The 72,089-nt window shown below is 31.7% G+C and overlaps 4 protein-coding genes and 3 long non-coding RNA genes across 11 annotated transcripts; 4 read left to right on the top strand and 3 right to left on the bottom strand.

Annotated features, from left to right (window-relative positions):
- Nucleotides 1-2,760: 2,760 nt before the first annotated feature.
- LOC112792713 (uncharacterized) lies at nucleotides 2,761-4,386 on the top strand. Its single transcript, XR_003197532.3, has 4 exons — nucleotides 2,761-3,188; nucleotides 3,367-3,410; nucleotides 3,757-3,902; nucleotides 3,994-4,386. It is a non-coding gene; the product is annotated as an uncharacterized lncRNA (long non-coding RNA).
- An 11,056-nt stretch (nucleotides 4,387-15,442) lies between these two features.
- On the top strand, nucleotides 15,443-17,125 carry LOC140184534 (uncharacterized). The gene is made up of 2 exons (XR_011881559.1): nucleotides 15,443-15,567; nucleotides 16,892-17,125. It is a non-coding gene; the product is annotated as an uncharacterized lncRNA (long non-coding RNA).
- Nucleotides 17,126-22,329: 5,204 nt separating this feature from the next.
- Nucleotides 22,330-34,763, bottom strand: LOC112792699 (uncharacterized). 4 transcript variants are annotated; one of them, XM_025836029.3, is made up of 22 exons: nucleotides 34,295-34,763; nucleotides 34,108-34,151; nucleotides 33,913-33,976; nucleotides 33,526-33,640; nucleotides 33,352-33,419; nucleotides 33,182-33,279; nucleotides 32,404-32,575; nucleotides 31,789-32,002; nucleotides 31,072-31,198; nucleotides 30,154-30,263; nucleotides 29,938-30,030; nucleotides 28,770-28,898; nucleotides 28,473-28,606; nucleotides 27,514-27,603; nucleotides 27,336-27,409; nucleotides 26,686-26,812; nucleotides 26,512-26,583; nucleotides 25,597-25,636; nucleotides 24,511-24,785; nucleotides 23,465-23,642; nucleotides 23,185-23,393; nucleotides 22,330-22,926 (listed from the first exon to the last, which is right to left on the bottom strand). In XM_025836029.3, the coding sequence occupies exons 1-22, from the start codon at nucleotides 34,406-34,408 to the stop codon at nucleotides 22,627-22,629; spliced, it is 2,847 nt and encodes a 948-aa protein (XP_025691814.1). In that variant the 5' UTR covers nucleotides 34,409-34,763; the 3' UTR covers nucleotides 22,330-22,626. The 4 variants fall into 4 exon arrangements, with proteins under 4 accessions (XP_025691814.1, XP_025691824.1, XP_072092421.1 ...); XM_025836039.3 differs by having other exon boundaries at nucleotides 29,938-30,027; XM_072236320.1 differs by lacking the exons at nucleotides 33,352-33,419; nucleotides 33,526-33,640; nucleotides 33,913-33,976; nucleotides 34,108-34,151; nucleotides 34,295-34,763 and having other exon boundaries at nucleotides 32,404-32,552; nucleotides 33,182-33,275.
- Nucleotides 34,764-37,057: 2,294 nt separating this feature from the next.
- On the bottom strand, nucleotides 37,058-40,106 carry LOC140184532 (uncharacterized). Its single transcript, XR_011881558.1, has 2 exons — nucleotides 38,037-40,106; nucleotides 37,058-37,806 (listed from the first exon to the last, which is right to left on the bottom strand). It is a non-coding gene; the product is annotated as an uncharacterized lncRNA (long non-coding RNA).
- A 1,344-nt stretch (nucleotides 40,107-41,450) lies between these two features.
- LOC112792679 (ubiquitin-activating enzyme E1 1) lies at nucleotides 41,451-53,826 on the top strand. Of its 2 annotated transcripts, none has more exons than XM_025836005.3 (7): nucleotides 41,451-41,905; nucleotides 42,429-42,799; nucleotides 44,490-44,707; nucleotides 45,189-45,983; nucleotides 46,397-47,265; nucleotides 47,386-47,818; nucleotides 53,087-53,826. In XM_025836005.3, exons 2-7 carry the CDS (start codon nucleotides 42,442-42,444, stop codon nucleotides 53,681-53,683), a joined length of 3,270 nt encoding a protein of 1,089 aa, XP_025691790.1. In that variant the 5' UTR covers nucleotides 41,451-41,905; nucleotides 42,429-42,441; the 3' UTR covers nucleotides 53,684-53,826. The 2 variants fall into 2 exon arrangements, with proteins under 2 accessions (XP_025691790.1, XP_029152993.1); XM_029297160.2 differs by having other exon boundaries at nucleotides 41,454-41,905; nucleotides 42,426-42,799.
- A 1,254-nt stretch (nucleotides 53,827-55,080) lies between these two features.
- On the bottom strand, nucleotides 55,081-60,084 carry LOC112792688 (LRR repeats and ubiquitin-like domain-containing protein At2g30105). Its single transcript, XM_025836016.3, has 10 exons — nucleotides 59,640-60,084; nucleotides 59,462-59,556; nucleotides 57,925-58,080; nucleotides 57,475-57,585; nucleotides 57,262-57,362; nucleotides 56,499-56,636; nucleotides 56,306-56,354; nucleotides 56,109-56,174; nucleotides 55,591-55,710; nucleotides 55,081-55,358 (listed from the first exon to the last, which is right to left on the bottom strand). The coding sequence occupies exons 1-10, from the start codon at nucleotides 59,803-59,805 to the stop codon at nucleotides 55,248-55,250; spliced, it is 1,113 nt and encodes a 370-aa protein (XP_025691801.1). The 5' UTR covers nucleotides 59,806-60,084; the 3' UTR covers nucleotides 55,081-55,247.
- A 3,202-nt stretch (nucleotides 60,085-63,286) lies between these two features.
- On the top strand, nucleotides 63,287-64,553 carry LOC112795097 (uncharacterized). The gene is made up of 3 exons (XM_025837075.1): nucleotides 63,287-63,624; nucleotides 63,823-64,013; nucleotides 64,096-64,553. Exons 1-3 carry the CDS (start codon nucleotides 63,287-63,289, stop codon nucleotides 64,551-64,553), a joined length of 987 nt encoding a protein of 328 aa, XP_025692860.1.
- Nucleotides 64,554-72,089: the final 7,536 nt, after the last annotated feature.

Raw genomic sequence — 72,089 nt, 5'->3', positions numbered from 1 at the left:
GAATTTAGTGTTTCTATCCCCATATTTGACTCACTGCTCTCTAGATTTTTGATACCAAAAAAGTTCCTCTTGCAATAAAAGCCTATTATAATCTTCCCTCAGTTCAGCTTCTTTAATTCTCAGAGATAACACATCGGTAACCTCCAAACGCCGTTGAATCTAATCAATTTGATATTCCAGCTTATTTTTTCGCACAAAAATATTTCCAAAAATCTTTGAGTTGAAGTCCAAAGAAGCCTGTTGAACCATCTTAAGCCTTTCAGTAACACCTCCAAACTCTTGATTCCAAGCCTTACTAATAACATGTTTATAAGAAGGATGTGTTGCCCACGCAGCTTGGAACCTAAAAGGACGAGAACCTTTCACTCTGGGGCTACCATGACAACGAACTAAAATAGGACAATAATCAGAATGAAGCCTGCTAAGAACTTCAGAATAACCCTCAGGAAACATTGACATCCACGCCTCATTAACTAGAGCTCTATCCAACCTTTTAGCCAAGTCCCTGCTAGCCTGAACTGCTCTATACCAAGTATATCTCCTACCAGTCACTTTAAGATCAAAGAGCTCACAGTCATCTAGAGTAGTAGCTAATAGACTAGCTCTGTGAGAAGAAAAATAAGCACCTGTACTCTCATCTGGTACCACAATCTCATTAAAATCACCAATGGCCATCCATGGTCTATTATGGCCTGAATTAATAGAACGCAAATGATCCCAAAGCATACATCTTTTTTCGAATTGAGGACTCCCATATACTGCACTACAAAGCCAAACTAAGTTACCCACACTCACTTTCACTGTGATACATTGGTCAATTTGATCAATAACCACACAAGAAGCATTAGCAATAGAAGATAGAAACCAAATGCCACCCCTGTGTCCTACTGCTTCCTCAATACCAACACAATGAAAACCCAACTTCTCCCAAAAATTTTTTAAATTATTAAACATGATATGAGTCTCAAAGAGAAAGAAGAAAGATGGTTTATATATTCTCACCAAATTTTTGCAATGCACACGGGCCATCTTGTTAGACGCACCCCTCACATTCCAGGCTATGATATTGAAACTATCCATAAAAAACAGCAAAAAGGGAGCTCCAATAACAAACCCGAGACTCAACATGTTGTCCCTGTCTTCGACAATCCTGCCTTTAATGGACTCTCAAGTGGCAGCCCAATTTTCTCCGTTGAAACTTGCACCATACCTGCCGTCGATGCTCCATCCTTATCTACTGGTAAATTCTGCAAAGAGTTGGTGGCAGCCCAATTTTGAGTCGGGTTTGTGTCACATCAAACCCGGCCCATGTGCACCCCTAATTTTAACAGTTAATTTTAATTAATATATATTATATATTTTTTTATAATTGAAATTATTAAATTAATACTAAAATTATTGAAATACTAATATTTTTTAAATAATTGAAATTCTTCCGAATTAGCATATCTTATTCTTTTTTAAAAACAGAACATATACTCTTAATTCTAAAGTTAATTAATAATAGTGTTGTTAATTTAGAATGGACGATAACAATGTACACATTTACCTTACTATGTTTATCATTCTTATATTAAAGTTTCAATTTGATTTCTAAAATTACAAATATATTTCATTTTGTTGATCGATAAATATGAATGACAGGTTTTATTGGCTTATATAGCATTATATATTAGCACTTCATTGGGAATCTTTTATCCATCGATTCACATATTTATTATTATTTTTCATATAACATAATAAACGAAAAAAATATAGTTTAGTAATTAAAAATATTCATAAAAACTATAATTTAAAGGGATCAATTTTAATTTTTTATAATAATTATTTTAAAATTACTTTCATAAAATTGTACGAAAAAAATATATAAAAAAAATAAAATTTAAATTAAACTATTTTTTCTCTTATAAATGCACAGATACATGTGATTAAGTAACCTAGGAAACATTTTGATTTTAGTTTTATTTATGCGTTTAAATCCCTCAACAGGAATCTTATCAAAATCATAAATCTCTTAACCCGATTTTATTGGTTCCAACCCGCAAAATAAATTTAATTTTATTAATAAACACAATATTTAGTCCTTTTACATTTTATAATATCAAATATATAATCAAATATTATTTATATATATGATTAACAAATTAAATTCCTTGCTTAATGGCATTAGCTACTTACGCAGAAAAATAGGAATTTGGATTTAAATCTTAGCTTCACTCACTCTCTCATCATATAGGGTTGATCTCGAACTCAAATCTGATTCAATATATCCACAGCAGATTAAGTTGTCAATTGACTCGTTTTGATTAAATTGGAGCAGATTAAATACCCATAAATACAATAAATTATACTGCCAAACTTAATTACAATAATAATAGTGGGTGTATCTAAAATGAATTCAAGTCTTTTGAGCTGATCTAATGTATCATATAATTTAAACCATTGGATTAAATTGATAAACAATCTAATGATTTATCTTTAATTTATTTATAATTTATTGTGACTTACAATAAGAGATACAAATTTTTTGATATTTTAAGATAAGTACTATTAAAGAGTCAATGGTCTAAATATACAATATGTACACTTAAATTAATTTTGGAATTTACCAAGAATCAAACTCTTAACCTTTCAGATGTAGAACTCTAATATCATGTCATGAAACCACTCATACCAAAAGCGAAACTTGATAGAACAATATAACACTAATAGTCATATCTCTAATACTTCTTAAACCTCCATTGTATACGTTGTACGTTTAGGTCATTGACTCTCTATACTTTCTCTCTTAAAATTATCCCATATAAAATTTCAGAACCAAACCCTCGTTTCAACTGCTTGCTGCCTTCTTCCTCTTCGCGGTGACCCTCCGCTTCTTCCCCTACCCTTGAGGCTTTGCTCTCAAAAATCACTGCCGTCACTGATGACGACATCACCACTGTTGCTCCTCTTCATAATCATCACCCTGTTCCTAATCAGTTCCCGCAGGTGTCCGCCGTTGAAGGCTCATCCTCCTCCACGGCTGAGTCTTTTGCCAATGGGATCATGCTGCGGTGGCAAGTGGAGTCTCAGCACCCTCGTTATCATCAGGAGGCAGTGGTGGTGAAGGAGAAGGGGCAGTTGTGCTGGCAAAGGGGAAGAGAAGGGCGGTGGAGGAACCGGTGGACAAGGCCAGCCTTCAGAAACAGGTACTTACCCCGTTTTTCAAATTTTTTTTAATAAAGTTTCATTTTTATATATTTTTATTTGATGTTTGAAAAATGGAGATTCTTATGTGGTAAATAAGGTTCACTATTCCTGGAAATTTCACTATTGGGGGCTTTACTGAATTAAAATTGAGATTTTTCTTCTCTTTTATTGATTAAGTTGGTTGACTGCAAGCTGAAAAGAAAAAGAAGAGGTTGAAGGAGGTATGTAATATATCTCACTTTCTATTAACTCAATATTGCTTTAGTATAGATAGTAGAGAGATATTTAAATTAGTTTATTATTAAGGCTGTGATTGTTGTATAGTAGGGTTTAAATGGTTTGAAATGGATATGACTGATAAGATGATATAATAGCGTAGTCTTATACATGTAGTCAATGCAATCTAGTTGGGAAAAGCTCTTTTTTTCTGTTTATGATGTGTTTGATAATAATCACTCCCAAGTTAAATAGTTAGTGCTATATTGGTTTGGTTAGGAACTTAGGACATAGATACTTCAAATATTTATTGATAATATTGATTTGATTTTTAATTTTGGTGGGGTGCAGAAGAAGGAGGTGCTTGATGAGAATGAGTGGTGGGACAAGATAGGGAAGATGAAGATGCTTGGGAAAAGAAGGAGGTAGAGTATATCTACTCTTTGCCTGATTATCGTGCAGATCTTGATGAGCGTCATGGATCAACACAGAAGAAGGTAGAGTATATCTATCCTTTTTCAATGTTTGATTTCTGTTTTTGTGTGGAAGGATTTAGAAATGTACTTAATTTTGTTAAGTGTTCTGCAGATTAGAATGTCTACAGACATTGAACAAAGAGTAGGAAATCTTTTGAATAACTCACAATCAGTGGGGGAAGCGTTTGCTAGTTTTCCTTCTGTATCCACTGACTTGGGACAGAAACAATCATTAACTGTTACGAAATCTCTCTCTTCACAACATAGTGATTCTTCAAAGGATAAATTTAATGTTGCTCTAAAGGAAAGGCAGGAACAACACAGCTTGCACAATTCATTCTGGAAGAGGAAATAGGATCTTTGCGCTGGGGTTTATTGCGAACTAATTTGTACTCAACCTTGTTGTAATTTATATTATTTGATACTAGTTTTTTTTGCCTATTTTATCGAGTTGTTTAACAATATTTGGATCTTATGCAACAATGTTATTTGATTTTTTTCTTAAGAGTTTACAAATTAGCTTATATCAGATATCACTAATCCAAAGACATACCAAGATGTTGAAATTTTTGGTTTTCAAGATCAAGATGCCTATTTAGCCCCTTATTGGTTTAACACTTAAATGGATTATTAATTCCCAGTTCCCTTAGGACAACTTCTATCTCAGTAATTAGTCAAAAGAAACAACACACTTTGTTTTATCAGTTCATAAATTGTTTTATCAAGTTATGAATAAAAGAGTTAGAGAGGATCAATCTTCACCAAATATTATTCTTGTTCACTTATTTAGTTTTATAATATTTATGAAACATTGTGACAATTCATCAAATGATATGATTCCAGTATGAAATTGATATTAGTGACCATTAACAACAATCTGGCCATGCATTTCTTTGCTATGTCATCAAAAGGGAATAATGTATATATGCTACAGCATTTGATAAAAGTAAGAGTTTTTAAAAGTGACTGTTAATGAAACTTTCCAACAAGATCAAGCCATGAAAATAGGAATTTTAGTATTAGAATAGAAATAGAATATTTAAATAAAGATTGAGATTGGTCATAATTATTTTCAATTGATATTTTAAAAAAAATATTAATTAACTATGTTGATAACTAGATTTTTTCAATTTTTTTTTCTATTTAAAAGTTAAGACACCCTTTGATCTGATGTGAAGCAAGTGCTATTGAGTAACCAAAAGTGATAAACCTTGTGAAAATTTTTGTTCACATGATGAGCACTGCAGAATATATAATGTTCATAGACATGGCATTCTCTTAAAATCACATAGAAATGCTGATAGATTAGAAAATGTGTAATAGGATTCGTAATGAATTTGTATAATGGAAAGAAAGTATACTGAATTAGTTTTGTATTACTAGTGAATAGCATGAATGAAAAGGAGTACGAACATAAACGTTTTCCTGCTTCAAGTGAGGGTTATACTCCAGAGCTAATTCTCTAATGGCCAAATGATAATTCTCTACTCTCTCTTGATGCTACTTTTACCCTATATCAATCATTCTCATACTCAAATATAACTAACTTTGCCACGTAGGCATTCTAGAAGCAATTTGTTACATCACATAATATTGGTGCCAAGTTAGGCACTTCTTTCTTCTAGGACCCAACATCTCTGGTCCATGACTCTCTTCTTTTTCATCTTCAATTGGTTCCTCTTCAGCTGGGCCTTGTTGGTTTGGATTTGGGTTTGTATCAATTACCCCCCTCTCCACTATGACCTTGTCCTCAAGGTCCACATCTGGAAACTCCCTGCTAAGTTCAACCATATCTACCCATGTGGTCTCATGGCGAGGAACTCCTTCCCAATCAACTAGGAGTTCAGTTCGAGGTCCTGTCGGAGTGGAGACAACACGACTTGCTATGATGACGGCTGGGCGTGGCTGCAGAAAAGACGGTAATTCAGCTGCAGATGGCACTAACAATGGTGGAGGACCGTGGAAGGGTTTCAGCACTGACACATGGAAGACCGGATGAAGGGCACACGACTCCGGTAACTCCAACCAGTAAGCCACCTTCCCTACCTTCTGAATGACTTTGTAGGGACCATAATATCTCTTCCGCAGTTTATTATGTGGCTCCAAGGATAGGGAGCGTTGCCTATAGGGTATAATCTCGAGTAAAATCCAATCCCCAAGGTTAAATCCCATGTCCCTTCTATGTGAATAAGCTTGCTTCTTCATTTTATCTTGAGACCTTTGAATAAAGTAAGTCAGTTCTTTATTCAGAACTTCCCTCACCTTTAAAATCTCATCCACCTCTATAACACTCGTAGTACCTGAGAAGTACCCAGGGAGTACATTCATGGGAAATCCAAATAAAGCTTCATGTAGAGTCATGATAATAGTAGAATGGTAGGAGCTATTGTAATAGAACTCTGCCCATGATAAATAGGAGGTCCACTGTTTTGGATAGGTGTGTGTGAATACGCGTAGGTACTGCTTAAGTGTGTTCGATTAACCACCTCTGTTTGGCCATCACTCTGAGGGTGATATGCAGAGCTATAAAGTAACTTAGTCCCACTTAATTCAAACAAACTCTTCCAAAATCGACTCAAGAAAATCGGGTCTTGATCCGAAACAATAGTAACAGGAAAGCCATGTAACCGTACTACTAAATTAATGAATACCTGTGCCACATCCTTGGCTGTAAACCCAGGTTTCAGAGCACTGAAATGATCCACTTTGCTGAAACGGTCTACCACCACTAAGATCCCTGTAAATCCAGCCGACTTAGGAAGTTGCACAATAAAATTCATGAAAATATCGGCCCATGGTCTAACCGGAATTGATAAGGGCTATAGCAAACTTTGGGACTTTGCAGGAATGTACTTAGTGACTTGGCACTCTTGACAATGCTCAACAAACCTGTGGACTTGGCTTCGCATTCCAGGCCAAAAAAATGACTCTCCAAGGACCTTGTAAGTCTTGAGAATTCCCCTGTGACCGCCCCTAAGTGACGAGTGAAACTCTTGCAACAATAATTCCCTCAACCCTTTGAAATCGGGAACCCAAACTCGTCCTTGATACATCAAAAGACCCTCCTTGACTGCATAATCTGGCCCCAATTCCCCCGTTTTCAACTTATCGTGGAGGCGTAGCATGGCTGGATCAGTCTGATTCCCTTCCAATAAATCCTCCATCAGTATGAGATGAATTGAGGTGAAAGCCCTGAATTCATGAGTCATAGTTTTTCTCTGGAGGCCTGGACAGTGCGTCTACCACCTGGTTTTGTTTCTCTGGTCTGTATTCTATGTCAAAATCATATCCTAGTAATTTGTGCAAATAAAATTGTTGTTCAGGGGTCAACACCACCTGTGTCAGCAGATCTTTTAAACCCTGATGATCAGTTTTTATGGTGAATTTTCTGCCTAGTAGATAATGACGCCATTTGACAACCGCCTGAGTAATGGCATACAACTCTCGAATATAGGCAGAAGACATAGCCAACTTCAAATTTAGTTTCTTGCTAAAGTAGGCTAAAGGGTGCCCATTCTGGGATAGGACAGCACCTATCCTGGTGTTAGATGCATTGGTCTCAACAGTAAATCTCTGAGAAAAATTCAGAAGGGATAGCACAGGTGTGTAAGTCATGGCTGTCTTCAATTTGTCAAATGCCATGTCCGCTTCAGCACCCCAATGAAAATTGTTTTTCTTCAGCAATTCAGTGAGTGGATAAGCTAGCTGGGTATAGCCCAAAATAAATTTTCGATAATAGCATGTTAACCCAAGAAAACCCCTCAATTGCTTAAGGAAAGTTGGTTTCAGCCAAGCTTGTATTGCCTCAATTTTAGAAGGGTCAACTTTGATTCCCATAGAGCACACAACATGTCCCAAATAATCAGCCTGATTTTGACCAAAAGAACATTTAAAAGCTTTAGCATATAGATCATGAGTACGTAAGACAGCAAGAGTAGTTTTGAGATGCTCCAAGCCTCCAAATGATCCGCCCATGTGCGGCTGTAGATGAGAATGTCATAAAAAAAACTGCGATGAATTTTCGTAGGTAAGACTGAAAAATCCGATTCATGATAGCTTGGAATGTAGAAGGGGCATTAGTAAGGCCGAATGGCATTACCACAAACTTATAGTGACCCAAATGAGTTCGAAAGGCTGTCATGTGCACTGATTTTTCATTCATTCTGATTTGGTGGTAGCCCAACTGCAGATCAATCTTAGAAAAATATTCGGCACCAAAGAGTTCATCAAGTATCTCTTCTATAGTTGGTATAGGAAATTTGTCCTTAACTGTAACTGCGTTGAGAGTCCTATAATCAACGCAAAAGCACCAACCACCATCCTTCTTTCTTACCAAAAGCACCGGACTAGAGAATGCACTATGGCTTTCTCTAATCACACCAGTTTCAAGCATCTCCGCGATCAAATGCTCCATATCCTCTTTCTAAAATTGAGGATATTTGTAGGGTCGTATCTTAATCGGTTGGGCACCCGGTATGAGCTCAATTTTGTGGTCAATCTCCCTAGTGGGAGGGAGCCGTGTAGGTTCCTCAAAAATCTGTTGGAATTCTTTCAAAAGCTACTGAATATCTACAGGGGTTGTTGGTTTGCTGTTGGTCTCTTCCTCAATCATTCTCAGGTGATAGAATGTAGTAATGACCTCATTTGTCACCAATTTCTGCAGCATTCTATTACTGAGCCCTTCTGATTGCAATAGCCTTTCTTCTTGTAACTTCATCTTCAGATCATGCACTACAAACTCCATAGTCAACAATCCATAATGAGTAGTGACATAACCAAGACCCATAAGTCATTGGACACCTAGAACCAAATCTGCACCTTGCAATTCCAACACATACGTGCTGATGTTAAACTTGTAGCCTTGGAGAATCAAAGCAATTTCCTCACACTGTGCCTGACAGCCAATACTATATCTATTTTCCACTAGTACTTGTAAAGGAGTCACATCACGCATAGGAATTGCAAGTCTCTGAGCCACACTAGTTTTAACAAAATTATGGGTACTGCCCCCATCAATCAACACCATTAGGGGATGGCCATTATATGTTCCCTTCAACTTGAAGGTAGTGGGCTGGTACTGCCCCACCATAGCGTTGAAACTAATCTCAGTTTGTACCGGTTCAATAATTACCGATTGTTCTGGTCCTTCAGTAATTACCTCCTATGCTGGTGGTTCCCTCAACAGTTTCTGCATTGCATCCTCTCCAATTAACAGATGCAGTGTGATTTTGCAGCGATAGAAAGGTGACCATTTATTTTCACAATAATAGCATTATCCTTTAGACCTCTTTAGCTTAACCTCCTCTGCTGATAAGTGTTTGTAAGGGGTGTTTGGGATGTGCTTATGTTGTGTTTGGGTTGTGGTTGGGTTGGATGCTGCTAGGGTTGTTGTAGGATTGTGTGTGTGTTTTGTTGTTGGGATTCTGTTAGGTGGTGGAGTTGGGGTACTGAAGTATGTGGTGGTGTTTCGACTGTTAGGGTTTGTGTATGGTTTCAGGATTTTAATTGAGTGTGTAGGGTTCGCAGCATGCTTTTGTTCATGCAATTTGGCTAAGGCTACCGCGGTATCATACTCTTGAGGTTTAGCTATCATCAACTCGTATTTGAGATGCTCTTGCAAGCCAGCAATAAACAAGGATACCAACCAATCCTCACTCAATCCAGTCACTTGGGTTAATAATTTCTCAAACTGGGTGTGATATTCTGCCACAGAATCAGTTTGTTTTAGCTCCTTAAGAGCTGCTTTTGGGTCATAGAAATAATTCTGGCCAAAACCAATTAACAATGCATTCAAGAATGAGTCACAAGTATGTCGAATATCATTTTTTACTAACCAATGATACCAAGAATAGGCAGAACTAGTTAAATGAAAAGAAAGCATCCTGATTCTCATCTCCTCAGGCACACTAAACCATTCAAAATATTCTTGCACCTTGAAAACCCACTCCTCAACCCTTTCACCATCAAAAATAGGTAGTTCAACACGCATACCTCTATTTCCCGAGTGGAAGTGATTAGAATGATGATGATGATGCTGCTTCTTGTTGTTCTCAACGTCAGAATCAGAGTCCTCTTCTCTAATTATTTTCTTTTTCTTCTTGGAATATGCTAACATTCCTTTGATTTCTTTCAGGAATTCCTCCATGGAATGCAAGTGATCATTAGTGTCAGAGACCTTACTGTTAATCTCAATCTGACCCCGCTGTAAGGCTGTAATTTCTGCTTGGGATCGTCGGAGTTCATCGGTATCCACCATCTCTCAATGAGAGCACCAATGATAGATTAGAAAATGTGTAATAGGATTTGTAATGAATTTGTATAATGGGAAGAAAGTATACTGAATTAGTGTTGTATTACTAGTGAATAGCATGAATGAAAAGGAGTACGAACACAAACGTTTCCCTACTTCGAGTGAGGGTTATACTCCAGAGCCAATTTTCTAATGGCCAAATGATAATTCTCTACTCTCTCTTGATGCTACTTTTACCCTGTATCAATCATTCTCATACTCAAATGTAACTAACTTTGCCACGTAGACATTTTAGAAGCAATTTGTTACATCACATAATCTTGGTGCCAAGTTGGGCGCTTCTTTCTTCTAGGACCCAACATCTCTGGCCCATGACTCTCTTTTTTTTCATCTTCAATTGGTTCCTCTTCAGCTGGGCCTTGTTGGTTTGGATGTGGGTTTGTATCAATTGCTCTTATATTTCAGGGAGCAACATTACATCTTACATCTTTTTTAATTCTAGAGAGAGAAAAATATTACATTTAAATTAGTATATTATGACCTGACTGGTTAAGGACTAATTCGTCGCGGATCTGAGCTCCATTTAAGGATCTGCCGCTGGCCAATGAGTTGCTGCATGCACAAGGCGGGATTCGAACTCCCGACACTTGCTTAAGCGGACGAGTGAGCTGACCACTCGACCAACCCAAGTTGGTTATATTATGACAGTTTATGCCAGCAAATTATCCTACAAAAGTTAACTTGATGGATTGTTGAGATGGTTGACGTGAAACTGATTTAGAAGCAGCAGTGACAGATGATAAAGATTAAGATTTTATTTGAAACTGTGCCATCAAGCAATACTTCTAACCAAATTAAGCTTCTAATTGTACCTGCAAAATTTGAGAAAGCAATATCTATTATGACATTCAACAAAGCACAAATCCATATTTAGATCAATTTACTATAATAGAAATACCCCTGAGAAACTATAAAGTGCAGCACATATTAACAGAGAAAACAACTTAATTTCAAATTTTAAGATAAACAAGAAAAATAATCTATTGAATATAGAAAAATATTACAGTTTCTTTCCACCATTTTTTTTAATTGCTTTATGTTTTTAATTGAAAAATCTTAAGCAATTGACAAATTCAGAAACTCATTGATCAAACCCTAAATGAACCCAAACACAAATCCATTGAAACTCTTGAAGTGTAGCGATGAAGGGGAAGATGGTGCTGAGGACGACGGAAAGACGCGGTGCACGATGAAGATAGAAAGAACGACGACACTCTGAAACTGAAAAGAAAATTCTCAAATAAATTGGCATTAGACGTGGGTTCTGTGAAAAGGGAAGAGAAAGAGAGGCTGATGGCAGTGGATATGGATTATTATTGATGGCAGTGGGTTCTGTGAAAAGGGAAGAGAAAGGCCGTGGGTAGAGATTATTATTGAGGCTGATGACAGTGGGTAGAGATTATTGTTGATGGCAGTAGATTTTGTGAAAAAGAAGAGAACGAGAGTAAAGAGTGTGTTAGTGGGTTTAGTCACCGAGTAAAAGTAGCAAATTTAGGGTTATCTAAATGAATTTTACAAATATTTATGATAAAAATAAAAATGTAATAATTATTATTAAACCTCATTTGGGGCCTATTTATAAATTATTTATTGTACTTATTACAAAAGTTCAAAACACACTTGAGCTTACTAAAAACAGACTCAATAATAATAGTTGACTAATAATTGATTAACTATATATTAAAACAACCATGTTACGTGTATATTAAAAATCAATTATCAATTTATTATTTATATAAAATATATATTATCATATAAAATATATATTACAAATAAACTAAATATTATATGTATTTATATATAAATATATAATAATTAATTTTATGTATGAATATAATATTTTTATATTACAAATTTATATAAAATGTAATTTCAAATATTAAATTAATACATTATAATTTCAAAAATTAGACAATCTTTTCACATCCAATAATAATGATAAGAAAGCAAATAGTTTTTTTTCTTTTTTTTTTTGTTACGTTTTTTCCTCAAGGAGAAAAGCAAAATATACCCCACTCTAAAGAATCCAAAGACCAATAATGAAGACAGGCAGAAAAAGAAAACCCACCCTCTCCGCTCATCACACTCATAATTCATAAATGAAGTTATAGAAGTTAATAACTCCCTCTCTCTATTACTATTTTATGTGGCAACAAAAAAGAGGCAAAATATGACAAATTTGACTATTCGATCTTCTATACTCACATTGATTATTCTGGTGATAATGATTTTATTAAAAAATTGTGTAAAAATAACATATTTAAGTATATACAAATACAAGTAGATGATTATTTATTCTCATAAAATATTTTTGTATGTAAAATATACAAATATATAATGACTAAATTTGTGATATATTTTTTATTTAGTTTGAGATAAAATAAATATAATTAACAATAAATAATTTACTTAGACGATTATTCTAATAAAAAATATTTAATTTTATAATATTTATTTATTTATTTAAATTTACAATAATATCATTAATTTATTTTAATTAATAAAAGAATATAAATCACAAAACCACTAAGCATATATACTCAATATTAAGAATGATGTTAAAATCCAATTTGACACTCATAAAATCTCATGTATCTTTTTAATTTATTTTATTTTTAATTAAATTATCATATGAAAATGAGCCCATTTCAATTCAGTCAACTATATTATTAATTACTTCATTTTTACTGTATCTATATTACTCCTAAAATAAAAAATATATATTTTTTACATTATATGATCATTTTTTACACACTTAATAGAATACAATTCAATTGGCTACTGTGTATTTATATTTTGGTAAATTATATAATAAAGATATAAGTTTATAAATTTTTTTTAATAGGATAAAAGAAAAATTAATAAAGATAAAATTCACATTTTAAATAATAATAAAATAATAAAAAATAACTATAAAAAAATTATACTCTCTTTATACCGCTTAAATTTTCAATAATCTATACACTAGAGTACCCCTTATATTTTATAGTCAAAGTTAACCTAATAAAAAGTATCAGTGTCAAAGTCGTCCCGCACATGCATTAACTACTCTTAATTGACATTATCAACTTTAATTTTACATTCTTCTCTTAAACAACATGATTTATAAGTATCAGTTTATTTGTGAATAAAATAAAATGGTCATATACTCATATATACATTCTTCTCTTAAATAACATGATTTATAATTTACCATATGTTATATATACTTCTTATTATAAAATATATACAATGCTCATATATACATCTTTTATATATATATATATATATATATAATATAACGGTTAAAATAGATAATTTAAATTTAATTAATATTTTAAATTTTATAAATAAAAATAAATAATTCAATTAAAAATTATTTTATAATATATAAAAATTAAATTTATTTTTTAGATAAACAAATTTAATTAATTATAATTTAATATAGCAATATAAATAATATTTATTATTAATTTAATATAATTATTTATATTAATTATAATTTAACATAATTAATTATTAAATAATTAATATAAATCATTAATTAAATAGAGATATAATTATTTAATATAATGATTATTATAATTATTAATAAATTAGTTTTAATTAAATAATAATTATTAATAAATTAATTATAATTTAATTATTTAATTAATGATGTTATCGTGATATATATTCATTTCTCAAAATAAATAATCATGATCCTGTTAGCCAATTTGAATTAATAATAAACGTCACTCTTGTACTGAGGGTGGAGCTACACATTATAGAGAAAGGGACAATGGTCTTTTCTAATTTAAATTTTTTACATGTAAATTATATATAAATTTTAGTTTAGTCTCCTCTTAAAATTTTATTTTAATTTTATTTTATCGTGTAAATATTTTTAGCTCTCCTCTAATATTTTCTCTAGTTCCGCCTCTGCTTATATTATATGTAATTTTTAAAAATTATAAAAAAGGTAAATAATTTTAAAAATATTAGAAAAAATTCTAGTAATTTTGTAAAAATTTGTTATAAAGAAATAGTGATGATAATAAAAAGTTAGTTGATGTATTATATTAATTTTTATTCCAAGTCACATTTTATTTGATGTGCATGTGCAAGGATGCAAGATTTGAATGGCAACAAAATTAGAGTGAAGGATTGTGCCTATAAAATGTAAAGCTCACACACACATTCATAACACACATCATATATTATCTTAGAACCCAACACGACATATATTATCTTAGAACCCAACACGGCTACCACCATCACATCCAACTCAAAACCTTAAGGTAGTAAGTTAATGAGTCTTTCATCTTATAAATTCTCATTTTTTTGACTCCTCTACCACGAATATTCACCTTGAATACCCCTCTGATACTACTTGTTGGGTCACCTTTGTCGAAAAGACTTTTGATACTTTACTTTAAATACCCATTTGATACCACTTGTTGAGAGGAGCTGGAAAGATGGGAGTTTATAAGATGAGAGACTCATGGTTTTGAGTTGGATGTGATGGTGATAGCCGTGGATAATAAACATCTCATGTCATAAAACTTGGCTTCTCCACCATGAGTATTCACCTTGAATACCCCTCTGATACTACTTGTTAGGCCACCTTTACCAGGAAGACTTTTGATACTTTATCTTGAATACCCCTCTGATACCATTTGTTGAGAGGAGCTAGAAAGAGGGGAGTTTATAAGATGAGTAACTCATGGTTTTGAATTGGATGTGATGGTGGTAGACGTGGATAATTAACATCTCATGTCATGAAACTACTTATCCTAAAAACTTAAACTGATTTTAGAGTTCACAAAGGATCAAATTCTTGACCTTTTAGATTTAAATCTTTGATACCATGTCATAATACCACTCATTTCAAAAGTTTAAACTGATGGGAAAAAGTAACACTAATGGTTATATCTCTAATACTGAATCGGACATCCCTAAACCTCCATTGTACACATTATACAAATATTTCATTGGCTCCCTATACTTTCTCTTTATAGACACAATCCTTCACTTTAATTTTGTCGCCCTTCAAATCTTGGTTCTTGTACATGCATTCATAAAATAAAATGTGACTTGGAATAAGAATCAATATAATATATTAACTAACTTTTTATTATCATTACTATTTCTTTAATTATAACAAATTTTTATAAAATTACTATGACTTACATTTAACTCAAAACCTTAAAATAGTAAGTTAATGAATTTTTCATCTTATAAACTCCTCAATCTTCTTTATTTTTTCCTCAATCTTCTTTAATTTTTTGATGTGAGACTAATTTCATACACTCCTCACACTTACAACATTAACACATCATCACATTTTTAAAATGGCAAAATCTTTCATGTTACTTGCTTGCTTACTTCTCGTAATCCTGGTAGCATCAAAGTCTGGTATTCTCCTCTATTTTTAATTTTCTTCTTCATTCTATCTCTCATGATGCTACCTGCTACTTGCTTCTATCTCATTCTTCAACCTTAGCTTAACCAATAAAATAATATACATTATATCTAAGTGTATTGTGTTTAATTTGCATTGTACATGTGTATATTATTGTTAGAGAAAGAGAAAGAAAAATTGCATGTGTTTGTTTATGGCAGAAAACGAGGATGATGGATAAGTCTGAGATTTTTTCAAACTTTCAAGGTTAAAATTGGCATTCTAACTTTTGAGGTCAAACGAGGGTGATGGATAAGTCAATAAAATTTTTTTCTTTTCACTTGTTCATCTCTTTGGTTCATACTTCTTAGTATTTTCCTTAGTTCCTTCCTCGAAAAGTAATTATATTTTAAAATATAAATAATAATATTATAAATTATTGTCTAAGAATTTTTCATCAAGACAATTTAGTCTTTAATAAATTTTATTAATCAATTGAGTCTCTAATTTTTTTTACATAAACTAATTTTTATGTCAAATTTTGTTCAAAAAATTAGACAAATCAATCTTTATCATTATTTATTAAAGGTTTAATTATTCTAATAATTTTTATAGTTTTGTTAAATTTGTAACTAGATAATTTTATTTTATTTTTCAATTGGATCTATACACTATTTTTTATTTTGTAATTAGGTCCTTTTTATGTTAAAAATATTAAAATGAATAGAATATTTTTTTAAAAAATATGTGGTCCAAAATTTAATTAAATTATTAGTTATAGATACCTTCAATTTATGGAGAAATATTAGTTAATTTTGATATTTTTAGACTAAAAAGTATCTAATTATTAAATTAAAAGTAGTATAAAAATCTAATTAAAACAAAAAAATTATAATAATTTAATTATAAATTTAATCAAATTATAAGAACTAACAGAATAACTAAATTTTTATTGAAGACATAATAGTTTCTGAGAATTTTTTTATTATATTTATCTTTTTGTATAGACAAATAATTTGATGTGAAAATTAATTATTTGTAAAAATTTTGGAACTGATTTGTCGACTAAAATTTATTAAAACTTACTTGTTCGACTAAAATTTTTTTAAAGATTGATTTGAAGTAAATATATCTTAACATATTTATTAAAAAAAAACGAAATATTTTTTAAGACAAAAGTAGTATATGTTATAAATTATATTATAAAAATATAATTAATTTGTATGTATTGTGATTTGTCTCTGTAACTAAAATCTTATATATAATAAACTTTGTCAAACCATTATTATATATTTATATCCCCCTTTAGGGTTTATTAATGGTAAAATAAATTGTCAGGTATGGCTCTGAAGATATTATGTGTAGAGGACAAAGATTGCAAAATTTTGTCTTGTACCCCTCAGCCAAAGCCATGCAGAAAGGAATGTCTTGTTGGACTTTGCGTTTGTAATTGTCACCGGCCAAAGAAACGAGTCTGACAATGAAGTGGATACTGTAATAAAAAATTTATAATTATTTTTATGTAATTTTTTTTAATTTTTGGATAATGAATTATAAAATTAAATTTTAATATATTATAAAAGTGTTGTTTTTATTTAAAATATAGTTAAATAAATAAATTATATTTTTATACAAAATATCTTTATAAAAAAATATTTTTGACATCTTTATTTAAATAACTCTCTTATAATAATACATACGGTATATATTAAAAACTCACATCAATTATCTTTGTATAAAATTAATAATAAAAATTATTAGATAATAATTTAGTTTAATATATTAAATTATCTAATAATTTTTAATTATTAATTTTATATAAAGACAAATTATATGTGACTCTCCAAAATATATATATGAAAAAAAAAGTTTAGCATTGTGATAATTCAAAAATAAGATGTAAAAATTCCATTATATTTGGGATTTTGATAATTTAATAAAATCTTCCTCAACAATTTATTTCTCTCTAGCATATTAAATATATATAAAATATCAATTATTAATTATTTATATAAAATATATATTAAAATATTTATGCATAATAATTAGTTTAGTGGTTGATTTTTTATATGTATATAATATTTTTGTATTTTTTAGTGTGTTACGTGCTAATGTTAGTTTGTCGAAAATTAAATGATACAATGCTAAAAAATTAAATGAAAATAGGTTGAAGTGTGTTACGTGCTAATATTATATTTTTTTTATAATTGAAATGATTAAATTAACAACTAAAATTATTGAAATACTAATATTTTTTAAATACTTGAAATTCTTCCGAATTAGCATGTATATCTTATTATTTGAGAGAGAGAGATGATTTTTCTTTTGGTACAATCCCGAATCATGAAATTTTCAATTAAATATAGGCACGCAAATGAGTTGTACTCAAATATAATTAGGTATTTTCTTCAATAAAGTTGGTGCCTACTTGCCTCACAAGCATTATTCTCCAAATAAAAAATTTCACTAAATTGTGTATTTGTGCCAATTCTTGTTCTATTAGACCCACACATACATATTAATATTTAACTTTGGTTTGGTTAGTGGGTCTCTGATTCTCATTCCGGTGATGCATTGTTGAGAATAAAATCTATGTATGTTTATCATATATCATATATATCCCAATACGAAATAAAGTAACAAATGAGGGAAAACCAAAAAAGATTCTAGGCTAAACAAGATAAAATCCTTGGTTAACCTTGTTTTCGTGTGACCATTTTTTTTTTTGAGAAACTTTGTAAAGAATAATCTAAAAGCCAACATGCATGAACAAGTATTGAATGATCGAATCCATATATACGTTACAATAATTTTATTATGGCATCGATTGTTTCTTTCAAGATACATTTCATGATTTCGAAATTATCATTATTACAATTTACAACAATGACAAAAAATGAAGGTTCCTTTCACAAGGTGTTTCCTTTGTCTTATTTTATTGAGTAATAGAACGGTATGTTCTAAAGAATTTTGCGGTAAACTAAAAAAGAGCTTCAATATGCTTTGAGAAAATTTTGCAATAAATAATAAATATACATGTCTCTAAAAAACAGTCAAAGTCCCTTATAATGCTGAATTTATTGGTCTCTGACTAAATGAGCTGGAAAGACCGGAGAAATTTAGTAATTTTTTTAAGACATTGTAATTTTTTAAGGACTATAATATATATATATATATATATATATATATATATATATTCACTATAGGAACCAAGACAAATTTATTTTTTATTTTTTTTTGGAAAGTGCCAATGTATTATGACAACAATTTCACTTAAGGAGGTACTTAGATCCTTTAAAATAAAAAGACTAAAAAATACGTAAATAGAAAATAATTGCTCTTGGATTACTTAGTGGGACCAACACCTAATGAATAATCCAACTCATGATATTATCATCTAAGATTTTCTACTCAGGCAGAGTTACACCTAAGATTTTTTCCCAATAATTATCATCTCCATGTGTTTTCTTTATTTTATATTTTTGGATGATCTTTTTATAAAGTTTGAATGGTCTTTTCCAAAAAAGACCTTATTTGATACAACATTCAGCTCCATAGTATGTTAGGAAACACAATGCTCCAATAATTTGATGTACAAATACCAACACATGTATATAATTTTTTTTTAAAGATTTATGTACTCTCTTTATTCTAAAGTATGTCACTTGAAATTTTGATAGATTCATACTTCAATATATCGTTGCTACGAATTGGATTTAAATACGTTTAATTGTTAATGTATCAAATTTATAAATGATAGATAATTTAAAATGAGTATTTATATATTCATAATTTATAAATGTCAAACAATGAATTTATATATTAACTACCATATAAGCTCATCCAAAAAAAAAAAAGAGAGCGAGTGAAAAAGAACATCTCTTGGTATATATTTAGTCGCATTTGTCAATTCTTACTATTGCTAAAATAGCGTTGCTCCATTCTTAATATTCAAACTTGAAGCCACCTAATTAAGGAACTAAAGTACTAAACCACCTAGCTACATAATCAAACCCCACATTAACAAAAATACTTAATTGATGATGAGTAATTTATCTCTTCAAAGTATATATTAAAATTTTAGTGCGAGGTTTACTACTGTTAATAAATGCAGTTACAAATATAACTGCTGTATTTGTTCCTAGACGGGTAGTTGCTTGCTATGTCCCCCAAAAAGAAAAAATATGTAGTTTACATTTGCTGCCATGTCTATTATAAACTTAGAGATTGAACTTTAAAGTTTAAGGCACATTTAGTTGGCACTGGATTCGATGGTTCCAAAATGTTTGGACCATTAAATAGTCCTATAATAAGACATATTTTTTAAGTTTTTTTAACAACTGCTAAATAGTTTTTTTCTAATTTTAATTACAAATTAATTCCATATATTTTATTTAATTATAAAAATTATTTTTTATTTTATAAATTATTATTTTATCATTTATCTATTATGTTTATTAACAATCAAAATAAAAAACAATAACGAATGAGATCTTTCATTGATTGTAATAAATTTTTTTGCCATTCCAATTGATTGAAAATTGGAAGAGCAGCATAGTTTTTGCTAAAATCAATCGATTAGTCATATTACCCAATCAATTGAACGATGACTAAAATGTTGGTTTGATTTCTTATACTGCCAATCGATTGAATGCTCCAAAACAACTTGAGGTCTCACAATTCAATTGATTGGTTATTACCCAATCAATTAAAGTCATCAAAGCAATATGAATTTGCCCAATTCAATCGATTGGTAACCAATCGATTGAATTGTGTACCATTATAAACTTAGAGATTGAGCTTTTAAAGTATATGACACATTTAGTTAGATTATAAAAATCTAGACATTTTTATGGATAAACTCCATTTATAAGAATTTAATTTTCATATATTATAAGAATAAAAAAATGGGTAAAAAACCCAAATGAACCAAGGGGAGCTCATTTTTACCTAAATCCGCCAAAACAAATTTTGATACATCAATCCACCAAAACACATTTTTATATAATTCGAATCAATAGGATTCGAATTAGTTTTGCACATAATTCGAATTGATTCAATTCGAATTATGACCAAATACTCTTCCCACGTAGTTCGAATCAATTAGATTCGAATTAGGCATGCAAGGTTCGAATTATATCAATTCGAATTACATGGAGTACGTGGCTTAGGGGAGTTTGAATCGAGTTGATTCGAATTACAAATGAATTCCCTGTAAGAAGGAGTTCGAATTAAATTAAATTAAATTAATACTTAAATTGAATTCCTTGTAAAATTTTAATAATTTTAATATTTAAATTAAATTTTAATATAATTTTTAATATTTAAAATTTTTTTTCAATTTTAAATGAATTTAGTGTTATTTCAAAGTTAAATGTGACATAATAACTAGTATATTTAAAAATTAATATAATATTTAATTTTAGTACGTAAATAAAATTGATCTATTAATAATTATTAATATAAAAGTTTCTTATTAATTATTTAAATTAGATTTAATAGTAAAATAATATTAAATTTGTTTAAAATTTTTTAAAATTAAAATAGGCTATTTAAAATATTAAAAAATAAATTAAAAAATTAATTTAAATATTAAAAATTAAAATAATACTTTATCCTATAATGTATTATTTATATTCTCTATCTTTCTCCTATAAAGTATTATTTTAATTTTTAATATTTAAATTTATTTTTTAATTTATTTTTTAATATTTTAAATAGCCTATTTTAATTTTAAAAACTTTTAAACAGATTTAATATTATTTTACTATTAAATTAATTTAAATAATTAATAAGAAACTTTTATATTAATAATTATTAATAGATCAATTTTATTTATGTACTAAAATTAAATATTATATTAATTTTAAATATACTAGTTATTATGTCACATTTAACTTTGAAATAACACTAAATTCATTTAAAATTAAAAAAAAAAATTAATATTAAAAATTAAATTAAAATTTAATTTAAATATTAAAATTATTAGAATTTTACAGGGAATTCAATTTAAATATTAATTTAATTTAATTTAATTCGAACTCCTTTTTATAGGGAATTCACTTGTAATTCGAATCAACTCGATTCGAACTCCCCTAAACCACGTACTCCATGTAATTCGAATTGATATAATTCGAACCTTGCATGCCTAATTCGAATCTAATTGATTCGAACTACGTGGGAAGAGTATTTGGTCATAATTCGAATTGAATCAATTCGAATTATGTGCAAAGCTAATTCGAATCCTATTGATTCGAATTATATAAAAATGTGTTCTGGTGGATTGATGTATCAAAATTTGTTTTGGCGGATTTGAGTAAAAATGAACTTTCTTTGGCTCATTTAGATTTTTTACCCTAAAAAAATTATACAAATATTCAATTATGTATTAACACATTAATAAAAGTGATTAATTTTCATTCCAACAAGGCAACAACTTAAAATATCATTTAAATGCATAAATCTAATTAAATGAGAGTATAAAACTCTTTATTCGTCAACATTAAACTCCTCTCAATTTTATTGAGAGTTCCATCGAAGTTTTCATAAATTCCATATGTATATACTGTTTATGAAAGGTTTTTATTCCATTCTTATCCCCGCAACCATAGGGGGCTAAAACTAAAAACATTTAGAATGGCTTTCAGAGTTTATGTAGGATTACGATTGAAGAAATTCATAAATTTCTCTTCTTATTCTACACGAACCAACATACTCTCAATGTAATAAAAATCTATTGAGTTGGTGATGGTAAAAAAAATCAAACAAAAAAAAAGTTACTGGAAAATTTACTCTTTCGGTTCCTTCATAAAACCTTAGATATCTTGAAAATTATGCAAATAATGATCTGGTAAAAGAAAAAAATAGTGAAAAGCAATGCATCTCGTACATTATGTACAACCAAATACTAATCAATAGCAGCTCAGTTTAGCATACTAGATCCAATTGCACCTCAAACCCTCCTTTCTACTGCTGTTCCAACCTCTTCATTTCTGAGATGGATTGCACTTCCAATCAGAGAAACTGATCTCTAGTAAAAATAGTTATAACGGAAAAACTACCATAAAACTTAATCAATCACAAGAGGCAACGGAAAGTGCTACCCTAAGGTCATTAGAAGTTCCACATATGTACATCCTGTAAGTTTCAATTTCTTTTTTATGAGAAAAACTACCGCTATGAGCTGCGTAATGGTTACCGGTAGTTTTATCACGCAGCGAAAAGACAATCTCCCTGACTATTGGTTCATGGCCATTAAGAAGGTTTCCCATGCTCAAAACCTTTCTCCAAGACTGGCTAGCTGTGGGAGGAACAAACATATTTGACAACAATTCCCTCTCTTGATTCCTTAATTCCAGTTTCATGTCAAACCCCTATGCAACAAGGAAAGACAAATTGCATGTCAGTCCAATACTCATGCCTAAATATATTTCTAAATTTTCCTCCTAACTTCTAAAACAGGTAAGAATTGATGTATTTTAATATCCAAAAAGCCAAAAAGGTTCTCAAGATTTTCCTTGTTTAGAAACAAACATAATAAGTAGGAAGATGTTTTGAAAGGATGCATCATTAGCTCTTTTATTCCTCATGAATACATTTTGTACAATGTCTAGGCATAAAAAGCATTTCACCTTTTCAACAATTTGCTCTGCCAAGCTTTCCATTTTTGAAATACTGAAGTCGTAGTAACCATTGAAAATTTCTCTGGCGAGGCGTGGTGCTCGTCGAAACTTGCGCTGAAGAGAAGCTCCGAGAGTCATTAACTTTTCAACACGTTCAAAAGCAGCACTTACTCGTCTTAAGTCTTCAAAAGTGTTGCTCTCAGCGGACAAGCGATTTACTGCAACAAAACAGAAATGTGTCATAATGATTATTCTCTTCTTTCCATGAGACAATCTAAGAATTTGATACCTTGTAAAGGCCTCAAAGTAGTTGCCATGGTAACGTAAAGTTGCTGAATCTCGGTCTCCATCTGTTTCAGTTCTCCATAACTAGTCAGAATAAGTGTGTCAGCTGCTGCTCTGAAGGCAGTACACACCATTTGCTCAAGCAATTGATGTGGTTGTAATGTTTCAAGGTAATGAAGAACCTGGAGAAGCAAAGAAACACAATAAATTAGATCGAATAACAGACTCGAAGACAGAAAATCATATCTTAGGCAATTCAAGTACACAAAGGTAGTCCTTTTCCTCTCCGCGCAAATGAACAGGAATAATTTTATTTGAAGAACACTACTTTGATGATTTGATCACGAGAAAACGTTACAAATGAGCCACAGTGAACATCTTTCATTAGATGAAACAAGAGTTTTGTATATAAGAGCCCAGAAGGAATACAATGGGATAGGGGGGGTAAGGAGACAACACGAACTGTAATATTTGAAATTTTTTGCTGCATTTCTTGCGTGCCCATCAATTTACCTATCAACCCTACTTTAAGGCATAGCTTACTGAACACTTATCAATTAAAAGCACACATTTGCTTGTTCTTAGACGGTTCTAATTATTTATTATTTATCAATCCATAATGCCCGACAGGATTCAAGGCAAAACCAGTTAATACTGAAATCAAAATTTAATATTCCAAATGACACCTTCCAAGCACTTGCAGGCATACTTGGATATGTATTGAGGTATCTATCTCTTTAAGACATTTCGATGTTTCAAAACCCATATGTCTGGAGCACTTATCCTGTTCATTGATAGCTCAAGTTGGCTGTAAAATGCTAAGCAACAATTTAAATATGCTAACGTTAACAAGCTTTGTTTTATATTTACTTTCATCGTTTAGTTTCTTTCTGTTCAAATTGCTATTTTGACTTCCGCCTTTGTTTTGTATTTCTTTTTCTTTGATCCACTCTGCATTATTCTACCAATATGTCGAGAGTACACCATACTGTTGATGCAAAAAGCACATGGCCATCCCCTATAGCAAAAGAAAAGGAATTTGATACTTACTTTTTCTCCTTCTCTATTTGGATCAAGAAGAGGCTTCTGTTCGGAAGCAGGAAGAGCAGGAGCACGGTCCCAAATCTTTCTCCACAAATTCCCTTGCTCGGACATTCTCTTTGAAAGCCGTCCTCGTGGGGGCCATCTATCTTTTTCTAGAGCAGTGGATGACGATGATGATCCATGGTCGACAGGTTCATCCTCTTCCCAATCCCCCGGTGAATGCCATCGAATAAAATCTTCAAAAACAGCATCTGGATTTGCTGCTTTAAATGCTGACATATCTAATACCACCAAAAGCCAATAATTCTGAAGAATATCAGCTTGCATAATTGAACATAAAAAAAGAGAGGAGGCAAAGAATTTTCATTATGCTGTATATTTCATGTGGATTAGAATCCACTAACACCAACACCAACAAGATTTATCCCCCTAGGTAGAGTCGGCTACATGGATCAGTAAGTGCCATAGTTCGTCAGCATTATGGTATGACAATTTATCTTTCAATTATTTCTTCAAAGTTTGCTTAGGTATTCAACCTCTTGCCACCAATCTATATTATCCATTTAACTGTCTCCTCTATGGGTCTTTTCCAAACATGTCCATACCATTTAAGACGAGATTCAAATATATCAATAATCAATTTTACTTCAACTCTCTCTTGATGATCCACAATCACTTAAGATAAAACTGAAATAATGGCAACTTTCAATAAGTTGTCAGGAAATTTCTTCTCCCAAAAATATCTTTTCTGGTTGAGTTTCATTTTACCAAGGAGCTAATAACATGAAATGCACCTTTGAAAATAGAAAAAATCAAATGTTCAGTTTTCCAAAATCAGTGGGTATGGTGTAGACAACATCAAGTAAAATTAAAAATTAGGTTGACGCAAATCCATTGGAAGTAAGATACAAAAACTACGCATAAGCATCATCCTTTTATACATGTGAGTATATAAAGTTAAATTATCTTTCAATCTCTCAAACACCTGCTTCTAGAGGCCAGAATTGACAATTTCTCATAGGAAAAGAAGAAAAAGAAGTTGAGTTATTATTAATAATTAGCAAGTAATATTTTAAATAATATACACTATACCTGAAGTTAATATATCCCTTTCCAGTTGACCAGAAAAACTCTGCAAAAAAAAAAAAAAAAAAAAACAGGCAATTATGAAGCAATGTATATTAGATTAATATGTTTCAATGTGTAATCTTTTGAGAATTTAAGTGTATGTATTTAATCTTTAGGCTAAGCGTCAATATGAAAATATCTCGAGAACTAAAATGTAGCATTTATTCTTTTAAGGACTGTTAAACGAAAATATTTCAGGGACTACAATGCATACTTCTAATTGTTTGACTAAAATATGTTGGACCACATAGACCTCTGATTTGCATGCTATCTGCGGAGAGTGAGTGTATGTGCCCTACAATACTTCCTATTGACAAAAAGGAAGTAAGAAAAACCATGCCAATGTGTTGGAGTATTTTGTTAGAGCATAATCCTTGTACTTTCAAAGTTCAATGACAGACTTTCAGACACAAGTTTTGTCGGATAGGATTTTTTGTTTTGTTTTTATACCTAACATTGGTGTAAATAACGTGGTCTTTACAAGGAATTTTTCTCTAAAATACGTTGAGATTGAGAATTATATGCTTTGTTTATAGTTTTCTCAAGCCAATTTTTGTGCTTGTAAAGATGATCTCTTTGAAGAGAAATTTTAAAACAATGTTTGAGTTGTCTTTATATGATCTCAAAGACACAGGTTCAACTCGTGAAATCAGCCACTAATGCAATTATCGGGTTAGGCTGGCTATATTATATCCTTTGGGGGCAGCCCTTCTTGGATCTTGAGTTAATGCGAGACGTTTGTGCACTAAGCTATCCTTTTTATAGATTCTCTCTTCTCTTATATCTTCTTGTAAATTCATGATTTCATCTGAATACAATTCTTTTATCCAGTAAAATATAAATGATTATGATAACATGCATTGCATATGGGTGTCTTACAAATGAGTCACCTAAGGCTTCAACAGCTTGAAGCCGCTCCTCATGCATGTCTTCTGTCATAAGTGGTGGTTCCTGTAAATAACAAACAACAGTTAAAGTAATATCTTATTCAACACTGCCAAAGTAAGACAACATAATGAAAATTCCTCACTGGTGCCATGATTTTCCACACACCTGTGTGAAAGGGACATGCATACTTTGATATGACTTGAGAAGCATCATAGAATCAACAATACCAGCTGAACCTCTCCTTGTGAGGTCCGAAGATTTATCGTTAAATAGATCCACAATTCCAGGCTTTCTGTAAACAATATAAAATAAATGGGTAAATTGAAAGTGAAGGGTAAAATTAGCAAGCTAGCAATGCGTAAAAAGCATGTTAAAAGCTAATGTCTCATTGAATATGCACACTTGCAATATACCACTGTAATTCCATGGCATCCATTGTTTGTTAAAAGGTGGACGAAACATAAACAAAGGTTTAATTAACCTTCAAAGTTCTCATAATTTAGCCTAATCTACATTTAACCCTATAGCTTAAAAATTGTTCATCAGGTTCATCTAAATAAATTTTTATAATCATAATCAATTTAGGGGATTGATTAAAAAAAATTTAAACCATAGGGATTCAATTATTGAGTTGAATTCTAAGAATTTACAAAAAGATATGAACATATAAGAACTTCACTGAAAATTTAAGCATAACTGAGATTAGAAGCAATTAAGTGACCAAAAACAGTAATAGCCATTAAAGAGTAAGCTGATATTTAAGAAACTAGAATTAGATGATAACACCCAAGCAGGCTCTCACTTGCTAAGTTCACCTGTCAACTATCCCAGGAATATCATCACTTGGTGTTGGCTTAATTGATGAATCATCCCCAACTACACTTTCTTCCTGCAAGACAAATTTACAGTTGGATGCAAAATAGAATAAGAAAAAAGTTGCTATCATACAATTATTAAACAAAAACCTAAAAAAAGGACAAAAATGTAAGTAACCTCAGACATGGATTCTATATGATCCAAACTTCCAATACAGTCTTCATAATCTTCAGTTTGTTGACTCTTCTTCTCAATGCAAATTGCAAGCTGAACATCAAAATAAAACATAGAATCAACTTAGACCTAAAATCCAAGCTAGCTGAAATATTATTGTCTTTTTCTCCTTATGTAGGGGGCTAAGGCCTAAAGAACAAATATAATGGGCAGGGCCAGGCCAGATTAAGCTAGAACCACCCCTAACTTTTCATTGGGTCAAATTTTTAAGACCCAATCCTGACTCTAAACTAACAAAAAAGGATTGGGATTGGGTTAAACTGGGATGACCTAACATTTGATTAACGTATATATGATTTTGGAAATTATACATAACAAAGTAATACAATCATAAATTTAAAGATGAAATTTAACAGATATATATCTATATCATAATAAATTATTTTAAAACAAAATAACAATGTATAACATAAAAATATTAATTGAAGTCTAAGAGTCTAACATATCACTAATTTCACTCAAGAGTATATATTTTAAAGAAATGCATGGCTTCAGTCCCGGCCAGGTCTACCTGAAGCATGGTCTAAACCTAACCCGAAGATAGCACAGGGAACAAAGCGAAAAAAGTTGAAACCGGAAATATATGCTTCAGGTCTAGGTCGGGTCTTAATCACTCCATTTTGGCTACAAATGTGGGATTGGTGTGTAATTGAGGTAGAGAAAGTACATCGTGGAACAAAGCGTAGTCAATATTGTTGTATATTTTTTGTACTCATTACATTAATTCATGAATAATGACACTATTCACTCCAAAGTGAAAGGAACAAGAAGTTCAAAATGTTGCAGAAAACAAAAAAATTAAATGAGATATATTATCATATAAAATGTGTTATAAACTTATAATCAAACAAGATCACAGGGTGTAAAATTCTCCAAAGATTCTTTAAAGAAAAGTAAATTACCATCTGAAGTTTTTGGTTGATCAAACATGTGGAAAGGTCAATTGGTCCATTAGTTGGCATTCGAGGCAATAATTGTGTTTCTTCCCAGCACCACCTTACTTCTCGAACAAACTCTAGCCATAGCACAGATATAGCTGAAAAAAAAAAACCAAAAGTCGAGTAATACAAGTCAAAATACACAGTACAAATTAGATGTCTCAGAAATCAATGCCACCTAGGTGATCAATCTGTTGATACTTTCATCGTAAGTCTTAGGCTATACACAACAAATCAACCCAAACCATTGTGGGAAATTACCACGTATATTGCAGTTGCCAAACCAAAGAGCATGTAGACAAAATTGTGCAAAAAGAAATTCTCGAGGTGCGCCTTTAATGGCCCGAGCAGTCTTATGTCCATCATCAGTAAAATTAGAGAATTCTACACCTGCATACATTAGCAAAATGATGTAAACTATCAATATCAAATCTTAAATGCAAATATCTCAGCATGCCATATTAGTAGTCAACCCCATGTGTTTGAATATATTAGGATTCTGATAGAATATTGTTATGTTTACACGAGAGGAATACTATCTCTATCAGTCACAAGTTGAAGAAATAGATCTGCATGGAAGGAAAGTGGAAAACCACACCTTAAAAGCTAGCTGATAAGGGAGAAGAATCACTCTCCTTATATACAACATCAAGCATCCCATACTACTCGATGTGGGACTTTGAGCACCCCATAATACCCAAGTCCCTAACAGAATGCCATGAAACTTCAGAAGCAAGTTAACGGGGAAAGCGTTTAGATTGCTCATTGAATGGTGGACAGCCAACACAATGGTGGTGGTGGGGACCAAATAGAGATTAAAAATAAGGCAAATGGAAGAGGCTTGCTATCAACAGAGAGCTGAATGCAGTAAATTAGGATTCTAACACCATGGATGCTTAAAATCAATCAATGAGTAGGTCATAAGGCAAACATTAAATTATGTTCGAGATAGAAAAGAAAAAGAATGTTTAACAAGATGAAAGTGTTCATCAATTTGTACTGATTTGCATGTGAGATAATAGCAGTTTCCCCTTTCATGATTCATGAACTTGAAAATAGTGGCTGCATTGTCATTCAAACCACCACTAAGCTTTCATTCACTTCATTTTACTTGAAAGAAACAACCGATAGCCCAATTAATGATGTCTATTTATACAAATAGTAGATATTTCATCCAAACATATTGGACTTTTAAGTGATCTTCTTCCCCGTCCAAGAATAAGTTCCACTTGAAAATGGGAAATATCAATAGAACCACATTGGAGCCCTTTGCTCTTTGATGCCCAAGCCACAGGTAACTTATCACAGCAGATATATGGACCAGTGATTGAAAGCTACTGATTAATAAAATTTCAAATAGAAGTGTTGGAAAGCCAAACTATTCAACCAGGATTTAAGACAAAATATAGGAGGCAGAACAGCTAAGTACCATCAATAAATAGTTCTTTCAGCACACGATCTCTAACTGTGGGTGGAGGTACAGCCAACGATTTCAAATTATCAGCACCGGCATTTTCAACTGCTTCAAGCCAAGAGGAGGGACAATGGTAACCATGTACTATGTACCAAAATTGAATAGCATTGCTATTCAAGCATGCTCGATTAAGTGAAATTTAAGATAGAATGCGCACTAACAAATTAGAACCTGAAACAAAATCTTCCAGAAACTGTGCCTGAAATGACATTTCCAACGCATCAACTAGAAAACGTAACTGAGATGCAAATCCAACCCAATTCCCTTTGGAACCTTCAAGTCTATATGTATAAAAACGAAAATAAATAAGAAAAGTTTCTATAAATTGCATCAGAAGCAAAAGAAAACAATCACACTTAACTATGAGCTTCAGTAGTAATTGTACCTAAAACATACTATACTTGTTTATTGCCACTGAAAAAAGAAACAAAAATTCATGCTTAAGCTAAATTATGAAATTATTAGATTATTAGATAAAAGGACTTCCAGGAAATTATTTAAATTGAAAATAAGGTGACAAAGCTGTGGAAAGTATTCAGTTTGATGATGAAGAAAATGAATTTTCGGGTAGTTTAGTTTGTAAATTGACCTACATACTGAACCTGATTATTCTTTGAAAAAAAAATCGATCCCTGACTTTTTGGTCCGTGGACACTTAAGTTCCTGAAGATTTAAAAATACATTTAAGTCCCTGACCTCTTCAAAATCTGGATATATCGAATCCTTGAGTCTAATTTGTCCAATTTTAAAAACTCTCTCACGTATGCATCTATATCAATTAGGTCAGTACAATGGGAGTCACATTTGATTTTTCTGTTGATTCTGACAGACCCAAGTGAACATTAGGGATCGATATGTCCAGGTTTTGAAAAAGTCAGGGATTTAAATGTATTTTCAAATTCTTGAGGACTTAAATGTCTGCAGATCAAAAGGTCAAGGACCTATTTGTCCTTTTCTCTTATTCTTTTATATAAGTTATAACTGCTTAGCTTGAGCAGTAGGCAATCACTACTAACATAAGCTGCACCAATAACGAATAGCAACTATTCACAAAAGAATTTGGTTCAAGATACCACTTGAAATCCTTACAAATTTGGGGAAATCCTTGGAGAGATCAACCACTTTTCAGCTTCATGAGGTGAAGCATTTTCTAGTTCAGCCATTTCCATAGAACTTTCAACCATCTTCTCGGACAATATTGCAACCAGTTCAAAAGCTGCATACAGCATAGGCATAAATTAAATAGTGCTTGCATCTACATTAGAGAGATTCACGGAAATAGACTCTATAGCATGTGCCTTTATTTTATTGATTGATATATGCTCTTAGCAAGGCTTATTTTGCATATGCGTAATGCAATTAAATATGTTCTATTTGTTTAAAATCTTGTGCTTTTTACTCTCTTTTTTTATGATAAAACAGGGGAAGTGATAAGAGGTAACAAGTGACTTGTGGCCAAAAAAACAAAAAATTATACACTTAACAATTCTATGGTCAACAAAAATTCAGAGGAATACGCATATTTCAAAATAAAATTTTATGTGCCAAACACAAAAATGGCCCCAACTCAGCAGTATCCAGTATTCCACACTTACTACGGCAAGCGCTTACTTACACTAATAGCTTATACTTCTGTGAGAAATACTGATGCCAACAATGAAATTTTCATAATTGGATTACAGGTACATGTGAAGATGAGTATTCATTTAGAAAGAACTAGAAGCACTCTGCATGCCAAAAATTCTTTGATAATTAACTTATTAAAATAACTATTTCTATCTAAATGTTTCTTTATCATAAAATTACCTTTTACAGGATCTTCTGCAGAATACCACTCACTCCAAGAACAGTCAACATCCCATTGCATGCCATTGGACTTTTCACCAGAAAGATTTTCTCCAGATTTTTCACCACCGAAGCCTTTCATATAGTCATCATCACACGGAAGCGTTCTATATGTTAGCTTCATTGTACATCGGACCTTGAAATTATGAATTGATAGATCCAATGTGGAATAGGCCTTCAACATCAAATGCAGATTAATTAATAGAGAGTAAAAGATTAAAGCAGAGGCAGAGAAGAAAGCAAAATTTATAGAAAACATCTTTTAAAAGAGGTACGTGTGCTGTCCAAGCAACACTACCAGAATATACAAAAGTAAATTAAAAAATAAAAAGAAAGAATATATAAATTTCTTAGAAGCTCACAAGATTGTTAAATCTTCATGAATTTTTATTTTAAAAAATTCCTTAGCACATAGAAACAGAAATGTTCACTCCTAGTTACGGAATACTTATTTTCACTAATATATCCCAGTGTACATAAGGACAATGCTAGAAGGGAACATCAAAATCACAATAGATGTACTAAATCAGAAAATATAAATATATATTATATAAGACAACTAGAGTAGGAACTCACAAACTTAGATACAAACAACTCGTACAAGCCCTCCAAATGCATTAATTTTACTGGAACCTGACTACCAATCCGATCTGCCTCAAACCTTCTAGTAAAAACAGTACCCATGCTTTGAATTCCGATATATGCTTTCCGAGAAGGATCATGAACTGGAACAAATGCTGGCCATAAACTATGAAGCCAATGTTATGAGAAACCACATCTTTATCTTGGTTAACTACACTAAATCAGATACTTCAACAATCATCGTATGTATAAATTTTTAAACTAAAAGTTTTGGGACCATTTGTCTGAGCCCTTTCCTTCAAGAAATAAGTACTTTTCTCAATAGAGGGTGAGTCTTGGTGCAATAATAGGTTGCTACCTAGTGACATGGAGGTCACAGATTCAGCCCTTAGAAATAGCATCTCCACCTATGGGGAGTAAGACTACATACATCTACCCTCCCTAACCTCCAGAAAGATAATCATGAAATCTTTCCAAAATAAAAAGGAAGAAGAGGCAATTAGTGCTTTCCTATAAGCTAGAATGACTAACTTCTGAAGGGAAAAAAAGCTGAAAAAGTCCCTCACTAAAAGCTTTTTTTTTTTTAAACAAATGCTCCCTTTTTTAAAGTTCTCCAGTGAAAATAACAGACAGGCCATAAAAACAAATATCACAGTGAACAAGCAGTTACTAGTTATCATTTACAATTAGACCACGATAAAATGCCAATGAACACAAGTTATTGTGATTTTCATTGCTTACTAAACACTAGACAAAAAGTAAGACGAGTTACCTTGAACAATTTGACAAAGCAATTGCGACAGCACTCAAGAGCTTGCTAGCTTCAGGTGCATCAAGAAGCACACCACTTGCACTTTGAGGAGCAATAACCTAGTGATAACCTAGAAATAGGTGATTCCTTATCCTTTGGAGGAAAAACAAAGCATAAGGATTAAACCATACCAAGAATTCTTTTACACCGAAACATAACTGCAGATCATGCAAATCAAAATTCCAGTCCCCATCTTTTACTGTAACAACAAGAAACCAAAATACATTAAACAACAACTATCTCCTGAGCTGCAACCTAAATCTACCAACCACTCACAGCCAAAAGAAATGGGAAAATGCAAATACCATTAGGGTTGGTCTCAAAATAGTATTCCATGTAGTAACTTTTCATGGCATACTTCATCTCGGATTTCACCTTGTACAAACTACTGGAATTGTCCAAAAGAATTGCACCTTTTTCCTTTAACCAAATAGATCAGAAGAAGCTCATTCAGGTACAGAAATAAAAAATGGCATACCCCCCCCCCTCCGGGCCCACATTTTTCAACAGATAATTATTATAGCATGCCACTGCTTCCAACTTCTACCAACATAGCATCATAATTAACAGTTAACACACTTTAGCAACATATAGCAAGAACAGAAAAAAAAATTCACAAAAAAGAAAAGCATTTCATAAGCATCAGTAACACAAGATAATAGACTTGCAGAATATGAATTTTCAATACTTACCAACAAATTAATTGGACCATCAGACATCCAAAGCCGACAAACAGCCTCTATTTCAGAAATGAACCTAAAAACCGATCAACCCAAACAAAAATAAAATAACTAAATTAAACCATGGAACATTTTTTGTTTTCCATGCAAAATTAAGAGCAGAACAATGCGAACTCAGGAATGCCGAATGCACGATATAACACATACCGTTCCCACGAAGAAGCAAGGGTGAAATCATCAAAGTGCTCAAGCTGCCATCAACATCCAAAAGTGAAACAAATTAGTTACAAAAAATCAAAATTATCTCAAATCCTATAAAAAAGACAAAATAATAAAATTGTAATTGCCAAGTTTTTGCAGAAATTAAGGGAGAACAATTAATAAAAGAACACACGCTTTCTTCTTCTTCGTTTTCTTCTAGCTCTTCTTGTTGTTTTGGGGGTTTGTGACGTGTAGCAGGAACTTGGAACTTTTTGCTGGTGGTGGTGGTGCTTGAGGAGGACGCCATGGAAGATTCTAGAAGGATTCTTTGAACGGAATCACACCATTGAAAATTGTTTCAATTCTTCTATCTTATTTCGGATGAGAAAAGAAGATGAATCTGCTTGATGAATCGTTCTTACTGTGGAGATCTGATCTGCTGCCTCAGCTTGAAATCAACGATCTCGTTCGTAAAACGTTTCTCACATATTATTATTCAGTTATTATTAATTATTAACAAAGATTAAGGGGAAATATTTCTGCATTTTTTGGGCTTTAAATTAAACCCATACTTAAATTGAGCTTAAATTTCGATTCTATTAAACTGAAAAACAGATACTATGCAATAAAAAAAATTTAAACTCTCATTTTTGGGTTTGTTTGAACGTCATTTTTTAAAAAAATATTCTTTTAATAATTTATTTTTAAAATATTTTTTATAAAAATAAAAATAATTTTATATTTAAATATTTTATAAAAAAATATTATTTTTATTAATTATGTTTAAATAAATTAAAATAAAAATATTTTTTATTTATTTATTATGTAAAAAATATCTCTTTTTTAAAAAAAATATCTTTTAAAAAAAATATAAATTATAGTTTTTTAAAAAAATAATTTATTTTTCTAATACTTTTATTTTTACTGTTAAAAATTTATCAAACATACTAAAAAATAAAAAAAAATTATTAAAAAAATATTTTTTTATCGATTTAATGACGTCGAAACAAACACAAATATCTAAAAATTTGTTAAAATTTCATCAATTTACCAATTTATATTAATATTTACAAAATATTTCAGCTGAGCTCTTTTAATAGATAAAAACTAAAATTGTAAGGTAAAAAATTGCTATTACAAATAAAATTAAATTGTAATACTAGCAACTTAGAAAAATAATAAAAATAAAAATGGTTAGAGTGAAATAAAAAAAAATGTAATATAAGTGGTTTCATGATCCATTATCACCATTTTTTTTTTGTTTCTGGTTTCCTCAAATTTTGGAGAAATATAATAGAATAAAAAAGTAATTTTATTAAACAAAAAAATCCTTTATTCCATTAAAAATTCAAACAGTAAAGTAGAATATATTCCATTTTATGAATAAATAGTTATTTCTTATTATAAAAAATTTAGACATTGATAAAAGTTAAAACTGACCATGAATAATTTAAATAAGCATTGTGTTCATGAATAATTATATCCATTTGACGGTTCGAATTAAACATTAGTCTACGAGTAGTTTCATTAATTTTTAGTCTTACGTGACTGTTGGCTAGTAATATCATCCAAACATTTTTTTCTTTTCGAAGACTTTGGTTCTTTTGTTTATATTCTTCTCATCTTCTTCTTTTCATTGAAACCTTAAGTCTCAATTTGTAAAGGGACTATAGATAGTTTCGAAAAGAGAATGTCAAGCATTCAATGATAAATTCACCAATATCAAATGCAAGTTTCAGTGTCGTCGAAAACTCACTTGCAAAGAGATAGAAAGAAGGAGAAAAAGGTCAATGGGAGGTGCTTTTGCAGGTTGAATGTGATGTTGATGAATCTAACAGATTGATAAATTCTAGAAGAAGCTTCATTCGTTGTCCATTATGGACAGTAAAATTGGGTAGCATTTAGGAACATTTTAGAACATTTGTTGTCCATTATTAATATCTTCTCAATTCATCATAAGTCATTTGACTTAGGTTACTATTTTCAGAGATAAGAGTAGTCTTAGTTTTCCACTCTTTTGTCAGACTTTTCAAGATTTTTTTCACCAACACTTGTTTGGAATGAATAATCCCCATAGCATCTAAACTGTTAATGATGATAGAGAACCTCTCAAACATGTCATCGATTGATTCTCCTTTCTTGATAGAGAACATCTCATATTCTTTACTCAACATGTCAATCCTTGTCTCCTTTACTTGTGTGGTGCTCTCATATGTGACTTGAAGCTTATCCCAAATTTTCTTTGCTGTTTTGCATCTTGAAACCTTCCGATATTCTTCGAAACTGATTGCACAGTTAAGCATGTTGACTGCCTTGGCATTGAGTTCTACCATTTTCTTGTCTTCTTCATTCCATTCTGCTTCGATTTTGGGAGTGATAACACCATCAGCACCAATTTTAGTAGGGCGTTGAGGATTGTTCATGATTATCTTCCATAGATTGTAATCCACGGATTGAATAAAGATCTTCAATCTTTCTTTCCAATAGTTGTAGTTTTTTCCATTGAAAAATGGAGGTCTGTTATTGGATTATCCTTCTGTCAGTGTATAAGCCACTATGTTGGAACTAATGTTGTTAGCTATCAGAATCTTTCTTCCAAGCCGCAAAGCTTGACCTCTTTGAGACCAACCTCTAATACCAATTGATGGTTATCGGCGGCTAAGAAAAGGGGGCTGAATCTTGGCGTCCTTTTAATTTTGCCTCCAACCTTGTGTTCTGTAACGATTCTAATAGTAGAAAATAGGAAAGACTTTGATTTTGTCTCCTAACGCGGTAGGAGCCAGAACAGTGTTACTTGCAAGGAAAGTAGTGATGAAATGAAGTTTAGCAGAGAAATCAGGAGATATTTTTATTTTGTCTCCTTTAGTGCAAAACTAAAAATAGAGAAGAAAGTAGAGAATGACACATAGATGTATCCTGGTTCGACTACCCAGTGCATTGTAGCCTACATCTAGTCTCCATCACAATAATGATGAAATTTCACTATCTTTTCAACAAATTACAATCACCAATTCTCCCTAAGATCTACCCAATTCTATCTGGGACAAGTCCAGATTCTAACCCAACCTGAATTTGACTAGGACTCACCCTATCTTTCAACTGCAAAGTGCTAACCCAACTTGCATGGAAATCATGACTACAAAACAGAAATACATTTAAAGGAGAAGAATAAACTGCTTAAAAAGCTATGGGAACCCAAACGTGTGCTCTCACTCCTTGCCCCAATCCTTGGTCGTTTACCTTTATTATAGAAGAGTGAAGCTTCCTATACTTGAAACCTTGCTTTAGCACATGCTGGTTTTTCTTCTCTCAATATCAGAATCAGCAGCGGCGTTCACAGAGAAGAGAGAGGGCAGAATCAGTGATATGAAACCTTACCTTTCTCTTTCAACCTTTTTCTTCAAGTTCTTGAATCTGGGCCGTGCATATTTACTTTGACCCCAAGTTTGTTTCTTAACCGTTGATAAGCAGTAGAACATCATTGACTTCACTTTCTCCATAATTTCTAGAATGGTGCTTGTATAGAGTTGATTTCTTTAGCATTCTTTGATGAAGCACAAATAGGGAAATCTTTTTTTTGTGATTCTCTGTTCTGTTGAGATCTTCCCTCTTGATGTAGCCCATTTTCTTTCTCTTCTTACTTGAGAATGGAATTAGCTTTTTGTTTTTCTTTTTGCCCTAACTTAAGAGCTTTCCCATTCTTTCCTTTTTGTTTTAGAGATGATGTGATGTTAAAGAAAGAGAAGAGAGAGAAGAGAATTGTTAGTTCGATAGATGTGAGAATGAATTCAAATGAATTGAAGTTCAATTTCAGAAGTGTAAGTTTTGATTATGGATCACCGAATTGGGTTTGGATAATTTTAGGTCATTTTGTTTTCTTTCTTTCTCAAAGTTTAGAAACTCAACCTTTGAATCAAGTGTTATTGCATGATTACCTTGCTGAATCAATGTCGGGCCTTTGTTCATGCTTTTTGGCCCTGGTTCAATTTAATTTGATTTCTGCACACTTTACAAACCCATCACATTGATAATTATCCTAATAATATTTAGTCATTATTTTAATCATAGTTTAGTTTTATAAACTCAACAATCTCCTCCTTTATGTCAAACATTATTAAAATAAATTGAAAAAAAATGAGAAGAATTTTTAGAAACTTCCCTTTGATGTTTTCTTTGTAATGAATCTCCCTTTTTCCTTTGATCTCCAAACTCTCCCTGAATGTTAGCTTTCCATAAACTGATACCAGCATATTTTTCATAGATCAAATGCGAAACATCCAATAATTTTTAAACAGCTATATATCTTACAGAACCTGTTAGATTATATGTCAAGGCTAAAAAAACTCATCAGCTAGCCTTGAAACAAGCAAAAATTCAGAGCTAATTAAAATCACAAACTAAAAAACTAAGAACAAGATCTAAACATTATTCACAACTATATTAAGTCATAAGCAGCGGCTTCAAGCATCAAGACAGAAACCAACTTTTAATCAACTCTCAAGTTCCAAACAATTTTCCACAAGTTCAAAACAGAGGCAACCAATTTTAATTCAAAACAGAGAGTCGGCAACCCTTTTCAATTCATTTTTCTTTCTCCCCCTTTTATTACCAATGAGGGAAGAACTTGCACAATCATCAATCCAACAAGCATACTAAAATAGAAAATTAAGCAAGCTTGTTAATAGCAGAATTAAATATTTAAGTCTATTATAATCATCCCAAAAAATTAATATTCAAAGTAGTATCCAAAGAAGAACCAGAAAAGCAAAACAGTATTGTGTCAACAAGATAAAATCTAGAAGACAAAACAAAACTTTTAACTTCAGCAGCATTAGAAGATATAGGTTAAGCATTATATCCCTCGTCCTCGGATCCAATTATATCCTCATCTTGATCTGTCAGTGGCTGGTCATCATCCAAGGAGTCAAGATATTTCAGCAACACCTCAACACAGTTTTGAGATTTTCAAAAGGAATTTTCATTTTGAAGAGCCAATATCCTAACTTGTTTGCTAGAATTTATCATCTGTTTTGTGAGATTGACAAATTCTTATAAAACATCCTTGACAATGCCATTAATAAGATGCTTATGGGATGAGAATGTCCCAGCAGTGGATGAAAGAGGAATACTTTCTTTCTCATCTTCCTCAAAAATTGGTTTCTTGGTATCCTTTATGGATTTTTCTTTAGTCTGTTTTGTTGCACCACCACCCTTGAAATAAGACAGTTTATCTTCCATGATTTCATCGCTAAGATCAATGCCAAAAAACTCAAAGATGTAATTCAAAAATATTCCATATGGAAGTGAAGCATTCTTATCACTTTTAATGTAATTAAACATGTGATGCATCATAAAGTAAGCAAATGAAATTTTTTCTTTGTTGATGATAGCAAAGAGAACCAAAGAATCACAGAGGATGACTCTTTGGTAAAAACCACTTTGAGGCAGCAAAATATGTGTGATGATACTGTAAAGCTGTGCACGGGAAGGACCTAGGATTCTATGAATGGGGTGACACCATTCATAAGAGAGATATTTTCACATATGCTGGCCAGAACATCTTGATGAGAAATACCAAGAGTATCATCCCACTTACCAGAGATGTAGGCATTCACAAGTACATCAGGGTAATCAAAGACTTCATCAGTGGTGTCTTTGTTTAAGAAAATTTGGCAGCCTTTGACAATTTGAGTGAATAGCAACCTCAAAATAGTGCATGTTTGCATAAAACTCCCTAAGCAAATCTGGGTAAATAGGTTTTCAGATATCAAACAATTTGTCCCACCCCAAAACTTTAAAATTTTCAATAAAATTTATCTATTTTCTAGCCAAAATATTTAGGTCGGTTATAAAAGTATAGAACATAGAGGTCTGTTTGAGACAATTTCATGGTGAAATTCAAGGTTCATGCAAGAGAAAAATCTTTGAGGATCAAAATGAGAGTGAGATCATTTTTCATGGTAGACTTTGAATGTAACACGATATGGATAAATGGATTCTTTGACAAAATGAAAAAAGTCTTTTGTTACCTTTAAAAAAAGAGAGGAAAAAAGAAGAAAATAAACAGAAGCTGCTTCAATTCTGTCCTAACATAAAAAATTGACTCTCTCATTTAGTAATTATCTTCTTCTTTTCATTATTGACTTGTGAATACTGTATGAAAGTTGCTGATGTAACTATGTACATTATATTAGTTGGCATTTTCAATTTTTCTTAATGTTCAAGTTATGTGAATTTTGTATAACTTTTTGTTCTCTACATGTTAAAATTTTTTTTGGAGTAACAAAAATTAAATTCTAAATATTCAAGTTATAAAAATTTATAAAAAATTATTAGAGAACCACTAAAATTTATCATTTTGTTCATTAATTAATTATTTATATTTAAAAATATAGATTAAAATATATATTATTAAATTATTAAATTAAAAAAATTAAACTAATAACTAAAACTACTTGTGAAAACAATAAATTTATCGACCTTCAGAACTTTTTTCAACATCATATTCAATCTACAAAAGCATCTCCATCGACCTTTTTTTCCTTCTTCCTCTTCACATGTGAATTTTTAGCTACACTAAAATTTGCATTCGATGCTGATGAATTTATTATTAAATGCTTGACATTCTATCTTCGAAGCTATCTATGGTCTCTCTCTAAATTTATCTAATTTCACCTTTACGAATTGAGACTTAGAGTTTCAATGAGAAGAAGAAGAGGAGCAGAAGAACGACAGTTTTCGAAAAAAAAAGAAATATTTAGATGACATTATTAATCAACAGCTATGTTGAATTAAAAATTAACAAAACTACTCATAAACTAATGTTTGGTTAGAATTGTCAAACGAATATAATTATTTATAATCACAACACTTATTTAAATTATTTATGGTCAATTTTATCAGTGTCAAAATATTTCATGATAAAAAATAACTATTTACTCTTATTTTATTAGTTAATTTAATCAATAAAATACTAAATAATGGAATGGAACAATAATATTTTTTTTCAAAAATTACATCATACTTTTTTTTAATGTGGAACATTTCTCTTTTCAATTGATATTTTTGTGATTTAAACATTTATTTTTTTAAAATATTTATATATTAATTTGAAAGCATTTAAAAGAATTGTAAATTATTTATAATAATTCAATTGTCTTAAAAAAATTAATTTTTTAATAAATAAAAAATAAAAATATTTAATAATAAAAAAATTTAATTAAAAATGATCAAAATTTATTTTATTTAATTTTTATTAATTATTATAATAATAAATAACTAGCATTTCGATAAAAAAAAAAAATACTTGCCAAAAACATTGTAATACCCAACAACGCCTTGTTAGACGAATCGTATTGTACCGTATAACCCAAGGGGAAGGTCGTTAATCTCACCACGACGTCAAGCCAAAACGCCGACGTGTCACCTCATTCTTTATTCTCTCTTGAGTTATCTGATCATCACTTCTTTGTGACTCTGTCCGTCTCCTTCCACTTCTCTTCTCTCTGAGAAGACCGAAGGCAAGAAGGCCTGTACAAATGGGAGAGTAGCACCTCTCCCATACAAATACCGAACCCCAAACAGCCTCTTATTATGAAAATCCATAAATACCCCTGTTCTTTCTCACCTATATAATTCCGCAAATGAAATGAGACCACCTTCGTAGAATAATAAACCCGCAAAACCACACTCACAATCACAAGAAAAGATCGAAACCATAACCATTTCCCTCTGATTCTCGAAAACCAATCAGATTTGACCACTCCTCTCTTCCTTCCTTCTTCTCACGAAGGTGTTCCAATCGGTGCGTTCACGCTTCTTTCATTTTCACTCCTCCGTTCTTGTCCTTTATTAGCTTCACCATTTTTCAATTTGCAGCTCAACCAAATCGCATCGTGTTGCGTGAGCTAGGATTAGGGTTTATCATAGTCGCATCTAATAATTTCTTTGATTGTTTTGTCTGTTTTTCATTTACTTTGGCTCTGATCTACTTATTTCGTCTCGATGATGATGAGGATGATGAGAACGACGACTATGTTAATTTTAATTGATAGTTTTGTTTGTGTTTGATTGTTGCATTTCGTTGTTCTTTTATTGTTCTTCTCTGGTACTGATTGATTATTGCATTTTGTTGTTCCTGCTGTTGATGAGCTTTGTTTCTTGTTTAATAGTGTCTTCTATGATTATTGCTATTCTTGTCCTTGTTTTTGTTTGATTGTTTCATTCTCGTTACCTTCTTTTCTTTAATGGATTGCTGCCTTTTTTTTTTTGTCCCTGTTCTTGCTGTTGATGATGCTATTGATTAAGTTTCGTTACGTGTTCAGCAGCTTACTGCACTATATGCTTCGTGTAAAGCGACCCTGCGAAGGAGTGTTTGTAGAAGAAGACACTCAGAGCATAATCAGCAACAACAACAGCGTTTTCCTCAAGAAGAATCGGAACACAGTTTCCTCTGCCCCAACCGATACCGCTGTGGACTCCACAGTGAACAAAGACAACAGTAGCTTCTGTAGCAGCAGTAGTAACAACGACACCAGCAACAGCCGAACAACTATGGCTTTGGGTGAATCCAACCCACCGGATATTGATGAGGATCTGCACAGCCGACAGCTCGCTGTGTATGGCCGTGAGACAATGAGGAGGCTGTTTGGGTCCAATGTGTTGGTCTCAGGGATGCAGGGCCTTGGTGTTGAGATCGGTATAGGCTTTGAATACTTGTCTTATTTTATTGCATTATACTGTGTAATGTTAAATGAATATTAACTTGATTATATTTTATGTGAGGTGCCTTGCATTTGTTGTGTGTTCAGGCACACAGTTTGATTTTTAATTGAATGAATATACAGTTAAATCTTTAGAATTAAGTGACTACGAAATTTGGATCATATGCTCCAATTTGATGGTTTTTATGAAGCTTTATGCCTTCAGCCGATAGTAAAAATAAAACCTTGATCGGCTATTAGATAATGGTCCTTGATTCATCCCTCCAGCTGCAAAAGGTGCGAGTAAGAGTGATGCATAAGAAAATTATCCGTAATAAAAAGTGCTTTATTTATTTATTTTTAATTATCACAAACTTTTCTTGTTGATTGACTTTGGTAAATATTTCTAGATGTTGGATTAAAGCTTTTAAAAGGAACCAGAATCATAAGTTAAGAGCAGATCAGTTGTTGTTTTTTCTAATTAAGAAGGCAGTTCAAAGTTGGAAAATTTACGCAATTGAATTCATAATTTTTTATAATCAATTCAGATAATTTCTTTATTATTTTTGTAAAATACTTTATTGATTCATTGTTGATATATCACTTCTTCAGCAACTTACCTGAAGTCCTTTTACTCCTTTCTTATGTTATTTAATGTTGGCCAACTTGATTAGCTACATTTTGATCTTTTGGAACAGTAATTACCTTGCTAGTTACAACATGATATTAAATGCTATATTAGTACTGCTATCTTAAATATTGATAATCATGAGTAACAATTTAATTTATTTATAAAATTAATCAAATTTATGATAAATAATAATTTTTAATATTACTTATGTATTTGTTACTATGATTTGAATGATTATTTTTTAAATGTTTGTTATTTTTAGCATAAAATTGTTGTTTATATTAAATGCCATTAATTGTTTCTCTAACATTACATTGATAATTGTTATGTTTTAAAATATAAAAAGATTATAAAATACATAATATTTTTGCCATATATTTTAGGAATTTTTATTCTACTTTTCATCATAATATATGTGGAAAAGACAAAGATATGAAATATACAATGTTATAGAGGACAACATGAACTAGTGAACTTCTAAGTCATGTAAATTAAACAATAACTTTACCATAGTGTTAAGATTTACCCATATTATATGGTTATAATTTATGTATAAAGTATTGTTTGTTCTTTTATAAAAAGGTAAATATTATTGATACTACTATTATTCATTATTCGCATATGTAATTGAATATTATTCATATATTTTTTGTAACTATTATTTATTTATTTATATGTTTATATTTTTAAATAAAAAAGAATGATAAAGACCTTGTTCATTGAAAGATCTCCCTAGGCAGCTAGGCATACATGATTAATTTATCTGTTATTTTGATTAATAAAATGGGATTTTAACAGATGAACTTGTTCACTTTGTTGCTTGCACCGAACAATTAAGAAGATAATATCGTATTATATAAGTCTATCCTATCATGTTTTATACAGTATCTCATACGGTATACTAGTATACCCAAATAGATCTTCTAATGCATAAGGGCAGTTTGAAGTGTTTCATTGGTTTTATTGCAACTTTCTATTTCGCAGCTGGGCTAAGTTCAAAATTTTGGTATTTAATCATTTGTATGCTAACATACTTTACTAATTAATATCTGCAGCAAAGAATCTCATTCTTGCGGGTGTCAAATCTGTGACATTGCATGATGAGAGGACTGTAGAGCTATGGGATCTGTCCAGTAATTTTGTGTTTTCAGAGAATGACATTGGAAAAAACAGGGCGCTGGCTTCTGTTAGTAAGTTGCAGGAGCTCAATAATGCAGTGCTTGTACTAACATTGACAACTGAACTGACAACAGAGCAGCTTTCTAGATTTCAGGTACTCCCTTCTAGTGACTATCCCTTTCTTTGAATGAATTTCATATTATGTCCCATAATGCATTTATTTTTACTCATGCTACTGGTGTGTCTTGATTTGATTATAACCATTAAGTAACAAATCAATTCTTACTCGTAGAAGAATATTGTTTGTGATGTTTTAATGTTTTAATTTGAAAAGGCAGTGTACCTGCTGCAAACTAGGTCACATATTTGCTAATAATAATTTACTTTGGCTTCAAATTATTTGCTAGAATATCGAGGATACAATACCTTTATGCAAATAACCCCCCCCCCCCCAAACATAAGATTTGTCCTTGTTGTCAATTTTATAATTCTAAACCAGGCTTGATCATATATTCATATTTGCAGCATAATGGCATAATTTAATTTGAAGTTTGTTGTTTGAATTTCCCATCATAAATGCATCTCTATCTAGTTTTTTTTGATGTATTAGTATTTGTATATATTTTATTTTGCAGGCTGTTGTTTTCACTGAAATTAGTCTTGAGAAAGCTATTGAGTTCAATGATTTCTGCCACACTCATCAGCCTCCTATTGCTTTTATCAAAACTGAAGTTAGAGGTCTTTTTGGCAATGTATTCTGCGATTTTGGGCCTGCATTCACTGTCGTCGATGTTGATGGAGAGGAACCCCATACTGGTATAGTTGCATCAATCAGCAATGACAACCCTGCTCTAGTATCTTGTGTTGACGACGAGAGGCTTGAGTTTCAGGATGGAGATCTTGTTGTATTCTCTGAAGTTCATGGTATGAAAGAATTGAATGATGGAAAGCCCAGAAAGATAAAAAATGCTAGAGCATATTCATTTACCCTTGAAGAAGACACTACAAACTATGGTGGTTATGAGAAAGGTGGTATTGTCACACAGGTCAAACAACCCAAGATATTGAACTTTAAGCCACTCAGGGCAGCACTAAGTGATCCAGGAGATTTTCTTCTGAGTGATTTTTCCAAGTTTGATCGCCCGCGTCTTCTTCACATAGCATTTCAGGCTTTGGATAAGTTTATTTCTGAGTTGGGTCGCTTACCTGTTGCTGGTTCAGACTCTGATGCTCAGAAGCTTATATCCATTGTTAGTGATTTCAATGACGCCTTAGCTGATGATAAATTGGAAGATATAAATCCAAAACTTCTGCGATATTTTGCCTTTGGTGCTAGGGCCGTTTTGAACCCTATGGCTGCCATGTTTGGTGGAATTGTCGGACAAGAGGTTGTCAAAGCATGTTCTGGGAAGTTTCATCCGCTTTTTCAGGTAACTTAGTATTTATTGTTTGATCATATTCTTGTGTTTTGAAATATATGTTGCCTAGTCCAAAGACATTTTTTTTAATAATACTTGTCATTTATTAAGCTTATTTTACTTTGTACGTTCAGTTTGCTGCTTTGATGCATATTTGACCATTTTGCTTCTCTTATAGTGTTATGTACCTATTGAATATAGCAAGCCATGCATGAACATAGTAACCTATTGAACACACTGATGATCCCACGATATCTTAACATTGTTTTGAAATGGGGAGCTTTAGTACATCAAACCTGACTCAACAATCATAATATACACTGTCATTTTCCTCTTAAATGAGCATTTTTTTTAAACAAGAAGCTTATGATACTTCTTTTTGAAATTTATTGTTGTTTTGATCTCTGAATTTCTTTCCTCTGCAGTTTTTCTACTTTGATTCTGTTGAGTCACTTCCTACAGAACCAGTGGATCCTGATGATTTAAGACCAGTAGGTAGTCGATATGATGCACAGATTTCAGTTTTTGGACAGAAGTTACAGAAGAAATTGGAGGATTCTCAAGTGTTTGTTGTTGGATCTGGTGCTTTAGGATGCGAGTTTTTGAAAAATCTTGCTCTCATGGGAGTTTCTTGTGGAAGTCAAGGGAAGCTGACAATTACTGATGACGATGTTATAGAGAAGAGTAACCTAAGCAGGCAGTTCCTTTTCCGTGATTGGAATATTGGACAGGCGAAGTCTACGGTTGCTGCTTCAGCTGCTGCATCTATAAATACTGCATTGAATATTGTTGCTCTGCAAAATCGTGTTAGCAGTGAAACTGAAAATGTATTTCATGATGCCTTCTGGGGAAACTTGAGTGTCGTGATCAATGCGCTAGACAATGTCAATGCGAGATTATATGTTGATCAAAGATGCTTGTATTTCCAAAAGCCTCTTCTGGAGTCTGGAACTCTTGGAACCAAATGCAATACCCAGATGGTCATTCCTCACCTAACGGAAAACTATGGTGCATCAAGAGATCCACCAGAGAAACAGGCACCAATGTGTACAGTACACTCATTTCCACACAACATTGACCACTGCTTGACATGGGCCCGTTCAGAGTTTGAGGGTTTGCTTGAAAAAACTCCTGCTGAAGTGAATGCCTATTTGTCTAATCCCAACGAATATACTAATGCAATGAGGAATGCTGGTGATGCTCAAGCAAGGGATAACCTGGAGCGTGTTCTTGAGTGCCTGGACAGGGACAAGTGTGAAACTTTTGAAGACTGTATTACTTGGGCTCGTCTAAAGTATGTTAGTTATATGCATATATTTGCTCCTTCTATTCACTAACAGACTAGCAGTAATGTGTTTTAGCATATTAGTGTTTCTGTGGAGTTCACTCATCAATCTTTTCTGTTCACACACAGGTTTGAAGATTATTTTGCTAACCGGGTGAAGCAGTTAATATATACTTTTCCTGAAGATGCTCAAACCAGCACTGGATCTCCATTCTGGTCTGCACCGAAAAGATTTCCCCATCCACTACAGTTCTCAGCCTCTGATGCAGGTCACGTACATTTTGTGATGGCAGCTGCTATTTTACGAGCAGAGAGTTTTGATATCCCAATCCCCGACTGGGGAAAGAACCCTACAAAGCTGGCTGAAGCAGTTGATAAAGTGATAGTACCTGATTTTCAGCCTAAGAAAGATGTGAATATAGTGACAGATGAGAAGGCCACCAGTCTCTCTACTGCTTCCATAGACGATGCAGCTGTTATCGATGATATAATAATCAAGTTAGAGAGGTGCCGAGCAAATTTGCCACCAGAGTTCAGGATGAAACCAATACAATTTGAGAAGGTATTTTTTCCTCTTCATAATACCTTGCTTTATCTGACTTTTACCATGATGCTCCTCCTTGCAGCCTTGCCTCCTGCTAAACCTATATTTATAATTAGCAGGGAATTCACGTATAGCAAAAATGTGTATATCTAAACTCTTTTCACTAAGTGCTCTTGCAAAGTTTGGTTGGTAGAGAGATATCATGGGATGATGGTGGAAAAAATAATAGTTGAAGTGTTTGAATATATTGTTTTATAAAATGTAGGAAACAAGGGAAAAATACTAGCCTAAAATAAAGGAAAGATTTCTAATCATAAAATCCATAAAATTAAGCTAAACCAAAAAAGGAAAAGATTTATAATTAATTCTATTTACATAAAAGATTCATGAAAGAAATTAAAATTTAATTTTGATTTGATTTAGTCAACACTCCCCTCAAGCTGGCCTGGAGATATCATTCATTGACAGCTTGCTTATTATGCTATCAAAAGTCTTCTTGAGTAATCCTTTAGTTAGAACATCTACTAATTGTTCCGTGGTTTGTTCCGTGATTGGAACATATGAGATGCAAATTTGTCCTCTCTCAATCTTTTTCCTGATAAAATGTTTGTCAACTTTAACATGTTTAGTTTTATCATGCAACACTGGATTATGAGAAATGGAAATTGCAGATTTGTTGTCACAATACAACTTCATTGGTGGAGAAATGGAAACTTTTAGTTCTTGTAGGATTTTCTCTACCCATAGTACTTCACATATTCTATGAGTCACTGCTCTAAACTCAGCTTCTGCACTACTTCGTGCCACAACATTCTGTTTTTTACTCCTCCAACTAACCTGGTTTCCGCCAACAAAAATACAATACCCAGATGTTGACTTTCTATCCATGACATTCCCAGCCCAATCCGCATTTGTATAAGTTTCTACTTGAAGATGTGCATGCTTTTTGTAGAGTAACCCTTTCCCAGGTGACCCCTTTAAGTACCTTAGGATTCTAAGGACAGCTCCATGTGTTTTTGACCAGGTGAATGCATAAATTTGCTTACCATGCTCACAGCAAAGGCTATATCCGGGCGTGTATGGGATAAATAGATTAGCCTTACTAACAACCGCTGATATCTCCCTTTGTCCATTACATTTTCTGCTTCAGCTGGCTTCAATTTTAAATTAGGCTCTATATGTGTTTCAGCAGCTTTGCAACCAAGAAATCCCGTCTCTTTTAAAAGATTTTAAAAGATCTAAGGATGTACTTTCGTTGATTCATAAAAATGCCTTCCTTAGACTTTGCAAATTCAATTCCAAGGAAGTATTTTAATGAGCCAAGTTCTTTGATTTCAAATGCTTTGGCAAGCTTATCCTTCAAGTCTTTATTAGCTGCTGAATGTTTATAAAAAAGTGTATGGTCAACTTGGCTTTGAGTATAACTAAGTCCCTTCACCACCATTCCAATTCGTTCAAACCAAGCTCTTGGGGATTGTTTCAATCCATAGAGAGATTTCTTTAGTTTGCACATTTTATTCCTCCCTAGTTCAGTCTCAAATCCAGGTGGAAGTTTCATGAACATCCTCTTCTCTAGCTCCCCATTCAGGAAGGCATTCTTTATATCCAATTGATGTAAAGGCCAATTGTAATTCGCAGCAAGAGATAAGAGAATCCGCACATAGCTGAGTTTGGCAACTGGAGCAAAAGTCTCTCGATAGTCTATTCCATAGGATTGTGTATATCCCCTAGCTACTAACCTAGCCTTATACCTCTCTATGCTTCCATCAGCATTGCACGTGATGGTAAAAACCCACATGCAGTCAACTAATTTTGTATTCTGTGGCAGATCTACAATCTCCCAAGTTTCATTCTTCTTGAGTGCATGCCACTCTTCCATCACTGCTAATTTCTAGTTGGGATCATCTAGTGCTTTCTCTATGTTCCTAGGCCCAAACGGATTTGTAATTTTAGAAGTAAAAGCTTGATGTTTTTGAGAGAGATTTTGGTAAGAGACATAATTGGAAATAGGATGGTTGGTGCTGGTTTTGAGTACCTTCTTGGTGTAGGTTCTGGTTTCTTTCCTAAGGGCTATTGACAAGTTATTATTAGAAGTGACAATTTCAGATTTACTTGGAAGTTCCTGAAGTACTACAGTTGGGACGTCTTTCGGGTTTTTAGATTGGGCTAGTACAGAGATGATGGGCTGGTCTCTAGTCTTCTTGGGATATTTCCGAACATAATACCGAAGCTCCTTTTTTGATTGTGGTATTTCTTTTCCTGTTTGGATTCCAACCAATTCTGGCACAATTTCAGAATTGGTTTTCACATCTTGTTTTGCAATTGTTTTAGAATTTACTTGATTAGTGAAAGTTGTATCCTCAATATGTAAAATAGGAGTGGGTAAAGGTTTATGCAAAAAATTTTCTTCCCTTAGACTCTCCCTTTGAAGAGAATTTTTCTGAGAAAAGGTTTCATGTTCCAAAAAAGTAACATCCATGTTTACATAAAATTTTTTGGTGTGTGGATTGAAACATTTATAACCCTTTTGACTTGGGGAATAGCCAATAAAAATGCATATGTCTTCCCTTGGATTAAGTTTACTTCGATATGAAGGTGTATTTTAAAATACAGTGCAACCAAATACTTTTAAAGGTAAGTCAGAATGCAACCTACATGTTAAAAAAATTCTTTTTGAAAGTATCCAATGGTGTGCAGTAATTTAACACACGTGTGGGCATTCGATTATGAGATAGGCTGCTGATAGGACAGCATCTCCCTATAAATACTTTTTAACATTACCCTTAAACATAGTGGCACGTGCTACTTCAAGAAGATATTTATTCTTCCTTTCAGCAATGCCATTTTGTTGGAATGTATTGGGACATGTAGATTGACCTTTTTTTTGAAGAAATTCACCAAGAGTTCTATTAAAGTATTTAGTGCCATTATCACTTCTTAATATTGAAATTTTTGTGTCAAATTGTGTTTCTACTATTGTTGAAAAATACTAAAAAATTTTCGAAACCTCAAATTTTTCATGCATGAGATAGATCCAACATAGTCGTGTGTGGTCATCGATAAAAGTTACAAATCATTTTTTCCAAATTGAGGAGTTATTTTCGATGGACCCATATATCATTATGAATCAAGTGGAAAGGTTTATATGCATGATAAGGTTGAGAGTAATAAGGAGCTCTATGGCTCTTTGAATGAATACAACTTTCACATTTAAGTAAAGAAGAATCAATATTCTTAAACAAACTTGGAAACAAATGTTTGAGATATGAAAAACTAGGCTGTCCTATTCTATTGTGCTAGAGCATTATTTGGTCCTTTATAGGCATAAAACTTATACCACTAAATCCTTGAGCTATTTTATCCTCCGAAATATCCTCAAAATAATAAAGCCCATCCATTATCTTAGCACTGTCAATCATCTTCCCCGAGGTCTGGTCCTAAAAAATACCATGAGTGTCAGAATGTCACAACACAATTGGAATCTTTGCAGATTTTACTAATAGAGAGGAGATTACAAGAAAGCTTTGGTACATGTAGGACATTTGTTAGGTCAATGTTTTTGGACAGTTTAATTGTACCTTTTTCAGCAATAAATGAAAAACTACCATCAGCAACTCTAATTTTCTCATTTTCAAAGTAAGGAGAATAAGTTTTAAATAAAGGGGAGAGGCTGGTCGTATGGTTAGATGCACCTAAATCTACAATCCATGGTGCATTCAAGTTTGAGGTGCAGTTAAGGGACATATGAATACTAAAATACCTCTTTGAGCCAAAGAACCACTAGGAGTACTAGACACAGAACTGGAATTTAACAACCTTATGAGCTGCTCAATCTGTTCCTTGCTCAATGATTATTTTTCAGCCTCGTGAGCAGTTGGGGTAGAGCGTATTTTGGGACCAGGTTTGCTGCCTTTAAGATATGCTGGTTTTCCATGAATCTTCCAGCAGGTTTCTCGGGTGTGACGAGGTTTATTGTAGTGGTCACACCAAAGATTGGAGGGATGCTTCTGATTTGATGAACTTTTAAGTGCAGCAGGTGCCACTAAGAGTGCACTAGACTCCAAAGAAGTCTATTCAGTCTTTTCTTTCCCATCATCACAGCTCTACGAGTTTCCTCTCTTCTAACTTCAGCAAATACTTCTCCAATTGAGGGTAGGATTGTTCTTCCAATAATTCTGCCACGAACTTCATCTAACTCCACGTTGAGGCCTGCAAGAAATTGGAATATCCTTCCTTCTTCCACTATTTGTTGGTGGTGTTTGGCATCAGCGGCTGAATTCCACTTATAGTTATTGAAGTGGTCAAGATCCCGCCACACCCGTTTCAATGTGTGGAAATATTTGGTGACATTGTCACTCCCTTGTTGAATTTCTCTAGCTTTTAGAGTAAGTTCATAAATCTGGGATTTATTCCCAAGATCAGAGTACATCTCCTCGACACTATCCTACAATTCTTTGGCAGTGGTATAGTACATGTAGTTACTACTGATATCCTCCTCCATTGAGTTTACTAGCCATGTCATCACCATGGAATTTTCGGTATCCCACACATTATATTGTAGGTCAGTGATGTTAGGCTGGCTTCACTTACCGGTGAGATATCCAATCTTCCCTCTTCCATGGATATACATCTGAACTGATTGAGACCACCTAAGGTAGTTTGACCCATTGGGTCGAAATGTGGTGATCTGAACTGAATGGGAGTCACCACTAACTAGTACTCATTGCTCAGATTATAAATCTGATGGAGTAGGAGTGGTGTTCTCCTTCTATTCAGGATTAATGACGGAGGAATTGTCAGCTATAGTTATAAATCAGAGGCACAGTGCAGAGATCCTGCTCTGATACCAAGTTGAAGTGTTTGAATATATTGTTTTATAAGATGTACACGGAATCAACCTCTTTATAGAGGAATTACAGAAATAGAAATAACTATAAAATAGGAAACAAGGGAAAAATACTAGTCTAAAATAAAGGAAAGATTTCTAATCATAAAATCTTTAAAATTAAGCTAAACCAAAAAAAGAAAAGATTTATAATTAATTATATTTACATAAAAGATTCATGAAAGGAATTAGGAATCTGATTTTGATTTGATCTAGTCAACAATAATATACTTGATTCTCTAAATTGTCATTTAAATCGATGAAAAATATGTTTCGAGCAAGTGGATGTTGTGCTTTTTAAATTTTATGGTTTCATATATTGGTGAATAGGAGGTGGAGGTTTGAGTTTGCGGTTGCTTAGAATCGGTATTAACTAACCAAATTCTGATCTAAAATTGCAGGATGATGATACAAACTACCATATGGATGTTATAGCTGGGCTTGCCAATATGAGGGCACGGAATTACAGCATTCCCGAGGTTGACAAGCTGAAAGCCAAGTTCATCGCCGGACGGATCATTCCCGCAATTGCAACCTCAACTGCTATGGCTACTGGTCTTGTCTGCTTGGAGCTTTACAAAGTCTTGGATGGAAGACACAAAGTGGAAGATTACAGAAACACATTTGCTAACCTAGCTCTGCCTCTGTTTTCAATGGCTGAGCCAGTTCCTCCAAAGGTTATGAAGCATCAGGATATGAACTGGACAATTTGGGACAGATGGGTTCTAAACGAGAATCCTACCCTCAGGGAGCTCCTTCATTGGCTCAAGGCGAAGGGATTAAATGCATATAGTATTTCATGTGGGAGTTGCATGCTCTATAATAGTATCTTCAACAAGTTCAAAGACCGAATGGATAGAAAAGTAGCAGATCTGGCAAGGGATGTGGCCAGGTTGGAGATTCCGCCATACCGTAGCCACGTTGATGTCGTGGTGGCCTGTGATGATGATGATGGTAATGATATTGACATCCCCCTGGTATCCGTTTATTTCCGTTAGGTACTTGCATCTTATCAGTAGACTTAGGGTAAGGAAAAGACATGACACTAGTGTTCCATATTTATAGTGGACACAACATTTGTAGACCATACCACGGTTCATACATGAATTGAAATACACTTCCATTGCTAGCTAGATTTATTGTTTACTTTGAGCAGACTCTTCCAAAGTTTTGGGTGGTGCTGTCTCATTTTACAGGGAAAGAATTTGGACAACTAAAATATAGGATAGTCCCTTGCTTTGCTCCCTTCGGAATTCCGCACCGGTTGAATTGTACCCAAGACTTTGGATTCGAAACTTGACAAAAGGCTGGAAGATTCTTCCACTAGAAAGGTATAGTTTTAGTCATATTATGTGGGGCTTCACAAAACAAAATTAATAAGTAAAATTATACTTTCTAGTTTCTACACATTGAATTGAACTGAAAAGTTTGAAACGGAGAAATATCGTGCATGTTTGGTTGTCATTACCTCATGGAAAAAATATTCTTTAATAAGTTGCCAATTTTTTTCATAACAGAGAAAATATTTGAAATTTTTTTCTAAAAAACCTTTTTTAAAGGTTATAATATTCATCTTTAAATAAGGATATTTAACATAATTGATAAATAAAGAGTACAATTAGATAAAGAGAATCAGGAGTGCACCAATTTGGACAACTGATTTCATAATGTGTGAGCTGAAAGAAGCAGATTGTTTTTTGCTTTTACTTTAGAATATTGATTTACCTTCTAAATTTGTATAGTAAAAAGTAAAAATCCAATACATTTTGAGTTATATCGAATAGTTCTTATATACTTTAATTTTCTTCTCATATCTATGTTTTTATATATTCTTCATTTGTTCTGTTTTGTCTTTGCATAATTTTTGCCATGTCCATGTGTTCCTAGGTCATCATTTAAAGTACCATCTAACACATACCGAACAAAACTAGAACTTTCTTGAAGTAACTAATGATTAGAGAAATAGTAGAATGTCATGGCATTGGGGTTCGGCTATATTTTTATGTTGGTTGCCGAAAACCTAACACAACCCTCCTCTTTTATCCGGGTTTGGGACCGGCTATGTACCGCAAGTGTAACATAGGCGGAGTTTAGAGAAATAGTAGAATGACTTATTTAAATTCATATTTTAATTTGGTTTAAAAAGACAAATTATACACATAAGATAAACTAAAAGAATAATGCACAATCTTGTTTTTGTCTGTTTTTATCCATTATTTCAATGAAGTATAAATTATTTTATTTGAATTTGTCATGTGATTTAATCATGTATAACCTCTCATCATTAATAAAAGATGAAAAATTTAAGCAACTACATGTATAAAATATCATCTTGTTTTCATTCTATTTCAAATATAAAAAAAAGTTTAGAAAAATGAAAAACAAAAGAGAAATATTTTTCAATCAAAATTAACATATCGATTAAAAAAAAATGTAGAAAATTTTCAATACATAACAAATTGGATATCATAAATTTCCAGTCTGCCACCAGAGGGCAGCCAAAGTTTACACATGAATGATCTCTTCATGAAGGATTATCTGTAATTGACAAACAATTTCTAGTTAGTTCTTATCAGCACCTTCATCAAAATCTCTGGAAACTCCAACCCTGAAATCCAGCTGTTTCTGATGTTTATTGCGGCGGCGCTCATCGAAATCATCCCATCCTTCAAACTGCAAGAAAATACCAGTATATTGCAACTCTGTTTCTTAGGCATTCCGTGATCCAAAGAACTAACAGAACTATGATAAACTTCCATTTTAAAAAAATAATACCAACAAGTCTTATCCCAGCAGTGGGATCCGCTATCATAGATCAAACGACGTCAAAATTCCCTCTCATAGAATACATTTGTGCCTTATCATATATATGTTTGATTAAAAGAAGTAAGAAAGATGTTCAGACCTGGCGAAGAATATCAATGGTAATTTCTGTGTTGTGGAGATCCAGCGTAGAGAGCTGAAGGCAAGTCTTGAATAGTTTAGAAGGAAGAGATTTCATGGCATTGTTACTCAGATACAAAGCCTGCATAGTGGTAAAAGTGGAGAAAGAAAGTAATATTTTGATGCCTGTAATGGTTATATAAAAGGGGAAATCATGTAATTCTGAAAAAAACAAACTGTCTTTAATAGCAGCATAAAGGGTGTATATGCATGGTTTAGTATGTGGTAATCCACTGTTTATAAAATTATGTGAAAAGGTATTAATAACCAACCATTTGTGAAGTAGAGTATAGAATAAAGACCTTCATTTGATACATCAAAGTAGCACAAATTTGCAAGAATGAAACAGTAACAGGCTAACAGCATATAATGAAAGTTCCTAATGTCCAATCATAAATAACATGAAAAGTTGATGATGAAGCAAGGGAGAAAGAACACTGTTTCTTGTTTTATAAGGCCAAAATGGGGAAAATAGGACACCTTCAAATTCTTAAAACTGCTAAATGTCTCTGGCAATTCTGACAAGAAATTTGAAGAGAAATCAACCTGTGCCACAAGAAAATTACATAAGCATTTAAGAGTACATTTCATCCATATGTTATAGTTTTGCAAAACTATTTGGGTAGTTCCTCTGGAATCACAAATTGAGAAAGACGACTTGAAACAAACAACCGTACCTCAACAAGAGAATGACAATTTCCTAAAGATTCACCAACTGTATTCATCCTGAGAAAAAGAGACACGCCAATCAATACAATAAAATTTTACAGATAAAATAACTTGGTGTTAGTATTTGTTCAGAACAGTTTTACAACAGAAGTTACTGAACAAGACAAACGTTGGAACGGATTCTTCAGCTAAGTATTGTACCTATTATTGTTGACTCGCAAAACTTCTAATTGGGTAAGCTTCCCAATTTCATTAGGAAGGCCAACCAACTTATTATTGGATACATGAAGTTCCCTTAAGGCGGTTAAAGATCCCAGTGCAGATGGCAAAGTAGTCAAACTGCAGAAATCATGTGAAATAAGCAAATTACATAAAGGACCAATCAATTTCAATCAACATATGGATCTATAAGGCAAATTTGATACAGAATATGATTTATCCCCACAAATTTTCTAAGGATTTAACACGATACATAGAATTAAATACTAAAACAGAACACATGAGGTAAGAGGTATTGGTAGTCTAAGACAAAATGCTAGTAGTATGCTAGAGTTAGAAACATTTAAGACCATTAAACTAAAAAATTCACCTAAACTTGTGGAGCTTTAAAAAAAAAAAAACTAACTAACTCAAATTGTAAACTTCAGAGTTTACTCATAAAATCGTAAAACTTGTGAGAGCTTATGAGTTGACTTGAGAGTGATGACCTTGAAAAACATAATGAAAGGACTTAGGAGCATAAATACCTACATCCTTGACCTCTTCATATGTAGAGCGTAACTAACTACGGCCTATTATGATGGTATGGAGTAGAGAGTAGACAATCAACAAATGATAATCCCTAATACATGCAATCTTGATGAGTTGATGTAAATTCTTTGTTGTTCTATGTGAGTTAGGACAAAAACAAGTGCACAATGAATAGTTGCCAGGAGGCCCATGACGTCAATGATGATCTACTCACTTGTTCTGGTTTAATGATAATACTGTTAGGTACTTCAGAGGTGTTAGTCCTTCCCAGCTGATTGATTCATCCGATAAGCAGTTTGCATTAATGAATAGCTTCTGCAGAATTTTCAAAGTTGCAAGGTGTGTTAAATTAAACATTACTTCCTCTAAAATGTTTGTATGCAGATGAAACAGAAAACCTATAAAGGGATACAGAAGTTCAGCTTACCTCTAGACCAGTAAGATGAGCAATCGCAGAAGGGAGGGTTTTAATTGAATTGTTGTTGCAATCTAGAACTCGAGCAGAAGACTCACAAGCCCACACTTCATCAGGTATGACCTACTTAAATTGAAATTGCTATGAAAAATGAGAATGCAAGAACAATAATTGACAAGCAATTTTAATTTTAAATACCATATGCAGGAAAGAAAGAAAGGATGAAAAATCTATTTAGGTTGCCTTTTGCCATTGTTGTCTTTTTGCTACTCCCTTTCCTTTCACAATTAAGGCAGACAGAAATTTCAAATGACTAACCACCAAATAACCTTCAAATAAAAACATGTCATTAAGTAAAATTAAACATGTGCCTCTTTCTTATACATCGATTGTTAAGCTCCAACTCCAAGATTTCCAATATAATTTGATTAATATATCGTAAAATCATGAACTGTTTATTACCTCCAAGTTGCATTCAGACAATGCTACAACCCCAGTCACCTTCCAACGTTCCACCCTGTTCTTCACAGGAACTTTATTCGCATCATTACTCGACCCAGAATGGCTATCTCTCCTCAATTTGGGAACAACCTGAGCTTTCTTCAAGACAGGACCCTCCTACACAAGAAATTTTAAATCTTCATGCTGCATTTTAGTATTTTACTGAGTGTAATAGGAAGTAGAAACAACAACAACAACAACAACAATAAAGCCATATCCCATTACATGGAGTTGGACACATGGATCAAACGATATCATTGAGCTCTATCATGTTTCAGTGAAACTGTTTTACACGTAGATCTCCTTTGACCACCTCATGTATGGTCTTCTTGGATCTTCCTCTATCTTTCAACCCCCTGATTACTTTCCATCTCATCCACCCTCCTAACTAAATGCTCTACTGATCTTCTTGTCACATGTCTAAACTACCTAAGACGATATTCTATCTTTCCAATAATAGGTGTTACTCCAATTTTTTCTCTTATATCTTCGTTCCTATTTTGTCCATTAGTGTGTAGCCACTCATCCATATCAGAATATATATATATATATATATATATATATATATATATATATATATATATATATTCTCACCCCATAACTTCTTGATGAAATCACACAGTATTGGTGATGATCAATCATGCTAGAATTTAGTTGATTTGTTTGACCACAATTTCCTTTCAAGATATACATTTTTCATCAACTTCCTAGTATGGCTTGCACGGTAGGAATTCTAGTTTAAGCCAAGCTTTCCCTTCGTTTTATTGCCTACCAAAAGCAAATAAACAAATCTATTGAATACTATCTCCATAGCACAAAAATAAAACCCCTTTGAATGCTTCGTCGAATCAAGTAGTTGAGTAAACATTTTAAGATGAAAACCACACCAGAGGTAATCAATCCTGTTTGAGCATTAAAATCGCTATACGGAGCACACCTCTCCGAACAACGATTTCTCCATACCCATGCCTCAAACCCAAGACACGTTAGAAAGGGCAGCCTTTACACAAGCATCCGGCATTAACACTGGATCCAAAGAAGGATCGCACCTAAAGAGTGTAATGCAGACAGCCTATCTTGATAATTGCATCAGTAGCCAATTCCACAGCTTGAACCCGTGACTTCGAGGTCACACAGAGACAACTCACGTATTGCTCTAAGACTCCTCTTCCAAGACCACACGTTAAGGGGTCAAAAATTCTGCCACTCAAATGGGCCATGTGTTGCTTGGGAGCTTTACCCTATAATGGAGCAACCATGTTGAAAGAAACCAAATATCGGGATTGAACAAACTCTATAAGAGTATTAGGACCGTCTCATATTCTCAATTCTCATGTTGATTCTAAGAGAGAAAGACACAAAATTTATCATATTGCCCTAAAGCCAAAACAATCAATCCCCACTTTCTTTCTTTTACTAAAGTAAGTACCATTAGCAACAAAAAGCAAAGAAAGAAAGAAACGAATAACTGCATATAGAAGACAAGAGAAGAGAATACCCCTTGATGTAAGCCCTGTGAAGCAAGAAGCATGAGCTTAGAGCCATTGGTCAAACCGGATGCTCCCAAAGTGTTGTGGTCTTCCAGAACCTTCCCTGTTTGTTATGATAAATTCAAAAACGAAAAAAAAGGAAAGGATAGTGAAAGCGGTTAGTTAGTTAGTTGGTTAGTTGCTTGCCTTTGAAGATGAGCTTCTGGCCACGTGGCAGGACGTTGGTGGAAGAGAGAAGGAGTGATTTGAGGTCTTTGATGGTTGATTCCGATGCGATTGAGATTGGTATCGTCTTCCCTCCGAACTTCACGTTTATGGCTATGCTTCTCGTTGAAGAAGGAGCTTCCTCCATTCTTATTCGATCCAATTCCAGAAATGGATTCGATTTTGCACTCCTTCACTGCATTCTTCTATGCTTCGCCTCTTCCTAAATTTTCAGTTAAAATTATTTAGGGGTATTTTAGGAAATCAAAATATAATTACTATCTGATAACTAAATACAGAAATGCTAATTTTCAAGAATCGTGTACTAATCAAGTAGAAAAATTTAGGTAATTTTAGCATTTTTATATAAAATAAAAATTAAAAAATTATTATTTTTATTTTTGTAATTTTTTGAAAATATCCCAGCAATTTTAATGGAATTGTTTGTTTGATGTAACATACTAGCACAAGAAATCTTCCCATGGTTCAAAAATTGACCGAAGTAACAAAAAAATTAGCTACTATACTATTTTAATTTTTTTTTTGGTGACAAAATGAAATACTATTTTAATTTAAGATAAAAATGAATTGTCATTAAATCAATAAAAAAATTAGAAAATTAGTAAATAAAATTTTTGTGGATAATTTATTTAAAATAATAAAAAATAATTTAAAAAATATATTTTATATATGTTAATATATTATTTTATTATATTGATTAAATTTTATTTAAAATTTTAAATTTTTCAACATCTAATTTTACTAGTTCAATAATCAATTCAAATTTTATAACTTTAGATTTTTCAGCTCACTCTTTTATTTAAAATTTTAAACAATAAAAAGAGGAGGATGATGATAATAATAAAAAAGGATGAAGAGAAAAAAAAAAGAAAAAATTAAACAACAAAAATAACAACGTGAAGAAAAAAATAAGATAGTGGTGACGGTAATAACGACGACAACGATAGCAGTAGTGATGATGACAATTGCATTAAAAAATAAATACAAAAAAATAAATACAAAAAAAGGAAAGACGATAATGACAACTAAGGAAAAGAAGACCTATGTTCAAAACAATAGACCACTAAAGAAAACACTTTATTCATATTCAAATAAATATATGAATTTGGTTTATTAGGGGTGTCTCCGGATCGGATATCGCCGAAAGTTCGATCCGATCCGCACAATTTTCATCGGATCGGATTGGATATGATATCCGCATTTTTTAGTGTCGGATCCGATCCGCAAATGTGCGGATCGGATCGGATTGAATATCGGATATATCCGCATAATTAAATCTTCTTTTTTTAATCATATTTCTATATAAAAAAATTCAATAAAAATATTTCTTTCATATTTTTAAATTTATTTATTCCTAAAATATTTTTAATCAAACTCTTTCTAAATAACAAAAATAAAATAATACAATATATGAATAATAATTACTAACTAAAACATACAAATAAGTAAATATAATACCAAATATATATTTATTTATTTATTTTTAATTATTATTGTGCAGATCCGCGGATATAGAGCAGATATCCGCGACCCGATCCGCAAAGGGTACAGATCGGATCCGATCTGATCAATTTGCGGATTGGATTGTATCCGCAATTTTCGGATCGGATTCGAATATTTACCGCGGATCTACGGATACTATCCGATCCATGGACACCCCTATGGTTTATAGTTTTACTAATGCCGTTTATCCATCAATTTATTTGTTCAAATACAAAATAATTAAGATTTGTAATATTAAGAAAAATTTCAAAAATAACAAAAAAATAATACCTAGTACATTCAAATTAAAAAAAGCGTTGATTATCGATACAAAAATACAATATTTTTGCGGCCATTTAGTCGGAGAAATACGCTAAATAAATTCGAAAAATACAATGGTCCTCAGATAGCAGTGGTTCTAAACCGTCGAAAATTATCATCGAATTCAATAACCACCACTAAATCAACCAACGTTATTCGTTGGTATTGTAACAGTTGTGCTAGCGGTTTATTAAAATTGTCGCAATGTTAAATCTCCACCCCCTAAACAGCAATGCTTCTAAAACCGCTGATATGTTATTTTGCGACAGTTTAAAATTACTGTAAATCCATAAAAAAAATCGCCACAAATTACCTGTTCTTTTGTAGTGCTAGGCGTCTAGGCCTCATTGGGCTAAAACTTTTGATTGGGTTACTGTGGTTTTACAAACATAACCATATCCATATTTATGAACAAAAAAAAAAAGAAAAAAAAAAGAATTAGATCAAAATAGGATATAAGTTACTAGATATCTAAACATAAATTATATGTAATACTATCTTAAAACTTTTTCAATCTATGAATATAAGATGGTTTTATTTCTATACACGATATAAGATCCTGCTCCAAGACAGAAAAGCTGCTTATCTTTGTTTTAGGTATTGTTTGTTTGGATTGAAAAACCAGTGGAAAGAAAATAAAAGGAAAGAAGTAAGAGGGAAAACATTTATTTTCCCTTGTTTGTTTAGAATGAAATTTTTAATGGAAAACTAAAATAGTGTAAAATTCAGAGTGGGTCCCACCTAAAATTTTTCTTTCCAACCCTGGACGGAAAACTGAAGGAAAAAGAAAACCCAACAGCATTATCTCATATTTGCCCTTTTATAAAAAAAAGAGAACAAAAAATAGAAAAGAGTTCTTCTCCAAGCATGGCGAAATTGAGAGGGACATAGAAGTATTGAAGCTCTGTTTTCACCACAAAATCAGAGTGCATTTCTTCTTCAATCTTGTTGTTAGTATCAACATTGTACTACAATTATTCTCAATCTAACCTTACACAAATAGGTTAGGGTTCTACGATCTCTGATGTGAAAAAGTTGTCATTTTTCTTCTTTCCTTCATATGTGAAACGACTTCTGCAGTATGAAATCTGTGGTAGTTCTTGACATTTTTATTTTTAATTTGTATTGATAGCTTTATTGTCTCTATCTTTTTATTTTATTCTTTTTTTTTTTGCGTTGAGCTACGGTGCCTTGTGATTTGAGTGCGTTACTTTGTTCTGTTCTGTCATAACTAAGAAATAGAAAGTTGTGATACTAAAAAATCCAGAACTTTTTAAATCTGTTGGTTACAAATAAAATGTTAGGGTTTTATCTATTTCAGATATAGGTAATATTTTGTATATGTACATTATTTATTCTGTTGTTGTTAATGTTAACTTTTGGCTTTTGTACCCCAAAAATGATATTGCAAGATCTAAATTTAAAATTCAATAATTATAGAAAAAAATTGCTTTTCATTCAGTGTTTGCTTTAAACATGTTTGATTAATTTTGTAGTTTCAGCATGTAATAGACTTGGTGATGAAGATTGGAAGTTGTTTTACTGCATAATTTTAACTGTAAGCACGGCATGGAAAACTTTTTTTTTTTGATGATTTTCCCTTATTCCAAATATGCAATCCTATTCTGGTTGAAAATCAAGAGCATGGATCAGATGTTTCCATAGGTAATCAGAGACTTATATATATCGTTGAGAGTCAAGGACATTTATTAACTGTTCTCAAAGAAAATTGAGAGAGGGATAAGCAACTTTGTACAATAACAATGTTGTGTTATACTGTCTACATGTTATATTTACTTAAAGTGATGGCTAAAAAAGTTGACAAACCCATAAGAGATCACATTATTGGGAGAGAAGAGATTCGAGCCACTTTGTTACAACAGTTGCGCGAAACTAATAGGTGCCGTGATATTTTACGAATGAGCCCACATGCCTTTGTAGAGTTATGTGCAAAATTAAGGGCAACCGGCCATGTGAAGGATACTATACATGTCACAGTTGAGGAGCAAGTAGCTAGATTCTTATATATTATAGGTCATAATGTTAAAAATAGAACCATTTTATTCTTCTTCCACCGGTCTGGAGAGACAATCAGTCGTAATTTTCATGCTGTTCTAAGAGTTGCAATCTCACTTGAAGAAGAGTTTTTTCAACAACCTTCCGGAACAACCATTCCCTCAGAGATTCTTTGAAGCAATAGATTTTATCCATATTTTAAGGTATGATTAGTTATACATTGAATTAGACAATCATAATTAGTATACAAAACAACTTTTCTTTTTAATTAAGTAATATGTGTAGGACTGTATTGGAGCCATTGATGGAACACATGTTATGTTAGAGTCAAGGTTCCAATAGCTGATCAACCTAGATTTCGTGGAAGAAAAGAATGGCCAACTCAGAATGTACTTGCTGCGTGTGGTTTTGATATGAGATTCACATATGCTTTAGCAGGATGGGAAGGCACTGCATCTGACTCTAAAGTTCTTAAAAGTGCACTATCAAGGGATGATAGGCTCAAAATTCCAAGAGGTTTATCTATTAAAATTTTTTTGACATGTTTAAATAAAGTGGTGACATCTAAAGTATAGTCTTTTTATATTATTTTTTTTAGACAAATTTTATCTTGGGGATGCTAGATTCATGCTTAAACATGCTCTAATAACTCCATATCGAGGCGTAAGATACCATTTAAAGGAATTTGTTGGACGTGAACCTGAAAATGCATATGAATTATTTAACCTTCGTCATTCTTCGTTACGAAATATGATAGAAAGATCCTTTGGAGTTTTGAAAAAAAGATTTGCAATTATAGCAGGTGGTACAGAACCTTATTATGACGTAGAGGTTATGGTTGACATTGTCCTAGCATGCATTATACTCCACAACTTTTTAATGGGTGTAGATCCTGGCCAACACTTAATTTCTCAAGTGGATCGAGAATTACAAAATAATAATCCAGAAGCCACTAATGAGGAAAGAGAAGAAGTAAATGAAGATTACAGGCGAGGTGCAGCGCTTAGGGATAACATGGCGGCTCAAATGTGGGCTGACTATCAAATTGAAAGATGAGACTTATTTGAACCTTCATCCTTATGAAGGGGAATGAAATTTTTTGAACCAAAGTGAATGTAATGTGTGAATATCATGTGAATGTTAGGACTATTATGTGTCAAACTAATATTTTCAAAGGTGTAATATTCATGAGTATTGTGAAAAGCATGATATTACTATGTATGAAGTGTGTAGTTGAAACATTCACTTATGATGATAATTATTTTTTAAAATTAATTTAATTACTTGTATTGTAGGAATTACTTCTAAAGGTAATATTCCTGGTTAATTGATGAATTCATCATTAACACTTTTTATATCATTATTTCATTGAAGTTAATTTATAGAAGATTGTTTTTATAATTTAGCTCTTAATTTTTCAGGTTAAGACCAAATGCCAAAGAAGATGGCATTTCAAGGTGACACATCAATCAAAGACAATTTAAGATGGACTGAAGAAATGGATGCAGCTTTCCTTGATGCTTTGATTGAGGAATGTAGCAAAAGAAACAGAGTTGACGGCACTTTTATAACAACTGCATATGTCAACGTTCTTGCAATTCTAAAAACTTCATTCGGGAACCATCTTCGTAAAGATAATCTTAAGAATAGACTGAAGACTTTGAAGGATCAATTTGGAGTTTGTTACGACTTTCATAACTTAAGTGGATTTTCATGGAACCCAGAAACCAAACTCTTTACCGCTGAACCTGAAGTTTGGACTGATTTAATTAAGGTAATTAATTTCATGATAAGTTGTTACTAAAGTTTATAGATACATTTGCGCATGATAAGTTGCAGTATGAAATTATTTTGACCTGTGATTCTAAATGATTAAAATTCTTTACAAGTGTCAAATTTACACATAATATATGCTTCCTCTATCTAAAAAATTTTAACAAATAACTAATATGTGAGGACTAGATTTTCATGAAGCTATTGTTCTTGTATATACTTATCTATGAAACTACTCACAACTTAAGGAAAGAAAATCATATAATTAAATTAATATATATGCATCTATTTTTTTTATATAGGCAAGACCAGATGCAAAAAAGTGGATGCGAATTTCCATCAAACATTATGATAAATTGTATTTTATATACGGTCAAGACAGAGCAACTGAAAATATTGCTGGAAGTGTCAAAGAAAGAAATAAAAGTATGGCCAAGATGAAGGAAACAATTAATTTGAATGAAGATGAATATCAGGGGTTTGAGTGTGAGTGGAATGATTGGCAACCTACCACTCATTCAACTAGCTTTGTTGCAGAGGAGAGCCCTGATTTAGGTAACTCAAACCAATCTAATGGAACACAAGGAAATCATAGAGGTTCTAAGCGTAAAGCACCAATGAGTGGTTTATTTGATGCTGATATGGAACGAATGAGTAAAGGTATTCAAGGATTGACAGATATGTTGAAGGATGGGAATAATTACTATGATAAATCACTTGATATTACTTCGAAGCAAGCGTTAACAGCGGAAAGGCAAGCTGAAACAATTGAGAAACAAGTTATGCTAGCAGAAAGACAAGTTCTGATAGTTGAAGAACAAATTCAAGTTGCCAAGATCCAAGCTCAAGCTGTTGAGAGAGGAATTACATTCCTAGAACAAAGTAGAGCTCGAATTTACTCTGAAAATGATGTGTATAACGAGCTAAAGAAATTGGGTGTTGTTAAAGAGATCTTTTGGAGTTGCTACCGTTTTCTCTATAGAGATGAAAGAGCAAAATGAGAATTTTTTGGTGTTCCCTTTGAAGATCGCCACGGTGCATTGTATGACTTAATGAAGGAAGCTGGTGCAATTTAAGAGGAACACAATCAGTAATGGTAAAACATATTTTGTGCATGTTTAGGATTTTAGGATCTAATGTTGTATAATTTTAGTAGAGCCTCTATATTTTGTAATTAATATACTCATGAGAGTCTTAAAAGAGGCTTATGGTTGGTATATGCTTATGCATTTTGAATATGTAGTTATATATCTTGGATATTGACTGAAGTATATATTTAATGCATCAAAAATTCCATATTATAATATTAGTGTTGTTGTAGTTGCTCTTTGATTAATAGACCCTTTAAAACTACCAGAATTTATGTGGTTGATTATACTGAGGGTGCTAGAATTTCAAAGGTGGTATGCAAATTATTTGGTGTTAATAAATTTGTGTTGTTGATATATCAATTGGATAGTAGATTAGTATTGTGCTTGGAATTTGAAACATATAATGTTTCTTGTTGAAGATAATAAATTTATAAGAAATAGCTTTAAAATATATGAAACTTCAAATCCTTCAAAATATATATACTATTAAAAGAGCAAGCACATGTGTTAGAATATTTTTTTACTGTTGATGTGTATGAAGAGAATTCAGTAGAATTTGTATTAGCTATCCATCATGCTTTGCATGAATCGGGCTGGAGTTTTTTTTTTTAATAATTTAAACAATACATTATATTTTGTCTTAAATTACATGAAGTGATACATTGTGTGATGTATAATTTTATTTGGTATGACTCAAACTTATTATAACATAAAAAAACTATGATTGATGATCTATCTTTAAATTATTAATTGTATTAATATATTTAATTTTATTTTAATTATTTTAAATTAAATAATAAATTTATATACATAGAATATCCTTTTTAAAATACAAGAACAAAAATATCATTTACTACTAATTTATTCTTCTTTCTTCCTAATTTTTTTTTAACCAAACAAAGAAAATTATTCTTTATTTTCTTTTCTTTCTTTCCATTTTTCTTTCATCCAAACAACTCAAAAAAAAAAAAAAATACATTTAAATTCTTTTCTTTCTTTTCTTTCTTTTTTATTTTCTTCCTTTCTGTTTTCATCTTCCCATCCAAACAAATCCTTAATGAGCTTATCTAACTACTGGGTGGTTATTAAATGAATAATGTCATACAATACATGGTGGTAATCTAAGATCCTGTGTTGTGACTTGTGAGGGTAACATTGCATCTTAGAGGTGATTAAAAAATTGATTAAAATGGAATAACGTAAAATTCACTTAAAAGCCAGGCTGTGATCCTAACACCAAACAACGATGTGTCAGTGAAGTGTGATGCCAGACACTTTTTCTCATGCTTCTGAAATTCTCAGTTCTCACCTTGCTATCCACTGTCAAAATTCTTTATTTAAAGCAGGTAATAAAATTTCAAGCAACAAAAATTAAATAATTATGACAAGTCTTAATTTATATTTTAATACTTAAATAAATAAAAATTAAATATTTATATGTTATCTTTGAAAATATTAAAAAATAATAACCATTTGCTGAAGCAAATGTATTACTATTGTTGACAATTTTTCTTTACTGTTTAGACTTATATCCTTGACAGTTATCTGAGAGAGTAATAAGTAATGATTTTTTTCTGTAGCCATAATTTTTGTCCCAAATTTGAGCTTTGTCTAATAAAGTTTTTAATGAAATAATTTGTCTAACGAATTATGAGATAGGGTATTTTTCTTTTAAATTTTTTTGAAGGGGAAGATTCAATAAGACATTATTTTATTCTCTAAAGGACACTAAAAAAAAGAGTTATACAATATATTATGGCGAAGTTCCTATATTTTGAACTGAAATTTAAGTGTTAAATTAATAGAATTAGTTATAAGGAGATATATACTAGCTAACTAACTTAATCAGTTATGAATTATTCCCTTTAACTATAAATAGTCATTCAGATGCTAACCTAATCGAATCAAATCAGTTGACAATAGCGTACAATAATATTATTGGCCTATGAATAACAATGTCTTTTTGTCTTAGATCATCAACTCCATTTGACTTTTACTTCAACTAAGGCTTGTCAAGATAGAACATTAGAAGCTTAAAAGAATTTCCAGTCTATAACTATTTATCCAAAGAACAAAAACACTTTACAATTTCAAAATTTTTAATCAGAACTTAATAATTAGTAGCATATATGCAGCTAGTATACCCCTTCTCCTAACACCTATAGGTATTCATTTATTTTTAGAGTAAAATCTTGGCCTTTTTTTTATTTTTATCATTTTTTTTAATTTAAACAACTTGCACTTTAATAATTAAAAAATAATAATTTATTCTTTATTTTTTTTTATTAGACACATGACTCCTTTTTAAAAAGTGGTATAAAATACTTACATGTGATATTAATTTATACTATTTGATCTTCGTCTGTCTTATATGAATGATAACTATTTGATTTAGACTGTTTATCATTTATATAATCGTCAAAACAATGTTGCAGAAAGAGATGATAACCATTTAATTAAAATATTATTTTAATAATTATGTAAGAGCTAAAGTGCTAAAATATATTACGTCGTCACAAGTAAATATTTTTCGTCATCTTCTACCAAAAATTTTTATAAAAAAACTCATGCCTCTAATAAAAAAATAATAAGAGTTGAATTGTCATTGTTTAATTGTTAAAGTATAAATTATCTAAATTAAAAAATGATAAGACTGAAAAAAAAATTTACTCTTATTTAATTTTTACTATAAAAAAAGATCAAGAATTTATCGAAGTTACAAGTAATTCAGTCAAAACTCTCTTTATATCCGAGATAATTCAAATATTATTAATTGTTACCATTTGCTAGATATCTAAATTTGTATTATTAAATTATGTCAAAAGACAATACAATGAATAACACATGGTAATATAAAAGTGCGAAAATGAATATTCTTATTATAAATTAAGATATTAAAAATAATTGGATGCCTCAATAGTCAAGATCAGAGGCACGAAGTCAGTTAGTCAAAGCTAGAAATTTGTAGTGGAAATTCTTCACCATAATCAAGAAGAAGAACACAATGTTTGCATTAATTTGTTTCCATAATCATATGTAAAGCAAGGGTGGCATCTTTCTCTAGATTGTTCAAAAGTGTTAAATCAATAACAACATGGCATGTGGTTAGAACTTACTCTTAGTAATGTTAATCTTGGATCCCTCCTTGCATCCACTTTTTTTATTATTGTTATTTTTTTTTCTTTTTTTTTTTTATCTCTTCACCCTGCGCCACCATGTGAAACTTTTCAGTATCCACCCACTTTGATGTTGGAGGGTTACTGAAAAAGGTTTAGCTTTTTTGGAAGCCATTGATGCTATTCTTACAAACAAGGCGTGTTCAAGATGTATATCGTGCCATATGACCCCAAGTGGTCACTATGAACACAATCTTCTGCCCTAAATACTTTTTACATTAAACATGTATAATTCTCTTTATCTTTATATAAAATTAATAGTTAAAAATAGTTAGATGATAATTTAGTCAAATATATTAAATTATCTAATAATATTCAATTAATAATTTTACATAAAAACAACTACATATAAATTTTTATCACATTTTAATTATTTGTATTTTTTGTTCTCACTTTTATATTAGATTAAAATGTTAATTCACATTTTATGAGAGATTTTATCCTCATATAATATTTGAATAATTAATATTTAAAAACTTATAGCCTTTTAAGAATCAATATCCTCAAAAATTAGTTCTTAAATTTATAAAAAAATAGAAATACTTAAGAAAAATAAGATTTATTACTGAGATACTATTTACAAATTATAATAAAAATAAAAAAATAATTTTTTTATATGAAGTTGCTAGTTAAGAGTCGTTATTCGTTAGATAACAATTTAGTAAAATATATCAAATCATCTAATAGTAATTCAAGACCTCTAAATGAAGAAGAAAGATTATGACATTTGAGTTATAGCTTGTTGGCATTTTTTTTTCGTTCTTACTTTTATGTTAGAGTAAAGTATTATTTGATTTTAAAAAGATTAAAATCTTAATTCACATTTCATAAGAGATTTTATTCTCGTATAGTATTTGAATAATTAATATATTAACAACTTGAATTTAAATCCGCTAAAGTGATAAAGTAAAAGATTAATCACTATTGATTTTATAACTTTCATGAAATGTGTGTCCTACTGTTAATTGTTTTATTTTAAGAGTGATTAACTTCTCACTTTATTACTTTACCAATTTTTTCACTTTAAAATATTTTGATCGTAAAAAGTTATAGCCTTTTAAAAATCAATATCCTCATGAATTAGTTCTTAAATAAAAAAATATATTAAAAATAAATAAGAAAAATAAGATTTATTACTGAGATACTATTTACAAATTAAATATTCCACACCATTCACTTTAGTTATTTGCATATTTATATGAAGAAACCCAACATGAAGAGAGTTGAATATAAAATTATCTACTAAAATACCCACACTTCTGAGCTGAGGGCTAAATATTATGCATAAAAGTGTAAGTTTTAATTAAGCCAAAAACCGTAAAAAAAGAATTAATGTGGACGAAGGGAAAATTAGCCATAAAATGCAAAGAAGGCTGATGAACTGGATTTATTAAACAAAATATAAGGAATTAACTTGTAAGCAGTAAATATTAATTTTTTTTATTGTTAAATTAGTTTATTATTAATTTTTTTTAGGATTTATGGTCATGATTAAAATTTAATGTTTAGAATTTTTGGTAGTAATGACATTAGTTTTGGATGATGAATAAAGGCGGGACGACGATGTAACTTTGGTTAAAAAATTTAAAGGGTATAATTTGATTATTGAAAGTTTGATGATGATTGTTTTAAGAAAAAATTTATCTTTAAAAATTATCTTTTTGTCTCAAATTTTATAACAGACAATATTTTGGCAGAATTTGTCTCCGAAACAAAAATATATTTATGATTTTATTTCGATTTCTGCATTCGAACATAATTCTATCTCTAAATTTTTTTATTTATTTTTATATTTTTATCTTGAGACAAAATCCAAACAGATCCTAAACACACTCATGTACCTTAGGATGACATATGAAATATATTTACTATAAAAAGTGCATTATTAGTGTGGTACTTTAATTTTTTGTTCACTAGTTAGAAAGATACTTATGAGAGTAAAATAAAATGCAATTCTCAAACAAGGCATTATTAGTGTGGTACTTTAATTTTGCCCTTTTGCATTTTCCTTGATAAGGTTTTAATAAGGTATTTCCTATCATGGGAATATTACATTTTTTTTACTAAGATTTTTTCACTAAATTTTTTCTTAGTAAGGCTTTAATTAATAAGATATATCCTTAATGAACGTCATGTGAATATCCTTAATTTGATCATATTCAGTTCAAATTTAAAAGGTATTAATAGCTAGCAGGTGATAATGATGAAAAACGAGAGAGAAAAATTAGAGTAATGTGTTGTTACATAAGGTATTAAACCTTGGCTTGCTATACAAGAAATGCAACTAATACTTTCAGCTCGCAGTGTTAATTAATTTATAAAACTAATAATCTAGGTACTTCTAGTTATTGTCATATATTCTTAATTTAAATTTAAAATTTTTAATTCTTGAATCACTAATTAAAATTAAATTAGTGTATTTATCATGATGATTAAAATTAAGAACCCAAATTATATCTTTTATGAACAATTATATTTTCTTCAACAATGTTAGGAACCAACTCTATATAAGCCAAGAATCAGCCAACTGGTAAACCAGAGGCACCGGTAAC

Source organism: Arachis hypogaea, chromosome 1 (assembly GCF_003086295.3).
Source record: "Arachis hypogaea cultivar Tifrunner chromosome 1, arahy.Tifrunner.gnm2.J5K5, whole genome shotgun sequence".
Classification (NCBI taxonomy): domain Eukaryota; kingdom Viridiplantae; phylum Streptophyta; class Magnoliopsida; order Fabales; family Fabaceae; genus Arachis; species Arachis hypogaea.
Note: the sequence above shows the minus strand (reverse complement) of the source record. Positions and strands in the feature narration are given on the sequence as shown.

Excerpts from the sequence above, each read along its gene's own strand:
- LOC112792699 (XM_025836029.3), bottom strand. The coding sequence starts at position 34,408 with ATGGCGTCCTCCTCAAGCACCACCACCACCAGCAAAAAGTTCCAAGTT. Across the intron at positions 33,280-33,351 it reads TCGGTGTAAAAGAATTCTTG|GTTATTGCTCCTCAAAGTGC; the intron begins GTATGGTTTAAT and ends GGTTATCACTAG. Across the intron at positions 28,607-28,769 it reads TGGCAACTGCAATATACGTG|CTATATCTGTGCTATGGCTA; the intron begins GTAATTTCCCAC and ends TTTTTTTTTCAG.
- LOC112795097 (XM_025837075.1), top strand. The coding sequence starts at position 63,287 with ATGGCTAAAAAAGTTGACAAACCCATAAGAGATCACATTATTGGGAGA. Across the intron at positions 63,625-63,822 it reads GCAATCTCACTTGAAGAAGA|AGTCAAGGTTCCAATAGCTG; the intron begins GTTTTTTCAACA and ends ATGTTATGTTAG. Across the intron at positions 64,014-64,095 it reads TAGGCTCAAAATTCCAAGAG|ACAAATTTTATCTTGGGGAT; the intron begins GTTTATCTATTA and ends TATTTTTTTTAG.
- LOC112792688 (XM_025836016.3), bottom strand. The coding sequence starts at position 59,805 with ATGGAGGAAGCTCCTTCTTCAACGAGAAGCATAGCCATAAACGTGAAG. Across the intron at positions 55,711-56,108 it reads GCAGTTTTAAGAATTTGAAG|GCTTTGTATCTGAGTAACAA; the intron begins GTGTCCTATTTT and ends ACCACTATGCAG. Across the intron at positions 55,359-55,590 it reads CCATTGATATTCTTCGCCAG|TTTGAAGGATGGGATGATTT; the intron begins GTCTGAACATCT and ends ATTTTCTTGCAG.
- LOC112792679 (XM_025836005.3), top strand. The coding sequence starts at position 42,442 with ATGCTTCGTGTAAAGCGACCCTGCGAAGGAGTGTTTGTAGAAGAAGAC. Across the intron at positions 44,708-45,188 it reads AGCAGCTTTCTAGATTTCAG|GCTGTTGTTTTCACTGAAAT; the intron begins GTACTCCCTTCT and ends TTTATTTTGCAG. Across the intron at positions 45,984-46,396 it reads AGTTTCATCCGCTTTTTCAG|TTTTTCTACTTTGATTCTGT; the intron begins GTAACTTAGTAT and ends TTTCCTCTGCAG.